Source organism: Anolis sagrei, chromosome 3 (genome assembly GCF_037176765.1).
Source record: "Anolis sagrei isolate rAnoSag1 chromosome 3, rAnoSag1.mat, whole genome shotgun sequence".
NCBI lineage: Eukaryota > Metazoa > Chordata > Lepidosauria > Squamata > Dactyloidae > Anolis > Anolis sagrei.
Window position 1 is genome coordinate 74,338,788 of NC_090023.1, and position 72,089 is coordinate 74,410,876.

General features: G+C 40.3%; 1 protein-coding gene and 1 long non-coding RNA gene across 2 annotated transcripts; one reads left to right on the top strand and one right to left on the bottom strand.

The window, feature by feature from the left end:
* Nucleotides 1-9,049: 9,049 nt before the first annotated feature.
* On the top strand, nucleotides 9,050-10,882 carry LOC137096623 (uncharacterized). The gene is made up of 2 exons (XR_010909553.1): nucleotides 9,050-9,311; nucleotides 10,695-10,882. It is a non-coding gene; the product is annotated as an uncharacterized lncRNA (long non-coding RNA).
* Nucleotides 10,883-26,156: 15,274 nt separating this feature from the next.
* RIPK4 (receptor interacting serine/threonine kinase 4) lies at nucleotides 26,157-56,573 on the bottom strand. Its single transcript, XM_060770296.2, has 8 exons — nucleotides 56,166-56,573; nucleotides 38,803-39,094; nucleotides 34,395-34,543; nucleotides 32,708-32,757; nucleotides 31,668-31,826; nucleotides 30,338-30,438; nucleotides 29,992-30,244; nucleotides 26,157-28,493 (listed from the first exon to the last, which is right to left on the bottom strand). Exons 1-8 carry the CDS (start codon nucleotides 56,345-56,347, stop codon nucleotides 27,313-27,315), a joined length of 2,367 nt encoding a protein of 788 aa, XP_060626279.2. The 5' UTR covers nucleotides 56,348-56,573; the 3' UTR covers nucleotides 26,157-27,312.
* Nucleotides 56,574-72,089: the final 15,516 nt, after the last annotated feature.

The following is a 72,089-nucleotide window of genomic DNA, read 5'->3' on the forward strand; positions in this document are numbered from 1 at the left end:
TGCTCTTTAGCCCAACTGAAGTTTCTGAGCACTTTTCAAAGACAGTTCAATGAAAATCACATTACAGTAGTCCAACCAGAATGTAACCAAGGCATGCACCACCATGGTCAGATCTGACGTCTTCAGGAACAGCTGCTGTTGTGCAAAAGCAGTGCTGGTCACTACTGATACCTGGTCCTCCAGGTTCAGAGACAAATCCAGGAGTACTCCCAAATTGCAAACCTGCATTTTCAGGATGAATGTGACCTCATCTAACACAGGCTGACTCCCTATTCCATTTTACAGCTTACCAGGAGCTTTAAGACACTCTCTGTCTTGTCTGGATTAAGCTTCAATTTGTTTGTCCTCATCAAGTCTGTTACGGCTGCCAGGCATTGGTTTAGCATAGGAACTTGCTTCCTTGGAATTATGTGAAAGGGGGTAACAAAATTGGGTGTCATCTGTCTATAGAAGGCACCACACTCCAAAACTCCAGATGACCCCTCCCAGTGGTGTCATGTATATATTAAACAGCATGAGGGACAAAATGGAACTGTAAGGGACTCCACAAGTCAGTGGTCAAGGAGTGAACAGGAGTCCCCCAGCAACACCGTCTGAGACCGTCCCTCTAGGAAGGAATGGATTCATTGAAGATAAGTGGCTCTGAGCCTCATTCCAGAGAGGTGACTTAGAAGGATACCATGGTTGATGGTATCGAGAGCCACTGAAAGGTCCAGAAGAACCAACAGGGACACACAGCACCTGTCCAGTTCTCTGCATAGGTCATTCACCAAGGTAACCAAAGCTGTCTCTGTCCCATAACCAGACCTGAAACCTGACTGAAATGGAGCTAGACAATCCGGTTGCAAAGCCACCACATGCTCCAGTACCTTGCTGAAAAATGGAAGATTGGAGACTGGTCTGTAGTTGTCCAGTATAGTGGTGTCTAGGAAACATGTTTTGTTTTGTTTTTTAGAACTGGTCTTATCACAACTTCTTTGAGGCCCACAGGAAACCTGCCTCAATACAAAGAGGCATTAATCACTTCCCTGGCCCACTCCAACAGTCCCTCTTTGGCATGTTTTAATGTGGTAGGAAGGTCAAGGGTATAGAGCACATGTGGTGGCTCTCACCTCTCCAAAAATGCTGTCCACATCCTCAGGCTGCACAAATTGAAAAGTATCCATCAACACTGGGTAAGCAGGAGCCAAGACTACATCCACCAGAGCTGTAGCAAATCCAAGCAATCTTATCTGCAAAATGTTGGGCAAGCTCCTCACAGCATGGGCAATATTATCTTTGGACAATATGGACAATATTATATTTTGGGCCAGGATGGGTTAGGCCTCTAACCACCCAAAACTGCTTCGCTGGATCGTTTTGCGCTGCAGCAATAGCATTGGTATAAAAAGCACTTTTGTTGCTTTAATTGGCTATAGGTCCAGCGTAAAACGTGATTGTGTGTGTCTGTCTTCAAATTGCCTGTTGAAATATTGCAACCTTATACATTTCACAGGGTTTTCTTAGACAAGGAATACTCAAAAGTGGTTTTGCCAGTTCCTTTTTCTACAATTTAGCTTATAGTGCCTGATATTCATTGGTGGTCTCCCATCAAGTAGTAACCAGAGCTGACCCTGCTTACCTTCCAAGATCATATGGGTATAGTGCCTTTAAAATATTTAGACATAGACTGATAACAGGATTATCAACCCATTGAAAGTAATTTAACATAATTAAACACAACCAGCATGCTATCTCTCTGATGACAGATTAGTTGCGTTTAATTATGTTCCATTACTTTCAATGGGATGGTCATCCTTAGAGTAGGCCAGTTGAAATTAATGGGACATTTAATTAGTTTCAAAGAGGATTCTCTGCTTGAATATGCATATCTTCCTCCTACATATATTTTCAAAATCCCATTAATCAAGTGTGACATATTTCTAAAGTAAACATTCATAGGAATGGGCTGTATGCCATATATCACATTATCTGGATTGAGTCCATCGTCCTTATTGGGCATATCAGATTTCTTGTTTTGCTGAATGTTCAGCTTTTCTTTGTTGTTAATCAGAATCAACTATTCCAGAATCCAACTGTCATGGAAATAAGAACAGGTGCAACATCTATGGCTTGGCACTTATCCTATTCACGTGCAGATCAGATAAACAGATTTCATATTGTTGAAATTGTCTCGGTGTTGAAGAAATGTTATCCCTTGTGAAACAATAGCATGGGGTCTTGCTTTTCCAAACTAACTTTCTCATGCCAATTGCTATTTAATTAGCATGTCTGATTTGGGGGGAATGTACTTTGAGACATCAGTTACTTATTTCAATCCAACTCTTTGTCAAAGTAATGCATATCCTGAAATCTTCTGTGGATGCTTGAATAGACAAAGGATACTTACACAATGTACTTGCTTCATATCACAATCAGTGGATCAATTGAAACATCAAGATATGGGATGATAAGATTGCCACATAGCCATCTATCACTGAGGGATATCCACTGGGAGATCACAGAAAAGCTATGTTTTGAAGATTACAGCCCCTAAAGGGCTATTCTAGCTATAGAATAGGTAGAATAGTCGATGTTGTAGTCAAAATAGAAACATTTACAAGCACTATGAATCAGTCCAATGAGTCCCCTTCGGGGTGAGAAGGGCGGAATATAAGTGTTTTAAATAAATAAATAAATAAATAATAGTCCGTGAAGTTGATGGTGGAGGATCATTGCTTCAGTGCTTGTGGTTTTTGCTTCTTCCAGAATACTGGTGTTTATCTGCCTGTCTTCCCAAGAGATATATGCAGGATTTTTCAGAGGCAACTCTGCTGGAATCTTTCCAGAGTCAAATGTAACATTTGTAGACAACCCACATTTCACAGACATACAATAGAGTTGGAAGAACAATAGATTTATAAAAAAGTATCTTGGTATCTCTATGAATGTCCCAATCCTCGAACACTCTCTGCTTCTTTTGAAAAATACTGCACTCACAAAACTCAGACAATGAAGCATGAGGATGTTAGCAGAAATGCTGTGTGGTAGGGCAGCACATCTCTACAAGTGAGACAGCACCAAGATTGACTAATATTCCAAAGAGATGATATAACTATCAATAGCATCCAACTGCTATGATATCGAAGTTGATCTATTATTATGTAAACTAGAAATATGGTATGACCAAAAAAATCCACACACACAATCATGTTCAAGGGCACAATTGCACAGAAAGCACTTCCGTAGAACTAAAACCTGCACATATGTTATCACGTGATGATTGCACAGATGAGGTTTCATTAAACATATGCTTAATATTTCTAAAACCATCATATCATACGAAATCTTGACTCATTGGAAAAGGCTAAATTGAAGAAAGAAGAGAAAGTGGAAAACTGCATTGCAAATGGACTGATTCATAAGCGACACCACACTACTAATAAAATGATCCCTTGGGAGATTGCTCATTGATATCGGGATTCTAAATCAAAGCCAGCTTTGATAACAACAAATGCCCAGTATACCTGCAGCCAGTCATAATCACTTAGCATGTATGCGTACAGCAAACTGTTTGCTTGACTGTTTGTCATCTATTTCAATCTACAGGGAGGTTTAAACATTTCACTTCATAAAGCAACTGCATTCATTTCATTTCAGGATTTTGTACTCTGGCAGGCAGTTCTTATTTCTGGTTTGCTGTGAGTTTTCCAGACTGTATGGCCATGTTCCAGAAGCATTCTCTCCTGATGTTTCACATACATCTATGGGAGGCATCCTCGGAGGTTGTCAGGTCTTGCTTCTGCCTTTTTATTGGCTTGTAGATAGAACAGTCCCAAGAACCTTTTTTGCAGGAATCGGCACAATGCACATTCTGTCCTACGTCTGCAATTCTCAGGTTTACCATTAAGTAGTAGACACTAATTATGAGGTCTTTGTTGTCACACCCTCCAACTTTAGTCATATAGTTTCTAGCTATACCTTAGGTTCAGTCCCACCTCTTACTTCATAATACATGCACAGGGACACATAAAGCCACACCTACCCCAAAGAAACCTTCTCCTTGGTCTCCATTGACCATTCAAGAACTATATAAAATATTATTCTGTCTACTTTCACTCCACCCATACAACAAAGCACGTGTAGTAGTACATGCATTTCTAGCTGTATTAGTTCACAAATTTGAAATATATCATTTAGAAATGATTCCAGATACAATAATAAAGTTGATAGTCTGTGAGAGTATGCCACAAAGTAGGCAGTGTAGGCCTACCGGACTACCTCCTACAGGACCCAAGGAAGGGGCTTCATAATCCAACTACTAGCACAGAGCCTCTTTTGTCCTAAATCCGACACTGCCCCCAATCCCCACTTACTGGGCAGCAGCCATTGTGAATAATGGGGGTTTCCCCTATCATTTGGGAACAGCTGGTCAATGATCCCATCTCCCTCTCCCTTGAGCAGTCATTGGCACAAGGGGGACCTCTGATGGAGTCCAGTCACACTACAAATACTCACAGAAGCTCAAAGGAACATCAGTCAGCTGCTTTCCAATTGTTTTAATAAGATGTAAACCACTTCATTCTTCATTAATGGAAAAGGTAGGAAAAAAACATTGATAGCTCAGTGGGGATCTTAACTCAGATCTCATTAGCCAAAGTAAAGCATTCTAATTATTATGCTACTCCAACCCTATCCACAAGTGCATATAATAGTAATGGACATTCAGGTGCCACACAGGCCTGCATGTACATAGCAATGTGAGTGCATAATAGATTTGGATCTGAATTTAAATCCAATCTGAGCATATTATATACAAATGTGCCTTGTACAGCTAGGGAGAGATTGTAGAATCTACTGCCAGTCATCCAAAAGTAGTATCTCTAGAAATCAAGGACACATTTTATTACACAGATATCCTGTGGCAATAGCACCTGCATTGTGGTTAGCTTCGCTTCACTAAAGAGAAGAAAAACAACTGTTCCTCCCTTAAGGATATATAATGGACAGGATATGGAGAAGTGGAAACAAAGGGCAAAAACTTTATGCAGAAGATCAGTGCTCATTGGATGAACAGCATGCCTATGCTTGCTCCATAAAGTAAGCTTAATCACCTGGCCATCATATGTTCAAGAATATCAAAGAGCACCAATGTGGCCCAAAAGAGTTAGAAAAGCTAAACACATTCCAAAAAAAAAATCCCTCTTCTCAGTCCTGTTTCCTACTGCTTTCGTGCCCGCTTGCTTATTCACTCCATAACATGTGCCATATTAAAGAGGGACTAGTCGGAAGATGATCTAGGTAGCCTTTGTTCCTTGGCACATGCACAAGGACAAGCAAAGACTTGCAGTGTACACTGGACTAGGAGTGGAGATGGCTTGTCAATGCCACTCCCAATGCCAAGGCTTGCCTCAAACACCCAACACGTGGCATAAACATGAAAAAAACTAGTGCTGATTGCAGCTGGCCTTGAGAGATTCGCAGGTGATCTGAGTGCCACTGGTGAAGCTAAGTGGAGAAAGGTTGATATGTTATACAGTTACTGGGTGTAAATTAATATTCAGAGACTAGGTCTTCCCAGTAATTATTGCAATGGCACATATATCTTCAACAATATAAAGTTAAAAGTACCTTACAAGCCTCTCTACCCACCCCAAAAAGTGTAGTATACAGATGCCACTGGTATTTAGCCTTTCCACAACAACCCATTCAGGAATGATGATAATTGTAGGAGTTGGTAGTGACCCTTTAGGAATTCTGTCTCAGGAAACTTCTAGGGAAAACTGTGTGCCATTTTGTCCCTCAACAGAAGTTCTCCAGATATCTGGTTTAGTGCTAATGTGTGACAAAAGCAGAGGGCAAGCTCATGTTTAATATTCTGGGTTCTGTGGTGCTCCATTGATACTGACAACATTGGAGGCCAAGCGAAGCTTCGAACAGTAGCCTCCTGTGTCAAACATTCAAATCACTATACCATTCACTCTCTCAGGACTCTCTAGTTAAGGATTATCATAGCTATGTACATGTAGCGTTTTGTTCTCCAGGATGGACCGGTGGATCATTTTATGGGTGGTTTCAGAAAAGTGGTTACCAATTAATCAGAAAACATTCCTGAGCAAATATTAATTATAAAACACAAAATTTCCATATAGGAACCTATAGTTAGTGCGCCACCCACAACACTGAGAGAGAACAAACAAGATACTCAAGAAAAAGGAAAACTGATCAATCCTCAGAACTAAGTTCCAGTCAAATGAGTGTAATTTATTTCCAAATGCCTGAACACAAATATGTAGCCTTGCTATTACAATGGACTCCTACACTGGCTTATATAATATTTGTGGAATGAGAATTCTATGTGGATCTCTATGTGTTATGTAATTCCATATTGCAAATTTGATTGCATTTTAAAGTAATAATAAGACAAGTTTGGGAATAATTGTTACCTTGAACCCCATTCTGTAAGAAAGATGGAATATAAATCTAATAAACAAACTGTAAGCCTGGGAACTATAGTAATGCTGGCTTATTGGGTATGAGCAGCATACATGCTCCACTCAATAGTTTGTTTATAACATTATTTGAACAAATTAACAATCCTGGCTTGTCATCTTCATGCCAAAGGAAGTAACTGTGGATTTTTTTTTCCAGATTTTTAAGCGGGAAATATGCTGTATTGTATTGCATTTGAATGACATGATGTCAAAACCATGGAGCAAATCTGCACAATTTCTTTAGCTGTTCCTTCTGCAAGTAGGAGCCAGTGGGCAGCATGCACCAATATATTGCTGCTATTTCATGAGCCCCAATTCCCATGTTCTCCTGGCTAATCATTGATTTGAATACAGCCTATCTTGCACACCCATTAATTACAAGTAGCTCGGAATAGCCACATGATATTTGCATAAAATCAAGATAAAAACCAAAGCCATGACTGGTTCTGGTAAGGAAGGGTGAGTTTTAGAATGTGAAGGGCATAATTCAAGTAATACTGTGGATTTGTTCCATGTCACCAACATTAAAGATGCATGGCTGCAGAAATGGTATTATTCTATTAAGGTACATACATTGGGCCCTTGGTATCCACTGAGTTTTAGTTCCACAATCCTCCATGGATGCCAAAATCAATAGTCAAGTCTAACTATATACAAATTGTGTACATTATGAAATGGAAAAATCAAGGTTTGTCTTTTGGATATAAAATCCATAGATACAAAAATCTATGACTACAGAGGCCCAACTGTATGTGTTCTACCAGAATTAGGAAGAGAGAACCAATGCTTAGCTAAAGGCAAGACTGAATTCTTCTAAAAGCATGCAGTAGAAGAATCTGAAGGTGGTTTGAATGGAAATATGTTCACGTGGTGCAAATGCCAAATTGAAAATCTGATAAAATTATGTTACCTGGGTGACATAATAATGCTTTGATAAAAAGGACAAGAAAAGGGTGCCAAGCTAGTACTGTCAGTCTGCCACTAAGGTGATGTTTATCTCCACTTCAACTGAAGATCAAGAAATAGTCACAATGTTGCTAATGTGGAACAACATTTCCTTGGCCTCTGTCTATATATATAAAAATTCTCTGTGCATAATGAGTACCTTAAAAACAAAACAACCAATGAACAAAATCACACCAAATTTGACAACAAAACTTCTCACAACACAAGGAGTGACCATCACTCAAAAAATGATGATTTTGTCATTTGGGAGTTGTAGTTGCTGGGATTCATAGTTCACCTACAATCAAAGAGCATTCTGAACTCCACCGATGATGGAATAGAACTAAACATGGCACACAGAACTCCCATGACCAACAGAAAATACTGGAAGGGTTTGGTGGGCATTGACCTTAAGTTTGAGAGTTGTAGTTCACCTATATCCAGAGAACACTGTGGACTCAAACAATGATGGATCTGGACCAAACTTGGCACAAGCACTCAATACACCCAAATATGAACACAGATGGAGTTTGGGGGAAATAGACCTTGACATTTGGGAGTTGTAGTAACTGGGATTCACAGTTCACCTACAATCAAAGAGCATTCTGAACCCCACAAACGACAGAACTGGGACAAACTTCCCACACAGAACCCCCATGACCAACAGAAAATACTTAAGGCCATCCAAGGCCATTGTCCAGATCAACAGACTGGGCCACAGCAACACGTGGCAGGGGACAGCTAGTTATTTATAAAACTTCTCCATACTGTTTAGGGTTTTAAAAACAAGAATGTGTCATTTAAACTATTATGTCTGACAGTGAAAATACGTTTGACAGCAAAATATGCTGCCTTGGTGGTGTCTTGGATGGATGGCCATTTGCTGGAAGCTTTGATTCTGTATGCTTGCATGACAGAAGGGGATTGGACTAGTTGGCCTTCATAGTCTCTTAATGGTGATTCCATGAACTGGTAACTCTGGTAATATCAGAACGATGCTGCATTCAACCAACTCTGATCAAGAATTCTGGCAACCATGTTTAGCATAAATTGATGTTTCTCAACACTTTTCAGAGGCAACCCCACACACTGCACAAATAACACCCTTGTGTAATTCTGTTGCAAGGTTCTGCTTAGCAAGTCTAATGCCCCACAAAATGAAATGTAGATCAAAGGCAATGCTTTGCTGATGCCAGAGACCTCAGTTAGCAACTTCCTAATTGATGGCAAGGGAGCATTTCGCCTCTAGCTAGAGCACCATAATATACTTTACATGGGGCTGTTCTTGGAATATGAACTAGTTCAGAATGGAGCCACCAGATTGTTGGCAAGTGTGAATTGATATAGTTACATTATTTTAAAACAATTTAATTGACTTCACGTTTAATTTCTTCTGCTTCACTTAGGTAACATTTTTAAATTTAAGGAAATTTAAGCTGTTTTTAAACAAAAATGATTCAGAATTGTGAATAACAGATTGTCTTCTATAGCTAGGAGATGCTGTGGGATGCACTTCTCCGGGTGGTCTCCCTCACCGATTGCAACAACTAATCACAATTGTTTTCTAACATCACCCTTTGTTTATTAAAGTCATTACTAAAACTCTTTCAGGTCACTGGACAGCTGTTAACATTTACCCATGGTGCTAACTCCTGGACTTATCTGCCTGGTCACAGATGCCCATCATGCTCCGAATCTGGATTCAGATTTGAGCACATGCAACTTGGCAGATGTTTGTGGCTTTCTTCACTCCCTTCCATCTCCTGAAAATGCTACAGAGATAATAAAATACCTTTCTGGATGGAATTAAGAATAAAAGGAGCACAGGAGAGGCTGGGTTGCAGAGGCACTTTTGATGTGTGGAATCTTTCTGCATTCCCCATCTGTTAAAAGGTGAGTCACATGGAAAAGAAGGTAGATCTCAAACCTATAGAGTCTTTGACTAAAAGTAGTCTTTAAGACAAAATCTAAGACTTTATCCACACTGAATACTGTGGAATTCTGGAATTAGTAGCTTTGTGAGACGCTTATTTATTTAATTACAATGACACTGTTAACAACACTGTACACAGTTTTCAATTGTATCTTCACTTCTCCCTACTTCTTCATAGTAAACAATCTTGCTTGAGCATTAACAGGCAACTGAACATCACAGAGAATCAGAGCTTTTTGAAAACTGACTTTGTATGTATATAATTCCTTAAATATGCTGGTTTCTCTTCAGATTATATAAATCTTTCACCTTTTACTTAAATCCCTAGCCAATGAGTTGCAGTTTAAAAAAAAGCCATACTGTGCATTTTCCTGGTCTAATATTTCAAATGTTCTCTATTAAGAACATGTCAAGAGACAGAAGATGTATAAAAAAGAAAAACCTTGCAAAGTCAAGTTGTAATGCCAGAGAAATGGAAGAAACCCAAAATGCTGACTGCTCTTTTGAAAAGGGAGGATTGTTGTCTCTTACTCACGAGTCATGTCAGTACAGGCTGGCCGAATTACCAGCATTAGCGTGCCCCCTAAGTAAAGTGTTTAAGTGGTGAAGTGAGTCAGTGGATTTCATTCATAGGGGAAGAAGAGCTTTGTGGCGAACGCTCAGGATATAATATGGCTGCATTCCCACCCTGGCTACTGCTTCTTGCCTGGGCGATCTCTTGGGCACGTTGCATCCAGTACAACTGCAACTGTAGGCTGGATGCACAAGATTGGCTTGAGATTTATGAGATCTGTTTGGTTGGTCATGACTGACTTGTTCTATTGATTTCACTGCAGGCTGAAGCCACACTGCACACACAGAGCAGTTTGGCACTAGTTTAACTGCCATAACTCCATCTTACAAAATTTTAGGGTCCTTTCATTCTGTGCAGTTATAGTACGATCATTGTACAGGGTGAGGCAGCATAACTGCCTTTTTTTAAATGCGCACCATTCAGTCGGTTGAAGACGTAGCGGAGCGCTAGTGGTCTCATTCGAGAGGCGGGAGTATAAAGTTTTGTCCTGACACAGTTCAGTCGCCATCATGCGTTGGACCAGTGAGGGCCGTGCTTTTGCCATTGAGGTCTACTTTTCGAGCGGATTTGGAGTGGCCGGGCTGCTCTCCAGATTTGGCCCCTTGTGATTTTTTTCTATGGGGTTTTTTGAAATCCCGTGTTTTTGCAAACTTTCATTTTATGGAAATACATTTTTTTCTTAATTGTGTTATCAATTCTAGTTTTCCATGATAGAAAAAAGCATGTTAAATATCAAACCCAAAGTCAAGAGTTCTTGTTTCTGTTGAAGGACTCTACAAGATTTGAAGATCAACATCCAGGAAGAAATTGCCAACATAATGCCTGCTATGCTGGCAAGAGTCTAGACAAATGCCAGAAATCGGTTTACTCAGTGTATGGAGAATAGGGGACGTCACCTACCTAATTTGATCTTCAAAACTATGTAAAACAAAACTTTAGGTATGCGCCTACATTATATATTTTTTTCTGATTCATACAATGGGTTTTATTAAGTTTTGAAAAAAGGAAGTTATGCTGCCTCACATTGTACTTTAGTTGTCATAACTATATTTTATACAATCTTGTGGTTTTTAGTTTGTTTGGGCAGTAAAGCTGTCTTACAGAGAATTCTTAATGTCTCTCCCTAAATTGCAAATCTGAAGACTCTACTGGCTCTTGCCATGGGGGTAAAAGTGGAATCATAGCATTATAATGGTGTGAAAGAGACCCAACAGAGGTACTTAAAATTTTGTAGCACTAGAGTTCTCTGGCAGAGAATTCTGCACATATCACAAATGGCAGGATTCCATAACATGGAACCATGGCAGTAGAAGTGGTGTTACAATGGAATAATCACATAAAGTACATACATTCAAGGATTAGCTCTAAGCATTTCTGAGTCTAAATCCAACACCAAGGCCAATGTATAACTTTTTAAAAAGTCACTCTAAACTGGAAAATATTGACATAAATGAATAGGTCTTTCTTACTAGATCACTCCAAAAGCCTGTTTAGTCCAAAAGGATAAAAACCTCCCCCACAAAATTTCTGAGCTGCAGTTTTAAGGACTTCATTACATGGACATTTCCCCATCCAAGGACACTTCAGGCTCATTTCAATGATGGAGAGGCACGGAGCCCATCACATAACGTTGAAATGAGCCTGAAGGAGGGAGCTCCCACCACGAATGACTAATCGTCTTGTGAGCTGCAATTTGATCCACTCTTTAAGGCTAAAAACACGTGGGATGGGAAGTATCCTTCCCTGTCCCATTTCGTTGCTGCAAAGTGAGAAGGAGCTGCTGTAGACAAAGAGCAATGGAGAGGAGTGTTTGGCTGGGGAGGTGGTGGCAGAGACAGCAGAAAAAAGAGAAAAAGATAGGTTTTTCAGCTGATAGAGAATGGAGGAAAACAGAGAGGATTTGGCAAGCCTTCCCCTGTGTGATGAATGTGAAGGCAGGCAACAAGGGATCAAGAACGCTTCAAGAAAACAGTGGGATGGGAAGGAGTAAAAGTTTCATAGAGCAATTTAAAATGGAAAAGCATTATTGCCATTGCTATAGGGACAGACCCTCATGCTTCTCCACAAATCTGTTAAGTCCATGTGATAAAGTCCTAAGTATCCTTGTCTTTGCTAAGTAAGGATATTAGGACTTGCAGAGCTGCGTGGTTTATACTCCAATATCTGGGATCATGAACTATATGTGCCCTTAACCTGACACTTCTGCTTCCAATATGGCTAATATTTATTTCCTTCTTTCTTTTACAGAGGAGTTTTATATTGCAGTTTAAGATGTGGACAACCAAGCCACCACTAGACCAGAAGTCCTCAACCTTTTTAAGCAGAGGGCTGGTTCATGGTTCCTCAAACTGTTGGGAAGTTGGACTATAGTTTGAAAAAAATGAATGAATTCCTATGCACACTGTACATATCTTATTTGTATTTGTGAAACCTGAAATAACAATACAGTATTGATGTTGTTGTGTGTCTTCAAGTCATTTCAGACTGAGGGCGACCCTAAGTCTAAAATTTAGGACAGGAGTAGGTAAATGGCCTTGGAAGGCCGCATCCGGCACAAGATGATTTGAACAGTCCCAGCCAGAATGTCCAATAATGAAGGATTATGGGAGTTGTCATGCACAGCACAGGGTGGCCCACCTGTGCTGTGCAATGGCTAGGATGATTTCAGTGGAGCTAATCGTAACACCTAAAGAATATATATTTCCACCAACTTTTCTTCACTGCAAATATAATTTGTTTTCTCTTGTTTTTAAGTATGGTGGATCAGGCTAAGTTTTAAAGTAATATTCTACTATTGGTTTGCGGTGGTTTTTTTATGTGGAATGTGGCATTTATCTTTCACCTCAGGAAGTTATATATCAATAGTAAAGTGTAATCAAGAATTAAAAATGTAGGATGAACTGACTGTCTTCCAGGGCCATTATGAGAAGAAGAAACCCTAGTAGTTGTTGCTGTGTTGAAATTGGCTGTGTATTCCAAGAAACTCCCAGCCTCCACTTGTTTCATTACTTAAATGAAGTCTAATTAACTTTTAAGGTGTGGAGTCCCTTAACCTTTGCCATCTTAGCCCAGTTCATCTTGTAACTCAGTGGTCCTGACAACTTTGAAAATATTCAAGGATGGGGTAAAATAACTATGTCATGCTGCTCACTTGTGGATTTCCTCAAAAGTGAAATTTGCAAATGTGTTGTCCCTATGCATTAGTGGTTTCACTTTTGAGGATTGATTCTTGTCTAGATCCTCCAGCACTACTCTATAGTCAACTTGCAGCAGAAGTTAAGTACAGCCATGCTTGAAGAGCTAGATATTCCTAGGAAGAACACTTCCATGGGCATTTATAGATTCTCCAGAACAATTATGTTGGAAGTTCACCATAGAGTTGTGGTGGAGAACCTAGAAAAGTGCTGTTGGGTATTTTAAAAGTGTTTTATTTGTGTGTTTTTTCTACTTCCAATGGAGAGGGGTGTCATATTACAGGGATATGTCAGAGCATGTCAAGGCAGGCCCATTGTTCTAATTGAGACAAGTGTCACCCCTCCACAAGTGCAGCAATGAATTAAAGGAACGTGCTTTAGCTTATCCATAATGTTTGTACATTTATATTGCAAGGTGCGGCCATCTAGGTAGGATACCAAATTAACTGCCTGCTCTTAAAGAAGCTTCTTGGGTTGATTCACGTTTGGGTGCTCCTGGACTGTGCCTGTTGCACACTATAATTTAGGGTATGACTACAATGCAGAAAGTTCAAATGAAAATATTCACAAAGTCATTTCATAGGCTTTGCATTGCTTATTTGCCTATTTTTGAAATAGCTATTAAACAGTAAGTAGAACCTTTGTTCAGCTAGCAACACATTACTAAAATTCAAAAGAAGGACAAGAGAAAGATAAAAAGTGACTTTTTAATAGGCAGTGTACTGGTTAAGCTTGTTAAACGTTGCTCTTGGCCCAGTGATTATGCAAAAAAAAAAATTGTACACAAGACAAAGAAATGACAACCTTGATTAGATGGACAAAAGTAGGGAATAGGTCAGAGACTGGTCATGAGGAATTTGTGTGGAACTGTCAAATGGGAAGATGGTAAACCCAAGTTAGGGTGGTTAAAAAGGGATGCTTATTACAGTCATGGATCTTGGGAAGAGGTTTGGAGGCCTGATGAAGGGAGTAGAAGAGCAGTTCTAAGGTAGTTATGGAATGAGCTAGATTAGGAACTTCATCAGGCAGGCAGGAAGGAATTAGCGGAAAGTGTCAGGAAGAGTGGGGAAAACATCTTACACTGTTCTCTCTCGGAAGGGTCTGCCTTCGGGGATGGACAGCCTTTCCACAACCTTTCCACATCTGCTTTTCTCTCCCCCCACCCCCTACTTTCTGGAAACAGGAGTTGGGTGACAACAACCCCTGAAATGAGAGTCTTATTTCCCTTGTAGCATGCTGGCAAGACGGAGTATCACAGGCAGCCACCGGATGGCCAATGAAAGTGCCTGTACATCATGGGATGGCCTCTGTGCAAAAACAAAGAGAAGCATGCAAAAACAAAGAGAACATGGGGAAACATCCATGTGATGAAGTTCTATGAGGACTTTGTGGGTGTAGAAACAGCCTTTCAGAATTAATACACAACTAATTCAAGGTAACTGTCTTCCAGGTGTTGTTGGTTTGCAGTTCCCAACAGCTTTTGGCAGTATAACCACTAGTGAGGGACTAGGGAGTTGTAGTCCTATAACAGTTGGAGGGTCATAGCTGCCCATGTTGGAATGGATTGAATGTTCTGCATGAATGAAGAAACATCTCAAGCCTATGCTTGGCTACAGAGTTGTTAAAGTGATTAATTTGCTCTGGTACATTAGAAAGAACAGAAATAGGTACATGAAAGTTTGTAGAGCACGAGGACAAACTCTTTAGTTGCTGATACTGACACACAAAGCTTCAGTTGAAGACAAACAGTCACAGAGGCTCGAGGAAAAATCACTGTTTTTGTTATATGTGTATCTTACCTTTCTCCCAAAATTGGGCCTCAAGGCAGCTTACAGTTTAAAAGAACCAAGTGAGTCTCCTTTTATTGCAATTGAAATTGTAGTTTGGGTTGTCATCTTTATAGCAATAGTACCATGCCCAAAAACTCCAGACAACCTCTCTCAGCCGTTTCATGTATATATACTAAATAGCATGGTAACATAACAGAGTGCTGAGGAACTTCAGAGGGTAGTTCCCCAGGGGTTGAATAGAAGTGCTGCACCACCACATCTGGGTCCATTTCTCCAGGAAGCAATTGAGCCACTATAAGGAAGAGGAGGATACACTGGTTGGATGAGCACCTTCTAGGAGTTTTTGGTATTGTACTCCTGCATGGTATGGTGTTGGACTCAATGGCCCTTGTGAACCTTTCCAATTATAAGATTTTATGATTCTAAGTGTCTTAGAAATTGGAAAAAAGTGATATGTCTGACACACTATCTTCAGAAGTAAAAGGGAACTACTGAAGAAGTGAATTTTGGCCCATTTAATAGCAAGGAAAGAGTTGTGACTTGCCCAGCAGCTCATTGTCAACACAAATAAAACTAAATCCAAAAAGCTGTATCAATACAGTCCAAGCTAAGGAATGGCAAAATCCTGGAATGGGCAAGGGGAGAGTTACTTATTAAAGATTGGAGAGATAAAGTATTGGAATACAATAGAGTCTCACTTATCCAATATAAACAGGCCGGCAGAACATTGGATAAGTGATAAATGTTGGATAATAAGGAGAGGTTAAGGAAAAGCCTATTTAACATCCAATTACATGATGATTTTACAAATTAAGTACTGAAACATGTTTTACAACAAATCAACAGGAAAAAAAACCAATTCAATACATGGTAATGTTATGTAGTAATTACTGTATTTACAAATTTAGCACCAAAACATTGCAATGTATTGAAAACACTGACTACAGGGATGCGCTGTTTGTTTGTCTAGGCAGCAATTCACTTTTTGTTTCTCTAGGTAGCAATGCACAAAGGGCCTCTCAGCGCACTGGGCATCTGCCAGGAAGGGCAAGATGCAGCCGGTGCAGGCTGGACGCTGTGCCTAATAGAAAAAGTCTGTGCCAGTTGTGCCTCACTCTTCCCTTCAGGTTTCCAGCATGTGGAGAGGCCCACTACACATTGTTGCCTAGAGAAACAGCTGTGGATCCGGGTGGGAGGGTTTAAAAGAGGCGGTGGTCTCTCCCCTGCTGAAGAAACCAGATTTAGATCCTTCAGTTCCCTCCAGTTACCGCCCAGTTTTAAATCTCTCGTTCCTGGGCAAGGTGATTGAGAGGGCAGCAGCGGAGCAGTTGCAGCAATTCCTAGACAACACAGCCGGACTAGATCCCTTCCAGTCCGGCTTCCGTGCGAGGCATGGGACAGAGACTGTGCTGGTCTCCATCACGGATCACCTTCGATGCCAGCTTGCCCGGGCAGGTCAGCGCTGCTTGTGTTATTGGATCTCACAGCAGCATTTGACACAGTCGACCACAATCTTTTGACCCACCGCCTTGCTGTTGCTGGAGTCAGGGGGACAGCTTTAAACTGGCTGTCCTCCTTTCTTCACAACCGTGGGCAGCGAGTGGAGAGGGGAGGCCTGGTCTCTGAGAGGTCCCCTCTATCTTGTGGGGTTCCTCAGGGGGCCATTCTCTCCTCTCTGTTGTTTAACATCTATATGCGACCACTTGCTCAGCTGGTTCGAGGCTTTGGGCTTGAGTGTTACCAGTACGCTGATGACACTCAGCTTGTGCTGAAGATGTCTACCCTGGATGGCGAGGCGCTACACGAGGCGCTACACCCGTCACCATTGGAAAAGAGTCTGGGATCCTTTTGGACCCTCTGCTGACGATGGAGGCCCAAGTCTCCGCCGTTAGCAGAACCGCCTTTTTTCATCTGCGGCAGGCTAGACGGCTGGCCCCCTACCTGTCCAGGGACGACCTAGCTACGGTGATCCAGGCTACAGTCATCTCAAGACTGGACTACTGTAACACCCTCTACATTGGCCTTCCTCTGTCGGTGGAAGCTCAAGCTGGTACAAAACGCAGCTGCTCGGCTTCTTGCGGGAACTCCTATGAGATGCCACATAACACCAATTTTACTGCAGCTGCATTGGTTACCAATTGAGCACCTGATCACTTTCAAAGTGATGGTACTCACCTTTAAGGCCTTGCATGGTCTGGGGCCTGTGTACCTGAGGGACCGCCTCACCCGCTACCAACCCCAGAGATCCCTCCGTTCTGAGGACCAAGATCTATTGGAAATTCCCAGTGTCAAGACCTTGCGTCTAACAGCAACCAGACGCAGAGCCTTCACAGCAGTGGCACCATCACTCTCAAATACTCTGCCACCTGAAGTCTGTGCCTTGCGGGATTTATCAGCTTTCCTCAGGGCATGTAAGACATATCTATTTTGACGGGCCTTTGATCTCTGATAGTTTTTAAATTGTCTTAAATTGTTTTAAATTGTGTTCGATTTTAGCCGTTCTTGTAAGCCGCTCCGAGCCTCAGTGGAGTGGTGGCATATACGTTCAAATAATAAATAAATAAATAAATAAATAAATAATATAGAAAGCTGGATGAGCAATAAGCAAGACTCTACTGTATATCCAAATGGATAAGCTAATAATGAAGAATTTGCGGATAAATGGAGGATGGCATTTGAATATCTGGAAAGGAACACAAAGGTCGATTTGAAAGTGCCCACAAAAATAATTGATTAAAACAAGATACAAGAGTAGATTCTTAATAGGTACATGGTCGACATTTAGTTGTATCAGAAGTCTTGGGTGGTGGGTTTACAGGTGGGGGGGGGGGGTAAGAGGGGCACGAGTTTGTTAAAAAGTGATAATTGTACAGTTAATAATAGTTATTATATAATCTGCATTTGCTTATTGTATAATGTTGTGTTTTTTTTAAAAAAACGTGTTTTTTTTCCTTTTTACATATACAGAATCAAATAATACTTAAAAAAAAAGAATGGCAATGTTGAATAATTAAATAAGTCCAAATGAGCTTTTATTCATTTTATACTGCTTTCATAATTTCACTCTTTTTTTGGGACCATGACTCAACTTAAAATGTATCCTCAATTATTTGCTCCATAGTCTGTCAACCTGTTTCATTGCCAAACTTTTCAGGTGCAATGGAATCTGCCACTGCTTTGTGAAGCAAAGGAAGTATGGATGCAATAAATGTCAACCTGTCATTTCTGTCACATACTTAGTAAACCAATAACTGGGAGTGCCAAACAAGGGAATAAGGCATTATATAAAAATCAGAACCAAATGGAAAGATACTTTTCCATAACAAAAGATTTCTTCCTTAATTGCTCAACAAAGGTGATGGCCAGGTTATGTCAACTGCTTCTTTTCCTTTCGTTCCCTGTGCCTGTGTAAAGTTACTTTGTAGATAAGATGAAAGCAGCTTTTAAAAGTGCAGTTCAATAGAAGAGATTTAAATCTCCTTTGAACGTGTGCCTCCATCATTTGGAAAGGGCCAAATTAGATTACTTGTCATATTTGTACACCTCTTACTATCTAATGACAAGGCTAAATGTTTACACATTCGTTTATTCGATTCATTTATATTTTCCCTTTCTCTCAAAAAGTGGGACTCAAGATAGCACATAATATTGAAAAGAAAGAAAAACAGATACAGATGTGAATACAGAAATTTTGCGCATTAAAACATAAACAGGTTACCATCTTAAAGCAACTGCTGAGTCAAAAGGAATTTTAAAAGGACATTAGTAAACAGTGCAGCACTTACCATTAAAAAACCTTTGCTCACATCCCAATCTGAAGTAAAACTCTCTTTGCCTTCTGTTATAGTAAACGTTATTACTAAATTTGGCCTATGCCCATTAGCCTTACCATTTGGGCATGTGCCAGAAAATAACACCAAATCACTGGTTTTAAAAGTGCCTGGGTCGAAAAAATGTTTTTTAAAAAACCCAAACAGACATTTTTTATTACAGGATGTGAGGATGTGGCATTTGTCCAAAGTTCTCACAGTTGCCTCTGCAAAAAAGGAACTCCTAGGATGGAAAATGGAGTTGTTATTGCGTGCTGTCTAGTCATTTCCAACTTATGAAGGCTCTGTGGCAGGCATGGGCAAACTTCAGCCCTCCAGGTGTTTTGGACTTCAACTCCAACTCCTACAGGCTGTTAAGAATTGTGGGCGTTGAAGTCCAAAACACCTAGAAGGCGGAAGTTTGCCCATGCCTGCTCTATGGTAATCCCATCACTTAGTGTTCCTGGCAAGGTTTGTTTAGAGTACTTTGCCTCTAAGCGAGCATGATTCCATACCCTATTGTTCAGAATCATAGCCCAACACTCAAATCACTATACCACACTTGCTCTTGAAAATTAGGTTATAGATTTTATACTGTCTTTTTGACTATATGCCAGAGTTTCTCTAACTGTATTCCTCCAGATGTTTTGGACTCCAGGGTTAATATGCCCCCTCCCAGTCTTCCACAGTTGCCCACCCAAGTCAGAAGGAATCTATTATTCCCGTGGTTCTCAATCTGTGGGTCCCCAGGTGTTTTGGCCTACAACTTCCAGAAATCCAGACAGTTTACCAGCTGTTAGGATTTCTGGGAGTTTAAGGCCAAAACATCTGGGACCCATGGATTGAGAACCACTGTCTTATTTGTTTAAAGCAAAATTCTGTACCCCTTGCAGATTATATGAATTTGCATGTCTTTAGAATTTGCATGTCTTTATCTATATAAATAAAAATGTAATGTTCGTTTGTGATACCATCAGTACTCAAAAACCACTGGGGGAATTGACACCAAATTTGGACACAAGATACCTAACAATCCAATGTATGTCCTCCACTCAAAAAAATTGATTTTGTCATTTGGGAATTGTTGTTGCTGGGATTTATAGTTTACCTACAATCAAAGAGCATTCTGAACTCCACCAATGATGGAATTGGGCCAAACTTAGCACACAAAGCTCCCATGACCAACAGAAAAAAACTGGAAGGGTTTGGTGGACATTGACCTTGAGTTTGGGAATTATAGTTCACCCACATCCAGAGAGCACTGTGGACTCAAACAATGATGGATCTGGACCAAACTTGGCACGAATATTCCATATGCCCAAATATGAACACAGATGGAGTTTAAGGGAAATGGACCTTGACATTTGGGAGTTGTAGTTGCTGGGATTTATAGTTCATCTACAATCAAAGAGCATTCCGAACTCCACCAATGATGGAATTGAACCAAACATGGCATACAGGATTTCCATGAGCAACAGAACACAGTGAAAGGGTTTGGTGGGCATTGACCTTGAGTTTGGGAGTTGTAGTTCACCTACATCCAGAGACCACTGTGGACTCAAACAATGATGTAGCTGGACCAAACTTGACACAAAAAATCCATATGCCTAAATATGAACACAGATGGAGTTTGGAGGAAATAGACCTTGACATTTGGGATTTGTAGTTACTGGGATTTATAGTTCACTACAATTAAAGAGCATTCTGAAACCCACAAACGACAGAAATGGGGCAAACTTCCCACACAGAACCCCCATGACCAACAGAAAATACTTCAGGCCATCCAGTCCAACTCTCTTCACCAGGGCAAGAAAATGTAATCAGAGCCCTCCTGACAAAGAGCCATCCAGTCATAAATATAGATAGATAGATATGATTCTCTCTCACACACATAGATATAGTATCATAGATTTGAAAGAGACCCTTAAAGAAGGACTATGATATGTTGCATATTCCAGAGTAGGCAAACCAGACACGCTCCACATCAACACTGACAAAGAAACAACAAGAAATACTGTTTACTCACAAGCATAAAGGAATTACATATATTAGAAACCAACACTTTCTCATTACTTTATTTTCCAGATCACCAGACTGGGCCACAGCAACGCGTTGCAGGGGACAGCTAGTATATATATATATATATATATATATATATATATATATATATAAATTTAGTGATAGGAAGAACAAGAACCACATAGACAGAGTGGTAATTCCTTATCCCCCAAACTTGACTTTAAATGTTGACTTTTGGGGACCCTATACTTTAAAGCAGTGGTTCTCAACCTGTGGGTCCCCAGGTGATTTGGCCTTCAACTCCCAGAAATCCCAGCCAATTTGCCAGCTGTTAGGATTGCTGGGAGTTGAAGGCCAAAACATCTGGGGACCCACAGGTTGTGCACTACTGCTTTAGAAGAAGAATAATGGGAAACTAACACAAACTGTGTTCCACGGAACTCTAGAGTTCCACAAAAGCATCATAAGGTTCCACCACAAAAAAATATTTAGTCTTTTAAAAATTCTTTAAGAAGTCCATGCCAGAGTATGAAGATCTTATTGAAATTCAATGCATCTCTGTTTTAAGAACAAAAATTGAATCTCTTTATTTCCAAACCTACTTTATATGAAACACCCAGCAAAAGGGGTAGATGAAAGAAGGAACCTTGGGGGTTCGCAGTGCTTAGGAACAGAGTTAGGGTTCTGCAGGGAGGAAAAGTCTTCTGGGGGGTTCTATGACCAAAACAAGTTTGGAAACCACTGGTTTAGATCATTCTAAACTACAAAACCCTTCTAACGAATTTTTGAAAGATTATGGGAACTACAGTCCAAAAAAGTGGAATGCCATAGGTGATCACCTATGCTTTAGAGGTCCCCCCCCCCCCCCATTAACTGAAGTGCTAGAAACACATGCATACACACCTTCAAGTTCATGTAATGGAAACATAGCTAACCAGTGGCAGATTCTACACTCAGTGCCAAATATTTTTTGCTTCTGTAGCAGGATCCCAGAATGCCAACTTGCTGCCTCCCTCCTTCTCCAGTTCTGCCCAGCAACATACCTGTTATTCCAAGCCTCCGCTTCACTTAGTCAGAGGGAACAGATTATACTGCATAGTTGAATTGCTGCCATGGAACAACAAGTTAGGATTTGTTCCATGTTTCATTATCTGCTCAAGCAGCTTTCTATGTTATTATTGCATTTGTGGTGGGTTCTTTCCTTCTTTTATTAGTTCTGCAAAGTTTTATGAAAGCCTAAATCCATCAAATCTAAATTTGTTGATGGTTGAATAAGAGGGCTTTGTATGCAGAAAGCATCGCAGTCACACTGGTACAGCCAGTCTGAAAAAAAAAGAACACTATCTTCATTTATGCTAATGATACAATTCTCATATCAAATAATGATATAGGATAATGATGTGTGTCTGTTCAGATGTTTTCTTCCTCTTGCATTCTTGAGCTGCTTAAAATTAAGATTTGCCAGTCTGGCTTTGACATTGATGTCGGGTGGTCTTCTTCCAAAATGCCCTAATTTCTTGAGAAGTTGTCTTTGCAAAAAAAAAAAAAGGACATGTAGAAATGCCTTCTTTAAGTCATTGTTTGTGACAAGCAATCCTTCACTTGAAGAATATAGATTGGTTCTACTATAAGATATATCGCTGTTGACAGCTGGAAGACATATCTCACCCCAAGTCCTCAGTGAGCCCTCCATTTCCTGGATAATTTGTCTGAATGCAGTGAGAGTAGTAAACAACACCAGTCAGTTGGACAAATTATCCTGACCTTCATCCCTGCCACCCGATTATCCCAACCTTCATCCCTGTCACCAGAAAACTCACAAATTTGTTCTGTTGATTTTCAGGTTTTTGGATGGTGGAGAGAGGAGAGAACAATGTGTTCCCAAACCTGGCACAATTCTCCCAAAAGGTATTGTTTGAGGCATCATTTTCTTCTCATACCATTAGAGATAGCTGTGTCTATGATATTTCTTCATGTTTCAGAAAGAAACTGAGGAAAACTCCTATATTGTATAAGAAAAATGCCCATTTTATTTTAATAAGTAATAACCTTCTGCTGTATTCTGAGCCTTATTGGGGCCAAATTACAATAAATCAATCAAGTTAATTGATGAGTCAACATTTATGTCCTATAGACCCATTTATTCAATCTGCCCTCATGCAACTACCGTCACTCAAGAATGGAAGAAATATTGAGGTTGCTGGCCCCACACATCTTGCCTCCTGCCATCCTCCATATGTTGGGAGGAAAATATGAAGTTGGGAGCGGATTCTTTCTGCATGAACCCTCCACAAGATATATAAACCTCTACGTAGAGTCCAAAAATACATAGAAATCATGGTCCTTGTTTTAGACTACTACTCCACCAAGGATACAGAGTGTGGACAGGAGATGGGATGAATGGCAGAGTACAATCGTACCCTTCTCCCCATATCCAGGTAGAACAAATATATAGGAGCTGAGGACCATGTCTTCTACAATTGAGACCCCCATCTTTAGTAAGTGGGTCCCTCTTATACTATCTGCCTTTGCAACACTCTTCTGAACTGACAGCTTTGATTTTTTAAAAAGTCTGTATTAATGGACAGCTATTATGCTTTGTTCCTACAGGCCTCAGAACATATAAACAGCCCTGCTGTTTGAACATGCTCAGGGTTCTCTGTGGCAACGCAGAAGAATGTGGATTTATTGCTAACAGCCCTGCAGGCAAATCCCAACCCTTTCATTCATGGCACTGCTGTTGCACAATCTTTACCAGAAAAACAAGATACACATAAACCTGGAGGGAGGGCGAGGGCAGATACCCTTAGAGAGTACAAGATGCCAGGGCCAAGCCTTTCTCAGGCCCCTTCTACATTGCCAGAGAAATCCAGGTTATCAAAGCGGAAAATCCACATTACCTGATTTAAACTGGATTATCTTAGTCTACACTGCCATATAATCCAGTTCAAAGTAGATAATGTGTATTTTACACAGCTGTGTAGTAGAGGCCTCTGATTCCATGTATGTCAAAGCTAAAGAATGAAAGGAAAATTTGCTGGAAAGCTGTGCTTCCCTCAAGCCTATTTTCTCCTTTCCAGCCAAGGGATGATGGAATTGTTTTCTTTTCCAGCTGTCCCGTCAGTTCTGTGAATAGACACCTCTCCCAAAGAAATTCATCTTTCAAAATTTGTACTCACTAAAATGAGAAATATATCCTTCCACTGGACCTTATAAAATAAGAAACATGCCCATTCATATTCCTCTACTGATAACATTGCCAAATATGGTGTGTTCTCAGTGTTTCAGAATGCAACTTCCATTGGTCACAGGCTAATATGGCAAATGGTAAAGAATCATGGAAGTTCAAGTAGAAGCCACCTGACATGTGAGATGCTTCATATCCTTATGCCTTTTTGTGTTGGTCTTCATTGAATTCAGCTGTGTGGATTTCCCCGCAAGCTACCCTCTGATCTTATGTGCTTGTACTTTCTTCTCTCTTTCCTAAACCATGAGTACAACATCTCAAGTTAATTCACCACTTCTTTCAACAAAGCAGCAGGGAAAACGTAGAACTGCTTTGAGTCTGGTCCAAGAAGTTCTACCTGAGATATTCTAGTTAGTCACTGCTGTATTATAACATCAGTGTTAGGAAATAATTTTCTGTAACCAGCACTGTTGGGACAAAATGAGTGAGCAAGACTTTCATATACTCTATTTTTGGGAGTTAGTGACAGCACCAACTACATGGAAGGGACATGTCTTGGAGATTGAGATGAAACTAGCCCTGGGAGCTTGCTGACAACAACAGATCTGCTACAGGCCTTTTCACGTATGTGTATTTTCTGCAGTAGACACCTGCGTTGAGTGGAAAATTGGGTAATCTTAAAATACTTGCTGATATTACATCATTAATACATGGAAATGCTTAGCTCTGTGGAATACATGCATAATGTTGTGAAAGATCCCCAGGAAAACACACACACAGGAAATTGAATCCTGCAAGATTGGCAGGGTGGCACCACTCCTTTAACTTAATTTAAATGTTAACACAAACAAAAAAGGTTATAGAAAAAAATAAATGCAAGCTATAATTTGATTTTTGGAATTAACTATCAATTTTCATTTGCAAGATGTGTTGAAAGTCACCAGTTTATGAGTGTCTCAGCATCCTGTCTTGCTTTCTTCAGCCAATATTCTTCATTAGTCAGTAAGAAATGCATACTCTTGCCCCATCTGTTTCCTTGCTGACTTACTTACTTTTTTCGTGTCAGGAGTGACTTGAGAAACTGCAAGTCGCTTCTGGTGTGAGAGAATTGGCTATCTTCAAGGACATTGCCCAGGGGACCCCGGATGTTTTGAAGTTTTACCATCCTTGAGGGAGGCTTTTCTCTTGTCCCCGCATGGGGAGCCAGAGCTGACAGAGGGAACTCACCTGCATTCTCCCCTGATTCAAACCTGTGACCTGTTGGTCTTCAGTCCTGCTGGCACAAGGGTTTAACCCAGTGTTTCCCAACCTGGGGGTTGGGATCCCTGGGGGAGGGGCATCAGAGGGGTCACCAAAGACCATCAGAAAACACAGTATTTCCTGTTGCTCATGGGGATTATGTATAGGAAGTTTGGCCCTATTCTGTCATTGGTGGGGTTCAGTATGCTTTTTGATTGTAAGTGAACTATAATTCCCAGCAACTACAACTCCCAAATGGCAAGGTTTGTTTTCCCCAAATTCTACCAGTGTTCACATTTGGGCAGTATTCATGCCAAGTTTGGTCCTAGTTTGATCCAAATCCATCATTATTTGAGTCCACAGTGCTCTCTCGGTGTAGGTGAACTGCAGCTCCCAAACTCCAGTGTTTTCTGTTGGTCATGGGAATTCTGTGTGCCAAGTTTGGTTCAATTCCATCATTGATGGAGTTCAGAATGCTCTTTGATTGTAGGTGAATTATAAATCCCAGCAACTACAACTCCCAAATGACAAACTCATACCCCCCTCCCCCAACTCCGCCAGTATTCAAATTTGGGCTTATTGGGTATTTGTTCCAAATTGGGTCCAGTGAATGAAAACACATCTTCATATCAGATACTTAAATTACGATTCGTAACAGTAGCAAAATTACAGTTACGAAAATAGCAACGAAAATAATTTTATAGTTGGGGGTCACCACAACATGAGGAACTCTATTAAGGTGTCACGGCATTAGGAAGGTTGAGAACTACTGGCTCAACCCATTGTGCTACCGGGGGCTCCAACTAACTTACTGATGTGAAGTATAGTGAGAGGAGACAGAGAGCTGTGTGTCTCTGCGTGTAATATTAAGTAAACAACATCAAGACAGTGAAATGGATTTTGTCTCCATTATACAACACTTGCAGAACACAGTTACCTGAAGTATACAACACTTGCAGAACACAGTTACCTGAAGTCCTTTGATAAGTGAAACAGAATTATTTTATTGAGAAAAACAATCACATTTAAAAACAATGCAAATTATAAAAGGTGTATTAAAACATACCCAGATCTATAGTCTCAGTTTTCTGTTGTAGAAAAAGAAGATTATAACAGACTGAAATACTATATACACAGTATATCTTCATATTAGTCTAACAAACAGCAAATTCTTTCAGAAGGCACTGCAGCACTGTACATGTGGTTCACGTAATTTACACATTAAAAAAACTTGTAAGAAATTGACAGACTAGTATTTTATCTATCCTTGCATTTTATGAAATATTTTTCCAGACTTTGTGTGTGTGTGTACACATTATTGCCTAGCCCAACCCCTTTGTGTTTCATTCCTTCACACTCACACACAGATTGCTTTATATACATATACACTGTATATATACACAAGCTGATATTGTGGATCAGAAATTAATTTCTATGCAATACTACTCCCTTCAATTAACATTTGGATGCTTGCAATTCTTATTGCAATCCTGGGATAAGCAATCATCTGACTGAAGACTGAAATGTGTGGCTTTGAAATTGGTAGTTTGTACATTCTTTTTCCAATAACCTCTTTACATCATGAAAGAGAGATTTCTATCACAATCCACATGGTTTTAGTACAGCCATCTCTATAATACATTTCCTCTCTGTGATCATGTTGACTTGTGCAGCATGGACGAGGGAAAAATAAGTTCCAGTAATAGTCTAGAAATATTCAGAGGACATTTCTCCTATCCTTAATCTGATTTTTTTTAAAATGTTTGAAATATTAGAAATTGACTACATTGAAAGAAGCAAGCGCCTACTTAACCTTTTGTGTGTGAGTATGTAAAAAATGGTCCTCCTCATGTAATCTTAGTAACTATTGGGTAAGGCATTCTTCCCAGGAAAGGTCACTGCTGTCTCAACATATGGCTTGCTCAACACTACTTTGCAAGTAAGCCATTAGACTGAACTCAACGCAATGCAAACACTTGCTCCCATCCTTCCTCAATGTGTCAGGAATACACTGCTTCATTAACCAGAAGCTTCTGCTTGAGGATAGCCTGGACTTAGTTGCAAAGTGGAGCAGACAGGTGTGCCACAGTAACTGCCAAGGGAACCCTCATCCCCTTTGCATGCAACACTAAGGACACAAAGAAACACCTTATGTTTCGCTAAGAAGCATCACAGCAACAGCAGTGTTCCCATCATGTTCAACCATTTGCGATGGGGTCTGAAATGAAAGGCTTGGCATGCCAGCAAGGGCCCCATGCTTTAACAGAATCTGCACTGTGCATGTGTGTCCACCCCTTGCTGCCAGATGAAGAGCTGTCAACCCTTCCTCATCAGGATCATTGATGTTTTCCAAGTTGACAAGTTCCTTTGCCACTTCATCATGTCCATTTTCAGCAGCAAGGTGCAGTGCTGTCCTGTTTAAAGGGCCCTTGGTCATGACACTTGCTCCTTCCTCAATCAACAACTTGGTGGTAGACAAGTGACCATTGCGTGCTGCCAAATGGAGTGCAGTACACCCTTCCACCGTCACTGCTTCTATGTCTGCACCACGGTTGAGAAGCAGCCTTGAAGTACTGGTGTGCCCAGTTTCAGCAGCTACGTGGAGAGCTGTCTGGCAAAACACATTTCTTATGTTGACATCTGATTGCAGTTCTATGAGTATACGAGCCACTCGGTAATGACCTCTCTGGGCTGCCAAATGCAGGGGGGTCCTTCCATCCACTGTCTGTGCATTCACATTGACCCCCGCCTGCTTGGCCAGGAGCTTCACAATGGACAGGTGACCTTGCCAAGCAGCATAATGTAAAGGCACCCAGTCATCCTTTCCCTTGATATCCACATCAACCCCTCTTCTCAGGAAGATGCGTACTATGTTCTCTTGGCCATGTTGGCAGGCAATATGAATGGGAGCCCTTCCTTCAAAGTCTACCTCATTGAGCAAGGCATTCTTCTCCAGCAGCATTCGTGTGCTCAGTTCATCCCCATTCTGGGCAGCAAAATGGAGAGCCGTCCACTGGTCTTCATCCTTAGCATTCACGTTAATTTTCCTGGCCAGAAGCAGTTCAACAATGCTTTTGTTCTTTTTTTCTATAGCTATATGGAGGGGTGTAGAACCTCTCTTATTGGTCAAATTGGGGTTGGCATTATACAGAAGGAGCCACTTGGCACATTCTTCCTGACCAGACTCAACAGCCAAATGCAGAAGGCTGTAATTCCCATCCAAAACAAGGTCAACATCCTGAGGCTGAAGGATCTTCATCAGTTTGCCTGTGTCTCCAGAAGTGATTGCCTCAGCCAACTTTCTTTTCTGAATATCTGTTGAATCCATATCTGGAGAAGAAGAAAAGTGAAAAATCAATCTTCTAGTACAATTAAATTTCTACATGTGATTACTGTCACCACAAAGAGACATGGGGAATTTGCTAAAGAAAAAAGGGGCTGCTACACTTTTTTTTTCCAACTGAGGAATTCAGAACTGTTTTCAAATGCCAGCCCCTTTTCCCATATTGAGCAATATGAGTCCACATACTTTTACACCAGCAGGGTGGCACCAACTGTATCATGGGTGACCAGGTTATCAGATTTGTGGTGTACTGATCATGTGGCTTTCTGGAATGACAGGTATTAATTAGTGCATGAGGCATATGCCTGTCTGTGCATACACAGACTATTAGGTTTTTCAGTTACAGTGTCCTGAGTACTGAAATACCTACTGAATTTCAAAGGGGGAAAACCCCACAAATGCACACCTCATTTCAAAAACATATTTTATCAAAAACATTATATTAAGTGCAAATAGGGGTTTTAAGTGTTTTACAAGCACAATCTTTATGTAGAAGCACTCTTTGTTTGTTCAGTGACTGGTCATTTAGAAAACTTCTGATAAACGTATCTGAGGACACTCAACTTTGTAGTCCAATATTGTCAAATCATTTCAGGGAATGCTCAACCTCTGTGCTTAACCTTGGGATGACTTGATTCTCCTTGGCTCCCTTTTATTATGATCAAAGTAGGTGTTTAAAGCCAACTGATAATCAAGTGATTATTTAAATTAAGGAGAGAGAATGATGTAGTTCTCTAAATGTAGCTGGACTGCAAGTCTCAACAGCCCTGACCAGCATAACTCATGGTGAAGAATGTTGCAAACTGTAATCCAACATTTTGAGGACTGCTAGATTTTCATCTGTGACATATATGTACCTTAACTAATTGAATATGACATGAATGTAACACTTGAATATAATTTTGGTTCTCAAGCTTTGGTCCTCCAGGTGTTTTTGGACTAGTTGGACAAGTAGCCTGACTTAATATAAGGTACATTCTTTTTGTTACTTATGCACATGTATTTGTGGATATGGTCCAAGTCAGAAAATGCATTCTCCACACTAATGTTTTAAGGTTTTTTAAAATACTCATCCTTTGGAAGAACCTTATAACTTTTGAGCATTAAAATCCTGGTGGAATCTCATTTGGTTTGCTGCCAACTGGACAAAGTAAAAGAACAAGTGAACAAAAAGGAAAAGGTGGCCAAAGGAACTGTGTTAAGATACCGGGCTGTGGGTTTTTGAAAAACCTCTGAGTACAAACTGAGATGCAAGCCCAGAGCTCAAAAAGGTTACTTTATTCCCCGAACCCAACACGGTTGCTGGAGAATTGAGGAAGTTGTAGTTCAAAGCATAATTTTTCCCAGCCCTGGGCTTGTGTATCAGTTGCAACATTCCAACGCAGTCACACAAGATAATCTACATAGGCTCAGAATACACACAGATCAAGGAGGTTCATCATTGGAATGGCCTAAACTTGCATGGCAAATCTAGAAAGTCCTTACCACTTCCAGAATTCTCTCTCTCAAAAGAAAGTGACAGGGAACCTCGTGAAGAAAAAGCAGAGTCTACAGACGACACTCCTGAAAGCCTTTTGTCGCTTGAAGCAAGTCTTGATTCAGAAGCACTACGGCTAAGCTCTTCAGGCTGTTCTGTCTCTGAAATTCCAGAGTCCAACTGGGATAACAACTCAGAGAGACTATAATCCTTAGCAGATGCAGGACCTTCTTGCTTTAGCTGGGACAGCCCTGGCATCTCCTGGAAGGGAAGAATTAGAAGTATTAGTCAAATGTTGAACAGGAGAAAGATAACCAAAATATTAGCTCATTTTACTTTAAATATACTGCTCACCTTGGGATAAGTTTGAGTAGTCTTAGAATCTTCTTGATCAATAACTTCCTTGTTATCATTTTCTGGTTTTTCACAAAGGTCTTCTGTTTCAGATGTAATTTCTTCAAAATAAAAATAAATAAAACAAAACTGAAACTCATACTATAAGATGAGCAGAAAACATTTCCCCTACACAGCACAGTATCCATTAGAATAAATATGATACATTTTTATATATGTATAAAGAATTAAGAGTTTGTTTGGGTGTAAGAAGAGTGGTACATCTGAAACTTTGGTCAACCACAGTTTTTGCGCAAAGCTATACAATATTGGGTATGTTTACACCATGGCTTTTGGAGCAAACAATCAAGATGCAAAAAAGAGAGGTTGGACACCCACTGTTCCAGGAATATTCAAAATATTTTTACTTCCTCTGTAGGGAAGGAAAACCCCAGACTTTCTGCACTACTAATGTTACATTATGTAATCATGATTTTTTAGCTGAAATTTTAATATGCCAATTGTATGACCAAACAGGATGTAGAGCCATGTTCAGATTTGTCCTCAGAAACAAAAAGAGATGAACAGAAGTACAGAATAAATAATAAGCTTTATTTATATCCTGACCCCTCTTCTCAAAGGGACTTGGGGTGGCTTAGGGACACGGGGATTTGTACTTTCCAAGTAATTCTCTCTTTTTCATCCAAAGACACACACATATGCAAAATGCACTGGAATCCCTTCACCCCCCCCCCCCCCAAGAGTTCTGTATTTTTGGCAAAAACACCATCCACAAAAACAAAACCTCTATCAAAGTATAATTACTTCTAGGGGTTATAGAATCCTATGGATTAGATTCTAGGAGATGTTCAAGGTACTCTCACATGGCACAAATGCCACATTAATCCTCCACTTAAATTTTAAGACAGTGCAACACTTTAACCCATGCTAAGCTCAGTGAAATGTTACCTGTGTACACTCAAAGACAACATTTTGTATTATGATATGAAATAAAAAATCTAATCATTTTGAACTGGATTAAAACATCTATTGCACGCAGATGTTATAGAATAGAACATTCACATTAGGAAGCAATTTGGGGGATTAAATAGACCAAGATATATTTCATGTCTAAATCAACAGATTCATGATCAGACACGTTCATGAATAACATTTCTCAGAAAGGAGGAAGTTCCTCATGGTTTGACCAGTACAGAACAGTGAGGTATGTATACTTTGCATTCATCATTTTTACAAGATTTTGGTGGAGCTGCGCCGGGGATTAATATAGTCCTGAATACTGAAATGAGTCACTCATTTGCCAAGAGTCACACAAGAAGCAAAAATGTACCTTGAAATGTTGGCCTTTTGCTAGGGTCATCTTGCCAGCACTTTTGCATCAGTTTGATCAAGTTATTACATGCATGAGGTCTGGATTTGGAAACAGCAGGTAGTTCAGGACGATGCCCATTAACGACCTTCACCATGATGTGTAGAATGTTATTCTCTTCTGCAATTAAAAAGCATCAATGAAGACCACTCTGGATATGAAAAACACATTTGCCCTTATTCATCTAGGCTCTTCTCTATTAAGATTCTCTCCCTATATAGGAAATATACATTATATGCCTCTTGAGTCCATTCCTTAGCACAAAACATGAAACTAAAGTAAGAAACTAGCGTTCCCAGATGTTGTTGGGTTGCAACTTCCATGATCCCTCACCAATGGCTATACTGGACAGTAGGCTTGTGCATTTTGGCATCATCTGAACATGTTGATAAGATGCTCTTTTTCAACAGGTAAGGCATTCTCGTTTTGTCAGCCTATTTTATGAGAGCAACAACAATAGCAACCACCAAAACAATCCTGGAGCATTGGAGAATCAGCCAATATACCATCTATCTTCTCTTAAAATTATTGTGATCATGATATTATAGACTAAGTAGTTAACACTGAAGCTGAATATGATGGTACATGATATTGTGGATAACTCTTTATACAGGTCATTTCATGCAAGGGAACTTTCTGCAGCCCACCTACTATTTCCACTGTACTCTGAATTACTCTTGGGAGACTGCTGAATGCATTCATGGCCCTGTCTGACAGCTGAGGGTTAAGTTCTATAGCTTTTTTAGAATTTCCCAAGCTTCGCGTTCTTTTAAATTTGGCTTTCAGTGCAGGAAGAGTAGGTGAAGCTTCTTCAACATTATCCTTCAATGACATAGACAATAGTTTAAGCACCTGGAATAGATTTTATCTGTCACCAATGAGGGAGGGTGGGTATACTGAAAGCTAACCACATCACAACAGGAACACTCATTTGGGGATGACTTGTGTTTGATGTTTTCCTCTAATACATGATTCATGTAAACATGCATTTATTGGCTTACCAGAAAAGGGCTTCTTCTGTGTGAGAACTCCCCAGATAACAATGGAAAAGCTGCAAAAGAATTATTCACTGATGTTAACTTTATGAAAACTGTGTTGTTGTTTTAATTTAGGCAGTCTAGTGCCCAAAGTAATCATATAAGAACATCAGATACATGATTAGAAACAATGCCAAAACAAAGGTAGATTGTAAAAACATGAAAAGTGGACCTGTCTTGCTAGAAGAAACTAAATCAAGAGCTATCTAATCTACCGTTGTGCTTCCAATAAAACAGATGCCACTGCATACTCACAAGCAAGCCAGTATCTAAAGAGATCTTGTAGTACCTTCATAGCATAAGCTTTCACAGACTTAAGTCAAGATCCTTCAGATAAAGCCAGAGAGGGATATTTGCCCTAATTGTTCCAAATGTTATACCATCAGAATCAGCTTTTTGTAATCCTTTCACACGTTATCTGAACTAAGGTTCATCGTCATATCTTGTGAAGCAAATGAACCATCTATTGTGTAACAGTTCCTTCCTGTCCTGAATCTATAGCCAATTAAATTCACTGAGAGGCAATAAAAGGTTGGAGTCACAGAAAGAGATATCTACTAACCTGTCTCCTACATTTTACTACTCAAAACCTCCCACTGATGGTTGCCAGACACTGTTTGGGAATGACAGTCTTAACTGCACACTAAGATGTTTATCAAGAAAACTGAAAGCAACTTCAAACTAGTGAACAGCCCCAAGTATCAAGAGCTGCCTGTATACTCTGTCCGCACAAGTTTGTAGCCGGTTATCTCTTGGCTGGCCCTGAGTGAATCACAACCATTGAAGCAGTACTCTGACATAAAGTGCTACCTTTGCTCTGAATGCCTTTCAGGTGAATAGCAGCACATCAAGAGTAATTGCTGGTGAACTTAAAAACAAGCTAAGCAGCCCACGGGCAGCAGATTATGTGAGGCTCCTAACAGCAAGAAGTTTAGGGGATTCAAGAGTGGCAAGATTGTCAGAGTAGAGACATATATGGGACCTCCAAAACCTAACACAGTTTAGGGCTTTAGCATCTTATATTCCAGTCCAAGGTTGACTCAGGAGCACTGAAGGAATCTAGAATGCCAAAAGATCAACTGAATTCTAACAACCCTCCCCAAACAATCAAAAATTATTTGCAGATATGACATTGGTATGACAAGAATTTAAACACATATCTCAGCAAAATCAGAACAAATCACCATGAGACTATTATGCATTAAAGCTACCCTAGATTCCTTAACTTTCTTTTCTAGGATTGTATTGATCTGGCCCAGGAGCCAGCTTAAACCCTTGTGCTGGCTGAACTGCTGACCTGAAGGTTGGCCGTTCAAATCCATGAGATGGGGTGAGCTCCCATCTGTCAGCTCCAGCTTCCCATGTGGGGACATGAGAGAAGCCTCCCACAGGATAGTAACACATTTGGACATCCCCTGGGCAACGTCTCTGCAGATGGCCAATTCCCTCACACCAGAAGTGACTTGCAGTTTCTCAAGCAGCTTCTGACACAATAAAAAAATTGACCTGGCCCAGTACCCCAACTGTTGTAATGAAAAAGTATAAGCAACAAATGCCTTAAACTGATGTTTCAGAATTTAGCAAGGATTTTCCCACCAGATTTGACTACCTTCAACAATGAAGAAAGGAAGAAAAAGACTGGAAAACCAACCTGTAGACATCATGCTTGGTATCGAAGTATCTGTTCTTCTCTTTGATTCGTTCTGGAGGGAGATATGCAATGGTGCCACATAGTCCATCCATGCTAAGGTCATGAGAATGTGAAAGGCCATTGCATTTGGCTAATCCAAAGTCTGAAATCTGATAAAATAACAAAAGGTTAAAACTAAAATTCTCCAAAATAATTGCTATGTGTGCAAGGTTTTTTTTCTGAGGAGCTCAATTTTACTACCTTTTTCTGCTAGATTCCTAAATTACAGTTTATAACTGGCATTTGAAAAGATATAGCAAATAAAACAAAACTGGGAGACTCTAGAATAGGGCAAATTATTTTAGTCTGTTAAAAGCAACACACCAAAAGGGCCAAGTGGATTTTACAATTGCATCAGCCTATAAAACTGACTGATTAAGCCAATGTTGCCCAAAGAGTCATTTATACAAAGCTTCTTCTTCTTTCTTTTTTTTTTTACTAGCTAATAAAAATTGTGTGAATGTATTTTGCTTTTGCTCAGTCAATGATGCATACTCTTCTACCAAATAAGGATACTCTAGAATAAATGATTTCAAAACACACCCTCCTCAATTTCTTATCAGGCTCAAATAGCAGATAAATTTATCTTTGCATTTCAAGATTGCAACTTTAGGACACACTCTTAACAACCTGACTAGATTGCATAGGGAAAGCATTGTAATATAGCGGTTTGATTACTGGAATAGAACTCTAGAAGAGCAGTGAATCTAGGCATCCATACTTGGCATGGAATAATCTGGTCTCAGGGTTCAGAGGAAAGGAAAGGCAACCCCTCTCTGAACAAATCTGTAGCAACAACATGAGTCAGAACTAACTTGAAGGCACACAGCAGCAGCAACCAATGTTTCTTGTCTCTTAAAACAAGCATGTATTTCAGAAACACCTAATTTTTTTAAGAAGAACTAAATGGTTGGATGAGAGATGTCAATGGAGTGTGATTATTTTTGCCTACAGCATGGGGATGGGCAGAAGCAACAAATGCAAGGCAGATGCTTTTTGGGACACTCTAGTGGAGTAGTTCTCAACTTGTTGATCCCCAGGTGTTTTGGCCTACAACTCCCAGAAATCCCAGCCAGTTTACCAGCTGTTAGGATTTCTGGGAGTTGAAGGCCAAAACACATGGGGACCCACAGGTTGAGAACCTATTTGAGTAAAGTTTTGGAACGTGTGGTAGTCTCGCAACTCCAGGTGTTCTTGGCTGCATGGGACTGTGAAAAACACCCTGTGCCTTAACAAGAGAGGGATGCTCTGGGAAGAAATTTTGTGGCTTTAAAATATAATGCACATAAGGTTTAGTTGTATAGCCCCTTTTTAAAATGACTGGTGACCATGCAGTATGTTATGTTAAATTCCAAGAGTCTCCTTCTAAACACACTTATGTAATGTAATGACAGAAAAGTGTCAAACATGGTGACTCAACATTTGGACACTGACGTAGGCCATTAGATGAACCTTTTAAAACACTGTCAGCTTTATGACTCTTTTATCCATCTCACAGCTGCTTTGAATAAAATTCAAAAGCTTTATTGAAGTGCTACTATCACCTATCACTATGCCCATGTCCACCCACTTAAATACCTGGGACATTAGACAACCTGATGGCCTCCAGGTGTGTTCCATTACCCCCAACCATCAGGAAAGCACTAGTTTGGGGAAGTCTGACTTTCCTATTGGACTTAGTATGAAAGAGATATATTGCATTCCAGATTATAAAATATGCAGTCATAAGTCAGTGATATGAATGACTGAAGTGAAATTTAAGACTAGCAATTCAGATGCTGGTAATACAGATGTTCCCAGTGATAACTCTAGAAAGGCTTCCAAAAGAGAACAGACTTGCATTTTATATATATACTCCCTGCGCATTCTACAGCTCAGTCATCTTTGTAAGGTCTGTACATTCACACTATTTTTGAAAATGTCTTATTTATGAGCACAGGTTCAGCATTCTTATCCTGAATTCCAAAATATTCAAAAACCAAGTTGTCCACATGGTGGCTGAGAGAGTGACACCTTTGCTTTCTGATACACAACCTATGTTTCATACTCAAAAGTATTAAACATTTTGCCTACTGACTACATGTATACACTATATATGAAACATAAAAGCATTTTTTTGTTTAAACTTGGATCCCATTTCCAAAATATCTCATGTATGGCTATGCAAATAAGTTTACAAAATATTTTTTTAAAAAGCCGAATACAAAACACTTTTAATCTCAACACATTGTTCTAGTCAATCACCCTTGACTTCTACAGTCCTTAAGGTTCAATCACACACAGTAATATTCCCACGTGGACACAAAATCTATGGGTATCCCTGAGCAAGTCGCCATATCGCAAACCCTCTTGCAATTTGGGCTTCTGCTGAATGACTGGCTGTTTTAGCGGGTTTTTTAAGTGCTTCCACTGGTGTGTTTTTTTTACTAAAATAAAAATGGATTATAATGTAATTTGGGTTGTTGTAAGTTTTTTGGGCTGTATGGCCATGTTTCAGAAGCATTCTCTCCTGATGTTTCACCCATTTCTATGTCAGGCATCCTCAGAGGTTGTGAGGTATACCTGCCATAGATGTGGATGAAACATCAGGAGAGAAAGTTTTTGGAACACGGCCATACAGCCCAGAAAACTCACAGCAACCCAGTGATTCCAGCCATGAAAGCCTTCAACAACATATAATTTAATCATTTTGTGATATCATAATTTTTAAACCACATTTTAACATTATACCCTTATTGTGTTTTGTTCTGTACCTGCCTTACATTTTGTTGTAGGTTTTGCGCCTTGGAAGAAAGATGCGATACAAATCAAATAAAAATAAATACTTAAATGACGTAATAGGTGAAACATTAGTAAGAGCCAAGTGATCCATGTAGGAAATAAGTTCAGGTTGAACTAAATGCTCTCAGCTTTTGTTTATGAAAAGAGTGGTGACTTTATAACTCATAAAACTATAAACAACTTTGAGTGCCATCAAGTGGATTTCTGAGGGAGGGGGGATCAAAGAAGTCATTGGTAATGAGTTTTATTGCTCCACAGTAATCCAACATACCCTATCGAGTTATAAAGATGGATTAAAAATTAAGCTGTGTTGCTATGACTCATATGTACTTAGTTGTTTCTTATAACTCTGCAAATACAAAGACTTTAGTCTAAAATCCTACACTGTGTGTATGGAAAGTACTTCTGTTAGGTAGCACAGTGGATGTAGGTAGATCTCTTTCCCCTTTCCCACCAAAAGTCTATTCTGGAATGGTTCCTCTCAACCCTTTGGGGTCAGTTTTTGGTATGACAATTTGGCAACAAGAATTCCACAATCAAAAATGCTTTGGGGACCAAGGCATGAAATGATACTACTTTTCAGGAAAATGTATTGGGAATCTACACTAACTGCCATGACAAAATCACATGGGACTTTAGGATTTGGCACAGCACTAGATCGCTCTAAGAATTACAAATTTATCTGAAATTGCACTGGATGTTGCCTTGGCAGGTAAAGTTGAATCATCATTCTGTGATTATTTTGTTTTATCAGCATCAGGATAGGGAGAGTGGTGAAGGAGAGACACAGAAATACAGAATTTGAGTGTTAGTTTCCAGCAGAATGAAAAGTTCAAAATGCAATAAAGCTTGCGCTGTGAAATAGTGGGATTGTACTCTAGCTGGTCCAATAGGTAAAGTAAGCAGGAGCTGCTTCCAGAATCCCTTACTAAATACAACCAAACAAAAAGGGGACAGCAAATACATCTGGCTCACCAGAATAAAGAAGATATTTATAAGTTTGTCAGCCAATCTGGAAAGTGGAGGTTGGTGAAAGCAAAATTATTATCCCTTGAGACATTTTTGAAGAAGCCTATAAATGATATTTTCCTTGTTTGTCAATGTTTTATTTGACAAGTGGTGTCAGGTCATTTTCAATTTATGGCAACTCTAAGGCAGAATATACTGTGAGTCGCTTCTGGTGTGAGAGAATTTGCTGTCTGCAGAGACGCTGCCCAGGGGACACCCGGATGTGTTACTATCCTGTGTGAGATTTCTCTCATGTCCCTGTATGAGAAGCTGGGGCTGACAGATGGAAGCTCACACCAGCTCACCCTGTCTCACGGATTCAAACTGCCGATCTTCAGGTCAGCAGTTCAGCCGGCATAAGGATTTAACCCATTGTGCCACCAAGGATCCTGGCACCTATTACAGTGTTTCCTTGCAAGATTTGTTCAGAAGTGGCTTGTTCTTGTCTTTTTCTCATGCTGAGAGAGTGCAACTTGTCTATGGTCACATAGTGGGTTTCCTGAGCTAAGCAGTTTTGAGCCCTGTTCTCCCACATTTTTAGGGTGCATACTCTGTCAAAAAGGGAAAAACTATGGTGTACCTTGACATGATAATGGGCATCAAGCAGAATGTTTGCTGGCTTAAGGTCCAAGTGGAGCAGAGGTGGAGACATGCAATGCAGAAAGTTCATGCCCACAGCAGTCTCATGGATAATTCGGAAGCGCAGCTCCCAAGGCAGTGGTTCTGAGGCCAGCAGTTTTTCTAGCGATCCTGTCTCCATGTATTCCATGACCAAGCCCACAGGTGCCTTGCAAATGCCATAAACGGGAAGAATGTAGCGAAATTTTGCCATTTCCATTTTCTTGGCTTCTTCTAACAGTTCCATGCGCTCCCTAGAAAGAAAGAATGGAGACTTTTAGCCATTTGATAAAACTGACAGTTTGCATGGGATTTTTCTCACATTTAACCGAAGTACAATACATAATAATAATAATAATAATAATAATAAATCTTTATTTATATCCTACCACCATCTCCCCAAAGGGGACTTGGAGCGGCTTACATGAGGCCAAGCCCAGCGATATATTACAGCAACATAAAATATAAACAACATAACTTCATGTATATTCACTCTTGATATTACATCATGGGTCAACTAAAGACTTGATTCAAAATGTACACAAACAGGACTCCACAAACTCTATCATCCAAGATGAAAATTTCTAAACTACCTTCATATTGACATGAATGGTCTTACCAGAGGTACTTACACACAACAAGCCCTATAATTCAGCAATGGAAGACCCTGGTTATTCCAATAGTCTAGGTCCAAGCATTAATTTCGTTTTCTGATGTAGGAATTGTTAAACCCACCAAAATAAAAAAAAATACTTGTAAGCTAATTGGCATTAGTGAATCATTTTAATTTAACATGAAAGCCAGCTAACTCTGACTTCACCTTCTCAGAGTAGAAATTAAAAGGAGTATAAAGGATTGGAAACTGTATATATTTATGAAGTCAAAGTCATCCATTAAATGGGCTTTATAAAATCCATTGAGGAGAAACAGCATGACTATATACAATTACTAATTTTGAATATTTTATAGGTAGACTAAGAATATAACCTGCAATTTTAGATCATAACTAATCACTCTATTGTCCAGAGAACACAAAGAGGCACAAAGGTTAGGAGGCTAGAGTATCATAAAACTATCCAATTACAGACCTTGCAGACAGCATGAAATATGTAACATGGTATTGAATTTTATCAGCAGTAACATGAAAAATTTAGAACACAGAACTCAAGTGAACTTCTTAGGCTTTCATTCCTGGGTTCATTCCTGGGTTCAAGAATGTCTAACAGAGCCTCCGGAGCCATGCAGGCAGCAGTAGGCAGGTCTTCCCTGCTGCGCCTCAGGCTGCTACACTTCCAGGGTCTGTGGAGGCCAGGGAGGCAGGCCTTCCCCGCCGTGCCTCAGGACCCCAGAAGTGCAGCAGCCTGAGGCGCGGTGGGGAAGGCCTGCCTCCCTGGCCTCCACAGACCCTGGCAGAGCAGCGGCCCGAGACGCAGTGGGGAAGGCCTGCCTCCTGCTGCCTGCATGTCTCTGGAGGCTCTGCCGGCTTTGCCAGGGTCTGCAGAGGCCAGGGAAGCAGGCAGGCACCCCCAGGATGGGCCGGGAGAAGGAGAACAAGTACTTCAATCGTGGGAGGACAAGCGGAGCCAGTGGAGAGAGTTCCAGCCCGCGCACCAGCCTCCCTTTCTGAGGCCCATTTTAATGTACGTAAATATTTTATATTTTATATTACTATTTACAAACACCCGCGAAACAGCGAGTCCGTATAAAGCAAACCACGAAGAAGCGAGGGAATACTGTATCTCACTTTTTCTCTCTTAAAGTGACTATGTGTTACAATTTGACCATTCTAAATTGGTTTCAAGATTTCACAATTGTAAAGGGGCAACAATTAATGTAAGTCAAAGGAGTTTACAAATATCAGCTTTCATCAGATGAGCAAAATATGTCCCTTTTAACTAATACTTAATCCCATCTTGAAGCCTAACATAAGAAAAACCCACATTAAGTTTATAAACACAGCAAGAAAAGCAATCCAAATGGGTTCCTCATCTGAAACTGAGCAGAGCTGCTGTAATTTGAACATGGCTGCACGTAAGAAGACAAGTGGTCAATTGTTCAAGTCACCAAGGTCACCTTTTCTTGACAGTGTAGTCACCAGGCAACTTCCATATATGACCAAACTCCAAAAACCACACAGGATCCAGAAGAGTCTGAGGATTTCCAAGCTTCAGTCCCATTTACTAATGGATAAGATGTACTGGTAAATATTCAGTAGAGGAAAGTACCTTTACTTTAAGTATTTGTGGACTCATGACAACACTGCTAAAAAAAAGACAACTTAACACAGAGTCTGATTGTGAGGGCCTCTAAATATTTTTTTTAATGTTCAAACACAGCATGCTAGTGAAACCACATGATTCTGTCCAGCCAGTAGATCAGATAGCATTGTGCCAGCCAAAATAGGTGCACTGGACGGGAACAATCCAGTATTGTTTCTGTGTGGTGAAATTGTGTACAAGAGAACAGGCACTACACCTATTTAAAACAGGAACAGTTGGAGGGGGTGTTTTCACTCATGACTCAGGAAAAAGGGTTCCTTTGTTTTTATGAAAATAACTGAAATCAGTGGGTCGATTTTTCCATTCCAGATAGAGACACAGTAACTAACTACCAAGTGACTATCTATAGCAAGAAGTTGGCTTTCTGGACTGATCAATCATATCAAGAAGGATGGAACTAGGGGGACACGTTTTCCTAAGACTTTAATACAGTGGTTCTCAAACTGTGGGTCCCCAGATGCTTTGACCTACAACTCCCAGAAATCCCAGCTAGTTTACCAGCTGTTACGATTTCTGGGAGTTGAAGGCCAAAACATCTGGGGACCCACAGGTTGAGAACCACTGCTTTAATACTTCTGTATTCTGATTTCCTCAGCTCAGATTGTGGCTACTAATGATGGGACCTTTTCCTAGAAACCACAGCAGCTGCTATGACTACCCCAAAACAAATATCCTTCAAGAAGTGACCTGTCAGGAAAACCAGGGAATGTTGACGTGACATGGAGGAAAGAACTGCCAACGAATGAAAAAAAAAAAAACAACTAGGTTTCTACTCCTTCTCCACCTTTTCATTTCAATCTTAATCAGAAGGGGGAAATGATGCAGATATGCTTACCCTTCTGAATAACACCAGCTAAGAGGAGGTGGTTTCTTAGATAATTTAATTTGATCCCAACTGAAAAGGAGGGCATACCTCCAAGTTCCATGTATCTGTTGCCCTACCAGGTTTTGAAATTCATTGAAATCTGATTGATTCAACATGGTTTTTGATCACATGGTAGCTTTCAATTAGAGGAGGGAGCCCACCATGACCATTTTTGTGCCCCTTTCCTGGGAACAATTTCTTTTTTTAATATCTCAAATGCACTCTAGGAATGTATGCAGATAGTTTCATCACATTACACATGAACACATCCCATTTTTCCAGTATGTGGTAGCCTAGAAGCTGTCTTTTTGGCTTACTTCTATATAGGAAAAATGGCTCTTCTTGGTTCTAAAATAATCTAGAGATAATCAAAACATGGTGACAAAATCTTTCTACATCCTAAGGAAGAATTCAGGATAGGAGAAAAGGAAAAATCAAATTAGGGTATGACCCTCCCGTCTCCTGGGAGGCCAATGCAATCTCTAACATCTTTAAAAAGACAGTTGCAATCCAAATACTAGCCTCAACACACTTCTTTCACAAGACAGCAAAGGCATACCTTTTACCCACAGCATTAGAGAATATGTTCATACATATATGCAAATGAATGTATAGACCAAGAAAATCTGACAGGTTGCACTTATATTCATTACGAGCCTTTCTGATCTATAAATATAATCATTTGTATTGTATTGTTTAAGGGACCTTTGTCTCTGTACATTTTTGCACATGTATATTTATTACAGTACCCAAAGGCTGTATGCTGTGGATTGCAATTAGAACTGGCTAGACGAGCGGCTCTGCTTTAAAAGTAGTATCTGCTTTCTGAGAGAAGTCAGTTAAAAACTTAATTTATTACTCTGAAGAGGAAAGAGAGATAATGATCCAGCATTAGTCAGTAAAAAATATAATGTATGTGTTTGATCTATGAAAAAGCTATTAACTGTATCTTGGTGGCGGAGATCAAGAGAGCTTTGACAAGAATCTCAGCTATGTAAATTTTCTGGTTGAAAAAGATTACATTTTATCTGCAAAACCTTTACTACCATAATCATGGAATATATTTTAAATTAAGGAAGGTATTAAAACCAATAAAAAGTGATATGCATCATTTCAGGTTAAAATCAGCTCCTCTTTGAGAAGAAGCACTTCACATCTACTGATTGGGCAGAGCATTTCTTATGGTTACTACTGTTGCTCTTTGCATGACAGGTATGCCCTTCAGAGCTGCATGGTACACACAAGCTGAAAATGCTTTGGTTGGAATGTTTTATCCCTGATTTTCTGCTTGCCATAGGTTTGTTGAAGACGAAGATGCAATGCCAAATAATATTGAGCCTACTATCAACAGTACTTATGCTTTTAATCTTGGTCCAAAACAGAAGCTGTTTATAGGCAATTGTTATATTATAGGCTGGAGGAAGTAATTTAAGAACCATGAAGGACTTGTACAGACAGGTCTGGGTGTGTACAATGCAGCACCTGTACAACCCTTGCCATACATCTAAAAACCTGTTCTTCGGAACTACACGGTTCCTATCTAAACCCAAAAACTCAAGAACTGTTGGCCATATCTGAAGGAGCCTGTGCCGTTTACTATGTGCCCTTCGGCTACTTGAATATATGCCTGTTGCCTAGTTAAGGCTGTAACACACATCAATTGTGTCAAATATATCAATTGTCTTGCTATGCTGCAAGTTCACAAAAAGTGTCTGTGCACTAACATCACCCCGTTTTAAAGGGTTACATGATCATGAGGCTTCTACAGCAGTTTTTATAACGTTGAAGGTATCTGATGTAGAAAGCTTGCAAATGCCCTTGTTTCAATTCAAGTTCATGATCCATGGAGAGTTGAAATTTTACCTTGAAAGAGCATTCACCAGACTGCATCATTATAACTTGATTCATAAAATTATCCCCCTCTGAATAAAAATGCAATTTGAGCTTTTTAACAATTATCTTATCCCATGACCACTACTTTTCTCATCTCTAACTTAGCCCTGCGGCAAACTTAGACTTCTCCCTTGGTATTACAGAGAAAAGAAATTAAGATGTCACCTCCATTGTCGATTAACTGGAGTTCATTGTGATATTTGAAAAGTGTGTAGAGTATGAATCCACTTTAAATCCTGTTTCTGCTCCTGCAGAATTCTGGGGTTTGTAGTTTAGTGAGGCTGTTAGTGAACAACCAGATTTAAAGTGGATTAATTCTCTAGTGTGATGAAGTAATAAATGAACTTCATTTTCACTATCATTGATCGAAAGCAGCCAACTTTCAATTCTAGCTTATGAAACAAACAAACTAAAATTTAAACTACCCATAATATAGACTCTAGTGTAGAGCCTGATATAGGGCCCATGTGCTGCACTTTGTCCACAAGGACAAGCACCAATCAGTCCACATTATTCACAAATGCTTTTGCATTGCAAACTGACAGAACCGGTTTCTTTGCAGTATAACATTGGAGAGAGATAACACTTGGATTAATGTACTGAAGTGGCTTGGAGCAGGTCCCATGGCTCAAGACATGCTACATCTGGCTGTATCTTGTGAATTTAGGTACCCTTTTTACTCTGATGCCATGCTTGTGACACTTCTGCCAACTGGAGAGATCTATTTCAGAAACTGCAGATGCCACCACAACTGTGATCCACCAAACACTTGGCTCACATATTATTTGTGCAGAGTTGGTTCACTATGATGAAGCGCTTGAATTTTAGATTTGAGTGAAGCTGTCTGAAAGATCAAACTTCAAAATAATTATTTGAATTCCTCATCCATGCGACCTTGAAGAAGAAAAGGTATTCTTGATATATACCCTGCTTTTTAATTCAGATGTTCAATTTCACATATTTACTGAAATGTCAAGGAAGAAAGAAATCGGGATAAGATTTGTACTGCCTTCACACCATTTGTTGTGTGCCTTCAAGTCATTTTCAATTCATGGTGACCCTATCACTGGTTTTCTGTGGCTGAGAGTGTGTGATTTGCCCCAGATCACTCAATGAGTTCTTCCACTATAGCCAATTTCACTGTTATTTCTGAGATTTTCCCCAGTAAGATCTGCTATTTAAAAACAACAAAAATCATTTCTTAAGTAAGCCAGTGCTGGAACAGTTGCCAATTCACAGGTTACTTTTATTAATACCAAAGAAGCATAAACTGATTTGTGAACAGAAGAGCTTAGATTACAAAGGCCCCCAAACAAAAACAAAAAACTATCTCACATAGAAATCTTAACATGTCAGTAAAACAAAATCTGCATATTTATATACAGCAAAAGTGCTAGTCATAGTTAACAGTCACATCACTTTATTTGAGCTGGATGTATTTTGAAGAAACATCTAAACCCATTTGACTAAGTTTCTGTAAGTAAAGGAGAATGGCTGCCAAGAGACAGTGTTAAACCTATTAAAGTAAAATAACAAGCACTTCATTCACATGAAACATAATCCATCATACTGGGAAAGGGTGAAAAGCTGTTTACACTTTACAAACCAATCTCAGGGTTGCACAAGTCTCTTCACTATGGCTCAAAGATGAACATGAGTTCAAAAAGACATTGTATATAGTATAATTTGGAGAGCCAACATGGTGAAGTGGTTGAGAATTGGACTATGACTTTGAATTTAAATTCCCACTTCACCATGGAAAGCTACTGGGTGATCTTGTGATCACCCAGTGAACAAACCTTGTCAAAATATTTGTTTTAATTGATAGGATTACACTAGGACTGAATTAAGTTGGAAATGACTTGAAGGCATAAAACAATGACAACAACAACATAATTTGAGGTTCTTAGCTGAGGAGTTCTGGAGAAGCAACCTCACTAAAGAGAAACAGACAGATCCACCAATAGCTACTCTGTACTGTTCTAAACAAACAAAACAAAAGGCCACCATAAAAAGGCTTCCAGCTGCTACTTAAGTTTTTAACCAGTTATGTTCCCAATTGTGAACAATGTTCACAAAAACTGCACCTTTTTTACAAACACTTTGAGAGGTATATGTTTTGCCACATGTGATGCTGTTATTGCCAAAGAAGGCAACTCCGTAGATCTGACCGGCAACTGTGTACTTAGGTTGGGTGGAGGGAACAGGCAAGAACATTTGCTATGCCTTCCTCTATTTCAAAATGTCCCAGACAAAATAGTAACTGCCGAGATATTATCTTGCTTTAAAAAGAAATGACATTGTGCCTGAGTTGCTCATGGCAACACCACTCATGTGAGAGAAAAGTACACAGGTGCTTATGCTATAGCCATATTGATGCCAGATGGGAATCTTCCAGTTGTTCAGAATTCAGAGAAACCTGTTTTACAGAAGATACTTCCTTATTCCAGAATAATTCCAACAGTTAGAATTAAAATTGGGAACGATGACTCTTGTCTTCTGAATTTTCCCAACCTTATATGTAGTAGAAACACAACAGATGCAACCTTTTAGAGAACAGAGGGTCCACACTAAAAGTTAAGTCAGTGTTTAATGCAATTCTGTGCCAAGTGTCACATCAGAGCCTGTGCCACAGTCAATAACAGATAAAGTTAGTTTTTCTACATGCCCATGATCATTATAATTATTCAGCACAACCATAGCCTCTCTCATTTGATAGCAAGTAATGGTAATAGCAAAGATCAAAGTTTTAGATTTGAACAGATCCAAATTAACTGTTATTTTAGCCAGATTCAAGTTTTACTGTAAAATTATAACACCCCTGTTATGAACAGCTTTAAGGCACATTAATACAATATTAATATCTCAATGAATACAACATCATTATCATATAAACAAGAGAAGACCCTACTGCACTGAATTTATAAACAAGTGTCTGAGAATGGAGGAAAGCAGAGAATAGCTGAAAAGGTGGGGGGGGGGGCAATAAGTACATTTATCTACCTGTATTTTTGATCCATTTTGTTGGAACAATAAGAACAAGGCTTTGGAGAAAATAAGTATTGATTTATGAGGATGTGAATAAAGAGAAAAATTGAAGAGTGCAGATGTTCTGAGAGGTGACACAAAGTAATTTCTTAAAACAGTAGATATCTGGTAATTTAGAGTGAGAAAAGTAGAAGAAAGATCAGAGGGCCTCTTTCTTTCATTTTGATGAGGTAAGATGCATATTCTACTTAAACCTCCATCCTAAAGGACTGTCACTATTACTTCCAGTAGTATTTCTTCAATTAGCAGGCTTGCCACAAAAATGATATATCAAACATGACGAAGCAATATGGAGACTGAGACCATAGGGAGCTGCCATTCACAAACATGCCACTGGAGAACTGGAAATATGGTGAATCTCAGTACTCTGAGCTCAATGAAGGTAAAATAGTAAACACAGTAATGTTTCTTAAAGAATGATTAACTAGTGTGATCTCAGCTGCTTCTAAAAATCATCTATTATTCTATTTGCATCTTGCCTAGGAAAACAGCCAGTTTCCAAAGACCATTCATTGTCAGTCACACTTAAGAGTGTATATAGGGAAATACGTCTACTATTTTGGAAACATTTTACATAACCTTCACTTCATAACTAGCCAGAATATCAACACAGAAGAACCCACGGAAGGCAATTACTGCATACGAATCCTGTCTCTTTCTCTTTTCCTTTGAATAAATGGATAAGACACAAAGACAAAAAATAGATCTTCAAGACTCTTGGATGCAAACACCTGAACTCAGATCACATTGGCTGAAACTGACAAGTGGAAACTCCCAGTTAGGAATTACAAGAAATGACTTCAAAATTTACATGGGCTAGATTATCAGATGCATCCATTAATCCAGTTCCAACATGGCTATCCTCCCTCAATAGGAACAATCTGATAACATGACAGAGATAACCTGTATGGCAAATATCCCTCCGCTGTACCATGTTGAAGTTTTACCATCCTCCCTTCACCAGCCTAGGTGTTGTTTTCCAATATTACAATAGGCCTAAGGAATTAAGCCTGGTGATATGTCATTTCATTTGTTTGCACATAAAAAAGAAAGCACCCAAAGCACTTCCTGCTTCATTGCTACCTATTTTGACCTCTGGAGCTGCACTGGGCAGAGTTCTGTAGCACAAGCCAACACATGCCTATTAAGGCAGGGTCTAATATGCTGGGAACTGCTCCCAGCCAAGAGCACTTGGCATCTGACAAAGGGAGCATGACGTTCTTACAAGCAGCCTGCCTGAAGTAGTTGAACCTCCCCACTACCTTCAGCACCAACACACACCTACCCAGTATTTTTCCGGCCAATTATAACTAACTTCATGCACTCCAGATGTTCTGGGTAATATTTCCCATTTACCCCAGGTAGCACGACCTTTACTCATGTTGACTGTAAAGTATGAAAGTCACATAGGAAACTATGAAGAAGACTGTTGTAGGCAACAAGTCACTACAGTTGCCCCTTATCTCTTTTGGCAGTAAGTATGGCAAAGGGTATTTAGTCTGAAGCAACAGGTTTAACAAGTACATTTAGTCACCTTTTTGAATGTGCCAGATGCCAATTCTGTTTCTTGTACTTTAGGTCCTTACACATTATGGTCTACCTTCAAAATGAATTCATGTGTGGCCTTTCACCCACATCTGGAGTGGCATTAAGGGCCATGTCACCCTACGCAATTAAAGCACTGTGACTGCACTGTAATTTCCATGGGTTCATTCTGTGGAATTTGGGAATCTGAGAATTTTAAATACCCCTCCCTAAACTACAATTGCCTAGATTCCACAAGATGTGGCCATGGCAGTTAAAGTGGAATCTTACCGCTTCATGCCACTAGAGAAAAAATCCGGTTTCTGTTTCCTGCAGAATCCTGGGGTTTGTAGTTTAGTGAGGCTGTTAAAGACTCCTCCCTAAACTACAAATCCCAGAATTCTGCAGGAGGCAGAAACTGGGTTTTAAATAGATTTTTTTCTCTAGTATGATAAGGCCCATAGTATTGTGTGATCTGAAATGGCCTCTAAACAAGTCTCTTTCACTCTGTTCTTGGCTGAATGTCACTCAGATTGGCCCACAGAAGGGAGGATCTTTAAATTCTTCACACTTGGTTATTTTTTTTAACACACAGTTAATTCAGTAATGAATTAAACACCCTCCTCCACAATTGGAGATAAATTATTTCCTGTAGCAAACAAAAATATTCATTCCCACTAAACTGTACAAGAAAATATGCACAACAATACAATCACAGTCTTTATTCAAAGGGACAAATTAAGCTCAGATTTCTTTGTTGCTGAGTGTTCTAACTTGGAAGACTATTAAACAGAGCACAAGTTATTTTCAAAAGCAATTAGTAAAAAATACTGCTCCAAGCAGCTGCCGCGACCTACATTCACAAAAGTTTGATTTTCAAAAATAATTTATTTTTTATGATTCAAAACTAATTTTTTGGAAGCATGAGTTTCCAGAAGCTGCCAGAACTTGTGGTAAACATGAGACTACATGTGTCCACTAGGGCTGGGCGGTTTCGTTTCGTTAATTCGTAATTCGTTAAAAATTCGTTATTTTTTTTTTATAACGAAGCGATAACGAACCATTCTGGAGCAACTTAAAAACGAAACGAATTTTTAAATTCGTTTCGTAAATGCTTTGGATTTGTTATGTATTCGTTTCGTTATCGGTTTGAGGTCGTTTCGTTATTATTTCCGCATGTCTGGGGCAAGTTTTATAGTTGTTTTTTGTTTAATTAGTGAAAAAAAATTATAATATCACACCAACAGTCAACAACAGAGGGAGAGGGAAGCTTCAGAAGTTCCCCCTGTCCCATTTGGAGGTTTTTTAGCGTATTGTGCGGTCGCGTCCGCCATTAACAAATCGATTCGTTATTGTTTCGTATTTGTTTCATTAATGTTTTGTAATTTTTTTACATTTATGAAATTTCGTAAATATCGAACTTTTTAAAAGAAAAATTTCTGAATTCTTTTAAATATCGAAACACAAAAACCCCCAAAAAACGAATCGATTTTAGAAACAAATTTTTCCGTTGTTACCCAGGCCTAGTGTCCACACTATAAAAATAACTGAATAGCTACATTGTATGCTATATTGCAGGATAAAAACAATGTATCTGTCATTGCATTTCACTGAATAGAGAGAAAGGTTATTCCTCATTACATTACAACTGTAGTATTGGTAAATGAAGGGAAGGGGATTAATTACAAGTAGCTAGATATTCCTCAGCTGTGCTGTTTCAAAAAGTAAGAACTGTATCTAGAAGCAATTAAACCTGAGTGTGTGTATGTATACACACACACACACACACACACACACACACGGAGTATATCTCCAATTGATTACTAACTTGATCATTGAATTTAACTGCTGAAATGCCCATCAATATTTCAGAGGAAGAAAATGGCAAAACTGGCTCTGAGTATTCTTTGCATTAAAAAAACTTATGAAATTAATGGGGCTGCTATAAGTTGACATCAACTTGGAGGCACACAAGCCTACCATATTTCCTCAAATAATAGTCACCACTCCATATTAGCCCTCCCCATTTTGGTGGTGGAAAAAATGTATTTTACTGTCACAAATAGTCACACACATTTTATTCAGCTGGAGCTATGGGGCTTCATTTAGCTGGCAGCAGATGGAAGCCCCATGGCTGGATTTTTTTCACCACATAATAGTTGCACCATCTTTTTTGGCCAAAAAAGCAAGGGAGTGTGACTACTGCACTATCAACTTACAAAAATTACCTTTACCCTCAGAAACAGAATTCTAGTCTAAAAACCCCATCTTCCTTCGAGAATAACACACAACACCAAGAATTTCCAATTGTAATGGTGAACCCTGATCATACTGACTGAAGGTATCTGAAAGTTGTAATCCAATAGTTATTTTTCCTAGCTCTATCTCCGTGTGAATACACAGACATTTGTTGTTACCTGCTGTCAAAGCCTGTGAGTGATAAACCTCAAAGTCCCTCTGCTAGCTCTTATCAACAGCCCTGCTCAGATCTTGCAAGCTCTGGGCTATGGCTTCACTGATTAAGCTTATTCACCTGTAATGCTGCCTGCCCCCTTTCCTACCACCTTCCATCTTACCAAGAATTATTATATTTTGTAATGACTCATTGCTTCTCACAACATGCCCAAAGTAAACACTAAAGGGAATTTCAAGAAGGATACAGAAATGCTGGCAGAGAATTCTGTGTAGCTTTATACACCCCATGCAACAAAAATGCTATCACTATACAGCTTTATGTCCAGTCTTGCTAATTTGTGAAGCAAAGTCAAACACTTTCTGACTTTCTCCAAAACAGTCACAAGCAGATCCTACACAACTATTCTTTTTAATATTATTGTGCTCATTCCCACCAAACCCAGACATTATAATAACTACGAAAGAGGTCCTTATTATCTCTTTGTGATGCATAACAGAGCTTGTTTCTGTGTTTGCAATCACAATGCATTTTAACTGATATTTTGGTATTTAGAATGACAATATTTTACTATAATCTCTCTCAGCAAGATGCCCACCATGTGAATAAGCTTGTGATTTCTATCCTCATATTCCACCTATAATTTAGTAAAGTCAGAAAAAATAATGTACCTTATTTTAACACTTTAGTACTCAATTAAGTACAGGTTGAGCATCTCTATCTGCAAATCCAAAACTATCCATATGAGTGGCTGAGATAGTAAGACCTTTGCTTTCTGATGGTTCAATTAACACAAACCTTGTTTCGTGCACATAATTATTTAAAATATTATGTATAAAAGGGAAGTTTCATGTTTAACTTGGATCCCATCTTCAAGATATCTTGTATACCTTATATATAATTATATGCAAACATTTATCCCACCCCCACCCCCCGGGGCCAAAAAAAATCAAAACCCACCACATTCCTTGTACCTGGCATTTCAGATAAAGGACTCAGCATGAGTTTATATTTATAATATTATATATTATATTGAATATATGTAAACATCTACACAAACACACTTCACTATTTACAAATAACTTTTGCCCTAATTTCTCTTTTTGTGCTGATTAAGAAGATAAATAATGGGTATTCAGTAATTGTACCAATATAAGTTTACTTAGTCTAAGGAGGTGAGCCTATTTCACCACAATTTGCATGACCACTCACCATTGGCTATGCTGGTTAAGGATAGCAAGAGCTGCAGTCCAATAGCATCCCGAATTTAGGAAGAGCATTTACCCTTTTCCTACAGCCTCCAATATTACTGGGTTAGATATGTTATTCCAAAGATTAAAAAGTGAGCACATACCCTAAAGACACCTGATGCTAAGCAGGGTCAGTCCTGTTAGTGCTATATCTCAGAAGGAGGAACTGGCCAAACCATCTCTGAGTATTCCTTGCCTTAGAGAACCCGATAAAATTTATGGGGTTTCCACATGTCAACAGGCAACTTGAAGGTGCATGCATATACAAATCATGAGTACCTAATGCTGAATCGTATAGCATTAATGATATAATGAATAATATAGTCAGATTAACCAAAATGCCATCACAGCACTTTGCAGTAAAGTTTCAATTAGTAAGATTTATCCAACATATTTACTAATTAATGATTTCCCATTGGTATAGCTTTCTTACATCTTCAGGCCACCGCTGGCAGACAAACTGATTACACAGTATAATGTATGAATTATTTTGTACCTATGAGATTTTCTAGCATTTCTCTTGGGAGAAAACTGAAAAGGCTTGAACTGCATGTAGACCCAGAAATTAAGTTATTTATGAACTATATCAGATCTGTGTGAATATTTATAATATCCAATGCTATTTATGATACTAGGTATGGCCATGTTAGCTGGGGCATTCCCCCAAAAGTAACTGTTGCAGAACTTTTATGAATTGGAGAGGATCTGCAGTGCAAATTGGTGGTAACATGCTTACATATACTAAGCTTAATAGCTTTGCTTGAGCTTTGTTTAACAGATTTTGGTTCAGCAAATAAATCTGGACGGATCTATTTAACCTCTTTGATGGTTACAAACTCCCCAAAGTTTTGTTTAAGGTTAGCAGGACCTTACATTAAAACAGAGTTAATAGGTTCTTAGATTAAAGCTGAGAGGCAGTATGAAGTAGAAAAAGACACTGGGAGGTAAAGGCCTGAATCTTTGCTCAGCCATGGAAACCCATTGGATGACCTTGGGCAAGCCACACACACTCAGCCCCAGGGGGAGGCAAAGACAAACTCCCTTAGAACTAGTTTGTGTTTCTTTTTTCTGCCAATGGAAACAGCTCATAACAACAAATATGTATGGAGGATTCTGTTCATCTGAACAATTGAATGATAGCTCAGACTCTCCTGCAAGTTCTACTGATGTTATTGGGGAAATGAGTGCAAAACAATCCTATAACCCAACTAGCCAGCCTAGGTCAAACACTGCAAAGAAATAAACACAAACCCAAATCAGCATGACTTGCTTCCAGGTTTATACGTGTAATTACACCAGGCTTTAAAACTACTTTCAACAATCACAGCTCCATTGCACAGAATCCTGGGATCTGCAGTTTGATGACATACCATGTTCAACACTTCTTAATAGAATCATAGAGTTGGAAGAGACCTCATGGGCCATCCAGTCCAACCCCCTGCCAAGAAGCAGGAAAATCGCATTCAAAGCACTCCCGACAGATGGCCATCCAGCCTCTGTTTAAAAGCCTCCAAAGAAGGAGCCTCCACCACACTCTGGGGCAGAGAGTTCCACTGCTGAACAGCTCTCACAGTCAGGAAGTTCTTCCTCATGTTCAGGTGGAATCTCCTTTCCTGTAGTTGGCAGCCATTGTTCCACGTCCTAGTCTCCAGGGCAGCAGAAAACAAGCTTGCTCCCTCCTCCCTATGACTTCCCCTTACATATTTATACATGGCCCTCATCATGTCTCCTCTCAGCCTTCTCTTCTGCAGGCTAAACATGCCCAGCTCTTTAAGCCACTCCTCGTAGGGCTTGTTCTGCAGACCCTTGATCATTTTAGTCACCCTCCTCTGGACACATTCCAGGACACCCTATTAGAGAATTCTAAATACTTCAACAATACAAGTACTTTGACTTCATTTCAGCTATCACAGGTCTAGTCTATGGGACCGTGGTTTTGTAGTTTGGTCCTTAGATGAGTCCCCTCCAGAAAGACTTAGTCTACTCTCTCCTGAACCACAAAACTATCACACTCTCTTAGCAGGGAATTCTTAAGTATCTCACCAGACTGCAAAGCCCAAGGTTTTATAGGATAGAACCAGGGAAGTGAAAACGATACTGTATAAAACCATGGGGCTTTTAAAACTATAGTTGCCTGGATTTTGGAGTTTGATTTGCGCCACAGCAAGCTGTTAACTGTTGTCTGACTGCAGGACCGAATTCACCCAAGAAGAGTGGATTCTTTTCTAACAATGCATTGTGTCTTTTATGCTTCAGAGCTGACATCAAAAAGCATGTGGATTTTGCTTCACAGCCCTGAATATTATTCCCTAAAGCGATCGCATGCCTTTCTTCCCCACCCCACCATCCCGCCCAACCTGTGCCATGCATGCCCACTCCCTCCTCTTTGGGAAAAAGAACAGCCGGGCCTCTCCCTTTTTCCCTTCATGCTCCCTTTGCGTGCCACCACTTATCCCTTTGCAGAACAACCGGTCCTCCTTTCCAGAGAGCTCTGGAGGTGCTCACCCCCAAGGAAAAGGGCAAGGAGAAAGGAAAGTGAACAACACAGGCAAGGATAAGCCAAGGGATCTCAGCAGCCAGCCAAACTCCCTTGAAGGCAAATGGACCCTGCTGTCCAACAAGGCACCCTTGGGAAGCCCATAAAGGCCCCATAGAATGAAAGCCAGGGCTCTTCTGGAAGAATATCCAGAAGCACGAAGGCTGTGCCTAGGAAAACAGAAAGTGCATCTGCACTGTGGAATTCATGCAGTTTGGCACCACCTTCACTGCCAGGGCTCAATGCTGTGAAATCACAGGAGTCGTCCTTTCACAGCCCTCTTTGCCAAAATGAATACTGATACTAAGCTACAAATCCCAGGATTTCATAGCATTGAGCCATAGCAGCTAAAGGTAAAGGTTTCCCTTTGATATTAAGTCCAGTCAGGTCCCACTCTGGGGGGGTTAGTGCTCATCTCCATTTCTAAGCTGAAGAACTGGTGTTGTCCGTAGACACCTCCAAGGTCATATGGCCAGCATGACTGCATAGAGTGCTGTTACCTTCCTGCAGAAGTGGCACCTATTCACATTTACTACTACTCACATTTGCATGTGAGGTTGGCAGAAGCTAGGGCTTGATGAGGACTTGAACCTTCTCTGCCTAAGAGGACTGGTGCCTCAAAAACTGCAAGTCCAGCATTGCAACAGCACTGAGCCAGGGAAATGAAAGGGGAGCCCCCGGTGGAGCAGTGGATTAAACCATTGAGCCCTTGAACTTGCGAACTGAAAGGTCGGAATCCAGGGAGTGGGGTGAGCACCAGCTTCTGCCAATCTAGCAGTTCAAAAATGCAAATGTGAGTAGATCAATAGGTACTACTCTGGTGGGAAGGTAGGGGCGCTCCATGCAGTCATGCTGGCCACATGACCTTGGAGGTGTCTACGGACAACGCTGGCTCTTCGCTTAGAAATGGAGACGATCACCAACTCCCAGAGTTGGACACGACTAGACTTAATTAAGGGGAAAACTTTTACCTTTACTATCAAACTGCATTTCTTATACAGCGTAGATTCCCAAGTCCTGGGAAAAGAGAAAGACCTCACTACCTCTGAGGATGCTTGCCATAGATGCAGGCGAAACGTCAGGAGAGAATGCTTCTATAACATGGCCATATAGTCTGAAAAACCTACAATCCAGCCATGGAAGCCTTCGACAATACAAAGCGCAAGTAGGTGGAAATCAAGACAAGAACTGAAGCAGAACTAGAGCTCGGAAAGCAAACAAGCCCCAGGAAGTGCACTGCCGCCCCCTCGCTGCGCCCAAGGAGGACCTTCAGACCCTGGCAGGCTTTGAACTTGGCAGCCGCTCGCTGATGCATAGAAGAGAATAGCATCAGCGAATCCACCAAAGAGGCCCCCTCGCCAGGAGACTCCAGGGCTCCAGTTGGACTAGACTTGAACTGCTCGGGCTCAATGCAATGGGAGCCGCAGTTTTCCAAGGCTCTGCCCAAGAGCGCTGGGGCCAAACCCCCTCCCAACCTCGCCTCCCTTCCTCCCCACACCAATGCCGCCGCCTCTTACTTCTCGTCCACATGCGGGCTGGGCGAGCACTTGATGGCCAGCCAGGTCTTCCAATGGACGTGGCGGACTTTGTAGACCTGCCCGAAGCCTCCCGAGCCGATCTTCTCCCAGCTGACGAACTCGCCGGAGTCGAAAGTCTTGAGCAGCCCCATGGCCAGCGGGGAGCCAGCCTCCTTCTCCATGGGGCCTCGCGGGTCCGCCCCAGACCCACAGCCTGCTTGCTTGCTCGCAGCCTTCCGCTCGCTCCCTGACTCCCTCCCTCCCTCTCTCTCTGCCTCTGCCTCCTTCGCCTGCCTCCCTGCCTCGCTGGCTCTGCCTACTGCTTCTTCCCCAGGTGACTCAAGGTGTACTCACTCCCTGGGCGGTGGCGTCACTTCCGGGCCCCGCTCTTCCCCGCTCCGACCCAGGCAGCCCCAATCAGAAAGGGAACCGGTTGCCAAAGAGCAACGGGGGAGGAGCTGTTCCCCGTGGAAAGGAGGAGGCTCTTCGGGAGAAGGCTGGCCATCTGCCATGTACCTGGACGCAGTGACTTCGCTCCTCTAGGCGACCTTTGGCACTTCGCCTCCTAGGGTGCATCTGCACTGCAGAAACAAAGGCAGTTCGGCCACTCTTTTACTGCCTCGGTCCCTGGAATCAAGGGGCTGGTATGGGCGGGATAAAAGTAAAGAAAATACATAAATAAGGTTTTGTCGCCTTCTCGACCCCAAAGTACATTGTGCTGCACCAAGGAAAAAAGGGAATTTACAGTTTTGTAAAGTCTGTCGCCTTCTCGGCCTCAAAGTACATTGTGCCTCACCAAACTACAATTCCCAGGTTTTCATAGCATAGAGCCAAAGCAATTCCACACAATGTATTGTCGAAGGCTTTCATGGCCGGAATCTCCGGGTTGTTGTAGGTTTTTCGGGCTGTGTGGCCATGTTCTAGAAGCATTCTCTCCTGACATTTCGCCTGCATCTATGGCAGGCATTCTCAGAGGTTGTGAGGTGGGAAAGGGTTCAGCTGGATGGCCCCTGGAGTTTCAATGTAAGACAAACTTTGATAAAATGACCCCAGAGCACTTTATTTTATGGTTTGTGCAATTGAATCTTTCCTCATCCGCGAATCCCCCTTCCTGACAATTTTTGCACTGAGGATGCTTGCCATAGATGCAGGCAAAACGTCAGGAGGGAATGCCTCTAGAACATGGCCATATAGCCCAAAAAAACCTACAATAACCCAATTTTTGCACTGCCTATCTCCCAGTGTTTTAAAATTTAAAATTTAATCCTTGATTTGACCCCACCCAGTGTAATTCCCTTGTGTTTTTAATTGTTTGATTTATATTGCTGTGTTGTCTATTATATTGGTTTTGCATTTTATGTATTTTATTTTCTGGTTTTGTTGTTTTTTGTGTAATATTGTGTTTGTTATACTGATGGGCGTGGCCTCATGTAAGCTGCCCCGAGTCTCCCTGGGGGAATTGGAGCGGGGTATAAATAAAGTATTATTATTATTATTATTATTATTATTATTATTATTTTCTGCTCTTCTACATCTTCTTCTTCTCCCCCCCCCTCCTCCTCCCCTCTCCCCTCCTCCTCCTCCTCAGACTGGGTGGCCACCTGTTGGGGGTGTTTTGATTGTGCTTTTCCTGCATGGCAGAAGGGGGTTGGACTGGATGGTGCCTGGGGTTTTCCACTGAAATACTGTTAAGCTTATGTTGGTTAAAATTGTTCTTCATTTTATTTTTAATATTGTATTGTTCTTTCCTTTTTGGCACTGGAAACAAGATCTATGCAGTGTGCATAGGAATTTGTTCATTTTTAAAAATCAGTTCACACAAACATTCTCCATCAATCGGCCACTGGCCCAGCCGTCTGTCAAATTTTAAAACACAATGTGTCAACAAGTTTGCCCATGACCGATATAGTTATACCTTGATGTAATAGATAAAAATTTCTTGGAGCTCCACAAGAAACTTTTGCTTCAAAAAGGGCCCCACAGCTGAAAAACTTTGAGAACCCCTGAACTTGAGACTCAGGGGGCATCTACATAGTAAAATTAATGCAGTTTGATACCACTTTAACAGTGCTATGGAACTGTGATAGTCATAGTTGTGTAAGGTCTTTAGCCTTCTCCACCAAAGAGTGCTGGTGCCTCACCAAACTATAACTCCCATGATTCCATAGCATTGAATCATGGCATTCCACAATGTGGATGCAGCCTTAGATCAAATAGCTAATACCATCTAATATATTTTAAGAAAGAAGGAAATAATAAAATGCCAGTATAAAACAGCACCATCACTGGTATTGTAGCCATCCAACACAGTTACTCATGACATCAACCCCATGGATCCCCTCCTGTATCAGAGGACAGCAAACTATTACAGATAAAATACCAAAAAATAACAGAATCAGTAACTATAAAGAGCCATCAGCAATGAAGACAACAGTGCATTCTTGTGGCACATGCAAACAAAACCATATGATTTGAAGCATTATTGTAAATTGGGTAAATAATGACAGCAATGATGGGAGTGCATGCACACTAGAAGATCCAAAAAGTACATTAGAAAATAGTTTGAGCCTTGTGGGTATATTGAAATACTGCACCAAAATCTTATAGGCTCAAAGTTTGGGACTGCCTGGTGCAGTTCACATACACACCCCTCCCCCCAAATGACACCAACACCACTATTGCCGTGTGCTTTCAAAGTAATTTGTGACTCATGGAAATCTTATCATGGGACATTTTTGGCATGATTTGTTCAGAGGAAGTTTGCTTTTGCCTTCTCTGAGGCTGAGAGGGTGTTACCGGCAAGTGGTTTTCCATGGCTAAGCAGAGACCTGAACCCTGGTTTCCGAAGTCCTAAGCCAGCACTTAAAGCACTGTGTCATCCTGCATCTGAAAGAATGGCACACTTATAGCTTATCAGTGCCAAAGCAAGCCCCTGTGCAACAGCTTTCTGACATTCAAAGCACAACTTACTTCCAAATATAACTGGTTAGAAATAAGCCCCAGGGAAATCACTTCCAGGGATGCAAAACAAAGCCTTAACATATTTTCCTTTTCAGAAAACTGAAATATCTTAAATTCCTTTTATCAGACATCACTGATTGGAGACAAAACACTTTCTTGTATCTCTGAATGACTCTCCCATCTCATTTCCTTTCCCATGGCCCAGCTAATTACCTGGAGTTGGTGGGGAGGTAAAAGTGGGTTGGGAGCTATTGCCAGCATGTGGCTATAGATCAGGTATTGGCAAACCCAGGCCTGAAGGCCGGATGTGGCCTCTTGGGCTCTTTTCTCAGGCCCTCTTCTCTCTCACCATCCTATCCCTCCTTCCTTCCCCCTTCCCTCCCTCCCTTCCTTACCTCCGTCTTTCCTTTGTCCCCTTCCTTCCATTCCACCCTTTCGTCCTTCCTTCCTTCCATCTCTCTTTCCTCCTTCCTTCCCTCTCTTGCTTTTTACTTCCCTACTTGATTTGCAGGGAATCATTTTGATCTCTGCACATATTCATTGGAAGCTGTACCTAAAATGAAAAGACTTTGTAGGAGACTTGAGAGGTGAAGATACCCTACTAGAAAATATTTATAGTTGATTTGATAGTATTAGACTGCGACTTAGTAGGCAGAGGCTACCATAATACATATCTTTTAGAGTATGTGTTCCTCATGCTGCCTGCAAATTGTAGTAGTTGTATCTTTATTCCTTGATACAGCTGTTCCAAGTATACTATGAAGAGAAGGGTTTAGGAGAGTTAATAGATTATGTTTCCTGTATACCATCTGTTTATTTGTCCCTCTGTCTCTAGGCTCTGGGTGAGATGTAGGGGTTGTAAGGCAATTCCACCACACTAGTTGGGAGGTCACTATCACCATGGCTGTCAGTAATTCGAGCAGGAGCTGAGATGCAGGAAGCAGAATCCTTTCCTTGGCCAGGGCAACAAATGAGACAATGGTCTTCTGGTTTTCACACAATAGCCACCTGGAGTGATAATTTATTCCTACGTTAATAAAAACAGTTAAAAGCAGTTGACCAGCTTCAAAGTCTACTTCGAGGCCTGCGCACTAGCCTGGATAAAGGATTGGATTATCCTGAGAAAAGAAAACACCCTAACACTGGAAGGCTTTAATCTCAGAGCGGGATGGCATGCGTACTTGTGGTACGACAGAGCCAAAATAGAAGCGAATTTCGGAAACCACTTCGTCCGCTCTGCTCTTCTCAAAGTCTGAAATAAATACAAAAAATTCTTCCACGACAAAACCCCACTTTGGCTGTCACCGCTTGAGGCCAAGCAAAGGCGGCTGTTAGGCTGGCAGCAGTGGCCAACATACAAAGATCTCCTGGTAAAAAATAGAAACGACAATTCCTGGAACCTGAAACCACAGGAAGAACTGACCCGATCTTTCAAAAACCTGACATGGCTACAGTACTTTCAACTCAGAGAAACATATAAACAAGACTTGAAGTCCGGATTTGAAGAAAAAATGTCCCCTGGGGAAGCCATTTGGAAAACCGAGAAAAAAATCATCTCAAAACTTTACAACCTGCTATTAAATTGGGAAACGGAAACTGAGGAAATTAAAAACTGTATGATCCTCTGGGCTAAAAACATCGGCCGCCCAATAAGACTTTCGGAATGGCAGTCAATATGGCGAAAGAAGCTGAAGTACACGTACTCCTCCGCGTTGAAAGAAAACTGGTTAAAAACCTTCCATCGATGGTATCTAACACCACACAAGTTAAGTAAAATGTATCCAAACTATCAGAGTACGTGTTGGAAATGTAAAGCCCACCCCGGCACTTACTTCCACATGTGGTGGTCCTGTCCAAGGGTACAGAAATTCTGGTTAGAGCTCCAGACTGAATCACAAAAAATTCTGAAGAAGTTCCCTAGAAAACCTGAGTATTTCATTCTAGGGCTGACGGACAACGATTTCGAACTTAACAACAATGAAGACGTAATTTGGACGTACATCTCCACAGCAGCGAGAATAGTCTTGGCAAGGCATTGGAAGGAAGAATATATACCTAACATCGAAGAATGGCTAGATAAGATCTCCGAAATAAGAGACATGGATAAATTGACGTTCCTGTTGAGATCATGCTCCGGCAGGCCAGTTAGACAAACAGACTGGTCCCACCTCGATGAATACGAAAAGGAGAGATACGATGTACACGAAACGGAGCAAAAATAGAAGAGACACAGTTATTCTGACCCACAGACCGCAAGGTGCAAACTAGACCAAGGGATCCAAACGGGATCCCGGCAGAGAAGCCGAGAGCATCCTGCGTGGAATCCAAGCGGAAGTCTCTTTTAACTCCCCATACCCACCCTCATCAACCCGAGGAAGGACCTGGGAACTATCCTCCATCGAACGCCCGACCTTTATACGGGCCGTAATAAAAAAAAAGGATCAGGTATATGACACTAATTCTTTAGGTTGTAAGGAGGCTACCAATGTTCAAGGTTTTTTCTTTGCTAGAGGTAAAGTCTGTAAGGTAGACACACTACAACCCCTCTGCGATCGTGTGAATGTTTATAAAGACATACAAATACCCATAGTAACTTCCTCCCTTCCCCCTCCCTTCACCCACCCGCCCCTATTGTCCCCCCCTTCCCCTCACTGTCTATTCCCCCCCCCCCCCCCCGTGTTGCGATTTTATATTTTGTATTATAAAATTTAATAAAGATTACTAAAAAAAAAAAAGCAGTTGACCAGCAACCTACGTAAGGAGGTGCATTCAACCCTCCATGTACATCTGTGGATTCAACACATGGCTTGAAAATATTTTAAAATAAATTCCAAAAGGTTATTTAGTAATTTTATATAAGGGAGCTATTTTACCATGCCAATATATGTAATGGGACTTGAGCTTCCAGTGATTTCTGTATCCACAATGAGTTCTGGAACCAATTTCCAGTTGATACCAAGGACCCACTATATAGGATAGATTCTATAATATCTACAATTTCAACACCCTACATCTGTCTATTATTATTATTATTATTATTATTATTATTATTATTATTATTACAGGCCCCATTATCACTACTGTTGAGTCTGGTCATGCACTTTACCCATTCCCCTGGCCTCTTATGGCTTAATTTGCACTAGCCTGGCCCAGCCATCCCAAATTGTCCAGGTCCTTTTTGAAATCCCGGTCTTAACCATTAATCTTGACACAAATAATTAGGTGGGATTGGTTTTACTGTATATGTGTTGTGTTGATAATTTTGTGCTTATGTTTTTGCTTACTTTCTATGTTTTTACAGTTTGGAAACTGCCCTGACTCCCATTGGAGAGAGAGAGTCGTATATAAATAATTTTTATTATTATATTATATTATTCCACGTTTTTCTCTTGATCCAGACCAGGCCTGCACAACCTGCACCCCTCCAGGTGTTTGGGCTGTCAACTCTCACAAGCTTTAGACAGCAGTTCCAATGGCCAGGAATTCTGGGAGCTGAAGTCCTGATCTAGTCCAGACCCAGAGCAGCTCTTCTCTCTTGATCAAGATTCACAGAAGCAACAGATCCCTGTTTTTAAATAATGCTGTATGTGCAAACAGAACCCTTATGCTCTATTAATATAGGATAGGATTAATGCCCAATCCCACTGTTGTCAGGTCTCTTGTTGCCTTGTAAGGTCCAACAAATAAAAACACAGCCATCTGCCTCACAACAGGAAAAAGGCCAAACTATTTCATGTTTCAACATGTCTACAGAGCTCCCAAGTACTTTGAAAGCTGAAGAACATGAAAGATGAGACAAATGGCTTTTGTTGGTAAAACAAAAGCAAACAAAGACGGATTGTCCCTTCAAGGCTTGTTTGCTCTTGAAGGACTTTAATAATTACAAGATGTTGAATAGACAGCTATAGAAAATGGTGGCATAAGGTGTAGTGGGATGGGCGAGGGAGTGCCACAAGTCTTGAGCCCTGGGCATATCCTCCAGGAAGAGGTTATTGGGGCCAAGGATCCTACATTTCTACAAAAGTTATCCAAAACAGTGATTTCAACTCAGACATATCTTATTATCTGAGGGCCCAACATAGATATGTTGTTAAATGCATCATTAGAAACAAAGTTTAAGGGGTCTTGTTGGCATCAATGGGAAGTCCCTTGCCCTGCCTCTCATTTAGAACATCTATTAGAAAACCAAAGGCCTTGCCACATTTCCAAATAAAGATGCATAACACCCAAAAGTAGTTAAGATGTCTTGACACATGAAGAAGGAAATCCCCCCCAAGTGCCTCAACTAATACCAAAAGATTAAATTATTTTCAATTTGCTTCTCTTTTCTGAGATCCAACATCTGCCGGCTGAGATAGCTTCTTCACCCTACTCAAAATGGCAAACTGAATGGAAGTGGGCTACTCCTTTTTCCAGGGTCATGATTGGGAGAGCAATGATAAGCAAACCATTCACACTGCATAATTATAGGAGCTAATGTCAAACCTCTGTCCTTCTGCAGTATGGATATAGCCCCAATCTCACCTGTTTATATATTGCAGTTCCAATGGAAACTTGAGCACTCCTTTTGTTGTGTTTTTTTAATGACACAATCTCTAGTGACACATTTAGTACTACATCCTGCTATCTGGATCAGGGTTGCTATAATGACACTAGGAATTTCCAAATTTCTAGGAGCTAATGTAAAATAGTCTGCATAAAGTGATTTTTATTTGCTTGTAATGGCTTTGATGCTGTCGGTTTGCTTCTGCTAGCTAACACATCTACAGCATGAGAGAAAGTATCTTTTAATTTAGGAAGGCTGACTCACCGTGAATGTGCATACAGCTCTAAAACAGACACTTGCGGGGAAGTGTTTGTCATAGTTCTGACAAACAAATAATTGTTTGAAATGTGACACAACAGGCTACGTTCATTGTTAACCCAGCTTTAAAACAAACTGTATTGTTTTGAATGCTTGCATAACTTAAGGATGTTTCCACACCTTACTATTATAAAAAGAAATTTGATACTACTAACAGTCACGGCTCCATCCAATGTAAACCTGGGATTTATAGTGGAGTTCATGGGGTTGCCATAAGTCAACAGATGACTTGAAGACACATAACACATACACAAACACACATAGAATTCTCTGTCAGGTGTACTAGAATGCTAAAGCAGAGAATTTTAACTACCCTACTAAACTACAGATCCTAGATTTCCTTTGGATGGGGTCATGGCAGCTATCAAACTGCTATATTTCTGCACTGTTGATGCATTCATTTAGTATAGTAGATCGCACTGGCCAACATACATTTTGGTGTCTCATAAGTTAGACCTGCTTTATGTATACCTGACCTACAGATTCCAAAAATATCACAATTTCCCCCCCATCATTTCTAGTTTTTGAGATATATGCCATATACCACTCTTCACTCTGTTCACCCATAAAAAAAAAATCAGAATAACCATAACTAAGAAACTAGTACTGATGCAATCTATACAATTCAATTTTCTGAATCAACACCCCAAATAACCCCAAGAATAGGCCTAAAAACCAAGATATATGTTTTTTGTTGGGATGTATTATTTTCGGAATAGATTGCCTCACACAATTTACAGTATTTTAATTAGCAAGAAATCCATTTGACTGCCAAAAATAGCTCATTTAGAAATGATCTGGGTTGCATCCTTAACATGAGCATCAACTGAACTTCTGTTGGTAGGTCATAAATAAATATTCAACATTTACCAAGGATTTAAACAGGGAATAGAAAACAGAAAGTAGTTGTGCTGGCTGGAAAGAAATGTCCAAAATCCATGTTAGGGTAACAATTCTGTTACGACAATGTAAAGCTCCATTGCCATTATCGCTGTGGGGAAAAAACACTTCATTGCAAAATAAGTCACTATGTTACTGATTAATATTTATTACTTTTCAAAGGGAGTGACATAAAACTAACTATACAACTTTGTGTCCATCTATACAGTTTGACAGTACTTGAACTGCCATGGCTCAATGGCATGCTATAAAATCCTGGAGTTTGTAGTTCAGTGACACTTTTGCACAGAAGGCTGATGTCCTTGTAAAACTCCAACTCACATGATTTCATATAATTCAGCCATGACAGTTAAAATGGTATCCAACTACATTAAATCTACAGTGTAGATGCATCCTTTGTTGCCTCTATGTTATTTTTTTAAATTTACGAAGCCTTGGTACTGATAGGACTGCAAATCTCTCAGTGGTTGCTGAGAGGAGAAACAAAAAAGTCCATGGCCTCATTTTTGAACATCAAGGGCAGAAAATTGCTTACTTGCTTTGAATGCTGATATATCTAAAGGTGTTTCCACACTTCAATATTACAGCCATTTGATACCACTAACAACCATAGCTGCATCTAATGACATCCTGGCATTTATAGTGGGGTTCCTAGAGCTGCAAAAGTTGATGTGCAACTTGAAGGAAGATAAGCAGATTTATTGATAGATGAATAGATTGGTAGATAGATACACAAGTGTGTACATGTCGTACTTAGAATTCTCTATTGTAATTCAGGCTGGAGTGCACTACAGCTTTCTAGCAAATGGCACAAAAATGGCAAGTCATTTTCAAAACAATTTTAGCAGTTTGGATCTAGAAGATCAACAGAAGAAAATGACTTTCCTGATACCTTCAAACCCACTTCATGAAGTAGAGTTCTCTCAACCCTCAAAAGAACCTTGTTAGCGGTTAACAAGTGGAATGGGGAAGAGCTAGCCTAATAATCCTATGCTGTATGACTGATGGGACTTACAGTCCTGTACTGCCTGGTGGGCCAAACTTTAGATTGTGAGGAAACATTTTAGAAAATATATTTCTTTGTAGGACCACAAGTAGTTTAAAGAAGTATAATCTTAATCAATCTGGAACTCCTTCAAGTACTTTAGACTTAGTAGAATACATATTATTATATCAAAGATGTATTTTTACAAGAAAGGTGTATCAAGGTAGCAAATTAGATGTTTAGGTGTGAGAGAAACACAATTTATGTAAACATCAAAAGGTAACAAAACACCATAAATGCATGGCATTCGTTTCATTGAACCGAAAGAGGCTATCCTCACCTTTTGATCAAAGTTATACCTTCTATGTTGTGCAACATATTATGGTGTTCAATAGAAAGTTATTAAGTTTTGTTTGCTGTGGAGTAGCTAAAAGACATACTGGTTAGACGTGATATTCAATTTTACTGAAGTTTCTTAATATTCCTGCAGCCAGCCGAGTGCTTCCCAACTTTTTTTGACCAGGGACCATTTCAGCAGTGACCACTTTCACCAGGGACCACTCTCCAACATTGGAACCAAAAGGGTTACAAATCAGTTTTTGGTCGACTTTAGATTTGGTTTGGTTACTAGGGGTGCTTTTTTCGTGTCAGGAGCAACTTGAGAAACTGCTTCTGGTGTGAGAGAATTGGTCATCTCCAATGATGTTGTCCAGGGGATGCCCAGATGTTTTGATGTTTTACCATCCTTGTGGGAGGCTTCTTTCATGTCCTTGCATGGGGAGCTGACAGAGGGAGCTCATCCATACTCTACCCGGATTCGAACCTACGACCTGTCGTTCTTCAGTCCTGCCGACACAAGGGCTTAACCCATTGCACCACCAATGGGGGCGGGGGGAGGGGGGTCAATGCGATTTTCCTGCTTCTTGGCAGGGGGTTGGACTGGATGGCCCACAAGGTCTCTTCCAACTCTATTATTCTATGTCCTCTCTCTGCATTTTCTAGGTCCTTCAGTACAACTCTATGATATTCTAGTTTCAGAGGTCCATCATTTTAAAAGGGTTTGCTATTATCCATGGTTTTGCATATTCACATGAAGTCTGGGAACATGCCCCATGCAGATTTGGGGGTCATAGCATACAACTTCATGGCTTTTCACTCTCCCCATCACAAAGATCCGAACTAGTCTAGCCTGCCACCCACGTTGGGAATAGACTGTTTGCCTAATAAAATTCAGAACAGAAGTCAGACTTGAAAAAACTTGCACAGGAAGGCTGAGCAAAGGGCTGCATAGAGCGAAGGGAGGGCAAGGGAGTGGAACCCAAAACATTTGCTAGTTTAACAACTGAAACAAATTCAAACTGTCCCAAAAACCTGATTATCCATAAAAGTTAATTATAAGTTAACATGAAAATGAAATTACCACCCTTATCAAAACCACTCCCGTAAATGTTATTCTAGCATTCTCTACAAAAGGGTTACTTCAACATCCACAGCCAAGGCGACTCCTGAACCTCTATTTAAAAATGTTATGCTCTCTCATTATGATATTAATGGCTAAAATTAAGGAAATCTTGCCAAATGCACCTTCTGTCGCAAGGCCTGTCAAATTGGAAAGAAACAGTTTCTCACCATTTTCTCCTTAGTATGAAGAGAAGCCCGGGGAGACAGGAAATAATATGTTGTCAGGTGTTCTATTTTGGGGGCAGGGAGAGACACTTGGAATGACATCTAAGGAGTATGACAAATACTGGGAATTACTACAGAGGAAGAAACTGAACAGCCTCTTGTCCTCTTAAAAACTTCCCTAGCTCAAATACAGTTGTGGAAAATGGGAAAAATCATTGGTTGCCGAAAAGCTGAATGAGTTTTATTTCTTACACATGGCATTTTGGGAGGACCGACATGCTTGTGTGCCTTAATAAACACATATTTGTCCAATTATTTCAAAAAGAAAACAGACTGGCACAGAACAGCTTTGTTTCACCAAGCAATCATCTAGACCAAGAGTTTGTAAGCAACTGCTTCAAGCTAAAAAAACAAAACAATACTACCCATAGTTTACCACAATTAGGACCTCATCACATCATTCTAGGACAGTAGTTCTCAACCTGGGGTCCCCAGATGTTTTTGGCCTTCAACTCCAAGAAATCCTAACAGCTGGTAAACTGGCTAGGATTTCTGGGAGTTGTAGGCCAAAAACATCTGGGGACTCCAGGTTGAGAACCACTGTTCTAGGATGCTTGCTGGAGGCACAGGAGGCACAGAACCTGTTGGAGCTCATCAAACAACGTGGGGCTCTGCCCAGTGGGGCTCCATGCTTCCAGCATCCTGCAAGTGTCCTAGGATGCTGAAAAGAGAACACAGGAGGTTTCCCATGTTTTCATTGAGAAGAATTGGATGAGTGCAGAGGGAAGCCAGGCGATGATGTTTCACCCTGTTGGATGGTGAAGGAGGCAATGTGGGGCACAGGGTGATGGGTTCCCAAGCTGCCCGCCAGATTCGCCACACTGCATGATGAATCCCACCGCTATAACCCGCCATTTGGATCTCAGTGTGATGAAGTTCTTAGGCTTTTCAACTAAAAACTGTATCACAATGCTATGGCAAAGTTGTGAATATTTAACATGGGGTGGAGAAGACTGTATTATTGATTCACTGAGTATTACCTTTTCCCAAATTACTAATGACTGGTTTGGGAGAGGAATGTTCTTGTTGTAATGAAGTAATATATGTTGATATGGATGTCTTCTATGATGATTGTCCAGAACCTGTTGGTGTCATACACGCACAGAAGTTCCTTTATGCATGTCGTTGTACTTTATGGACATTGTGAAACAATCACACTCAGTTTGTTGTTGTGCAAGTGGAGTTTTGTAAGTGTAACTGTTGCATATGCAATAGTACTTTTTTGGCCGTTGTGTAACTATTTGGCAATGTTTCAAAGATACCATTTGTTTTATGTACATTGTGGAGATAATGTGAAGCATAGCTTTATTACCACTGAATTGCCATTTCCCATTGACCAATATGAAATGGAACAATAGAATCGAGTTGGAAGAGACCACATGGGTCATTCAATCCAACCCCTGCCATGCAGGAAAAGCACAATCAAAGCACCCCTAACAGATAGCCATCCAGCCTCTGTTGAAAAGCCTCCAAAGAAGGAGCTTCTACCACACCCTGAGGTAGTAAGTTCCACTGCTGAACAGCTCTTACAGTCAGGAAGTTCTTCCTAATGTTCCGGTGGAATCTCCTTTCCTATGATTTGAACTCATTGCTCCGAGTCCTACTTTTCCTCTTTACTTTTGTGACGGAGCCCACTGGCTCCCATCCCACAGTGTATAGCTACTTCCAGGGAGCTCCACTGTAAAAGGAAAGATAGAACTAGTGCAGACCACCATCCCGGCAACATGGAACGCTTCCCGTGTTACATTAGTAACAATGGGAGGAAGCTGGGCAGCAGACGCTTCCTCCATGGGATGGGATTTCTTGTAAGTCAGGCAATGCAGGGCATGGAGTAATGGGTTCCCACACCCTGCCCAATGGGCACGGCCAAATTCATTCCGGTCCATGCTGATTCTGGTGGCCAGTATAATGTCGTCGCTAGCTAGTCTCTAAGGCAGCAGAAAACAAGCCTGCCCCTTCTTCCTTATGACAGCCTTTCAAATATTTAAACATGGTTATCAGGTCTCCTTTCAACTTTCTCTTCTGCAGGCAATACACAAGTACAGTATGCTGGCAGACACACACCTAGTTGTGCAGTGTTGACTGCCATTGTGGTGCAGTCATGCTAAGCAACTGTGATATTGGGTCTGGGACTGCATCTGGGAAAGTGCCATACAAATTAAAAACGGGACAAAGATGGCAATGACTATGATGATGGCAAGAAATTAGTATAGAATGTGTATTTAAGGCCTTTTCAGGGATAGCCAATGTTGCCACTATGTTCAAAGCCAAGACATAAAATACCTATCAGCACATGAAATTCTTAGATCACATCAATCCAATAGTAGACAAATATTATTTTCAATCTTGGTGATTAATTCTGGCCACTACAATTGTTTTTGAATGTTTCATTAATTTATTATTTTATTTTATTTTATTTTATTTTATTTTATTTTATTTAAAACATTTATATTCCACCCTTCTCACCCCGAAGGGGACTCAGGGCAAACGTGCTGGGACACAAATTCTTATATACATACATAAACATTAATCAAAATATTAAAATACAGCATTTAAAACCATCCTAGTCATCCATGTCAAATCTAATTGGCCTAAGTCTTCATATTCTTAACTCAGTGCCTATGGAATTAAGTTTGGCATAATAGCTGTTTTTTTCCCATTTGTGTGTGTGTGTGTGTGTGTCAGAAGCAACTTAAGAAACTGCATGTCGCTTCTGGTGTGAGAGAATTGGCCATCTGCAAAGATGTTGCACAGGGGACACCCGGATGTTTTACCATCCTGTGAGGGGCTTCTCTCATATCCCCACATGCTGGAAGTTGACAGACGGGAGTTCATCCATAATAGCTGTGAAAACGTACAAGGACTTCCAGTTCCTCACTATTTGTAATATGAAAAGCACAACTGGTGCACCATTGCTCCGAACAAAAAAGAACATGAATGACATGTGTAGTTCTATAGAGATCCTTGATGAAGAATGTGAGATTGAAAGAGGGGGACATAAAGAGAGAGATCTTAAGTTACCAATATCAAACCATTACAGAAAATCCATTCATTAACATTAAGCAGTAAGAAAATATAACTAATGTTGGATAGTTATATTATAACATGATGGGAAATGTTTAAACATGGTCACTTTTTAAATAAAAGAATACTCATTAAATCTTAAATTACTCAGAAATAACTTTTAAATATTTCACTATTAAAGTAATAGTAAACAATAATGAATTTCAGAAGTAATGTTGACATTTTAATGGATGCAGGGTAGCAAGTTAGTTATTAATGAATTATTTTCAAGCTCTGCTGTCTATATGAACATAGCTCTTATGCAACCTGTTGAAAAATTTCACTTTCCTTTAGCATTCATTAAATGCATTTACTGAGAGATGGCACCACTTCATTTCTCAGCTACTTTAAGAAAAATAAATTCTGATTAAGAATAAGCTTCCATAGCCAATCCAAGATATTTCGACATCTGAGGCAGAAAAATCTAAGCCATGTTCTCTTTGTATCCATTTCTCTGTCAAATGGTGATGAACTATAACAAACCATTAGTCATTTGCTATCTGTAGATGGTGCCAGTCTTTCTGATTACATTGCATTGCATCAAAGAAAGGGCAGTAAAGGCAGTTCTTCAAATGCAAAAACTCCATTTTAGGACCATATGTCTGATTCATTTTTGTATAACCTTTTGGGATGACAGTGGGCAGAATCCTCCACCCAACCTAGCCTTGGACCATGTTGGATAACTGTTTTGGGAAGCTGTTGTCCATTGGTAGGACTAAAATGGAAACTCTGTCCTATTCCACAAATCCACACTTTCCTGATAACACAGCCCATGAAAAAAAAACCCAGCCTTGGTTTTTAGGCCTGTACCTGGGGTTATTTGGATGCTGATTCAGAAAATACATTTGAGAGACTGCATCAGCTTTTCTTTCTTAGCTATGGTTATCATGATTTTTTTTATGGATGAGCATATGTTCTGATCTCAAAAACTAGAGCTGATAGGGAAAAACTTGTGCAATTTCTGGAATCAGCAGGTCAAATATACCCAGAAACAGGTCTAACATTTTGGGCACTGAGATGGATGTTGCCCAGGGCCAGGCATGTAGCCCGGGGGGGGGGGGGCTACAATTCTCATGGTGTTTCGCGAAAAGGCCTTACTGGTGCATTATTTAAACTGTTATGTTTATTCATATCATGATCTGATCACCATACTCAATATATCCTATATGCATGGGGGTATTGGGGTAATGATACAAAAGGTTTGCTAGGCTAGACCCTCTTTCACTCAGACTCAGCCCCCCCCCAACCCCCTCTGAAAAAAAATCAGCCCCCCCCCCCCCCCCCAAAACGAAATCCTGGCTACGGGCCTGCCCAGGGCATTCTGCAATGCCCTTCTACTGATTTTTTCACCAGACCTGTATTATAGCAATTCCTTTTTTCCTCTGCTTGTAATGTGTAGATTCTGTTTGTCAAGCTTGAACATGATGTTCCGAACACCAATATAAATGTCAATTGTTGATCTGAA

Coding starts and splice junctions, on each gene's coding strand:
- RIPK4 (XM_060770296.2), bottom strand. CDS start 56,347: ATGGAGAAGGAGGCTGGCTCCCCGCTGGCCATGGGGCTGCTCAAGACT. Junction 31,827..32,707: donor ACAGAAGAAGCCCTTTTCTG/GTAAGCCAATAA, acceptor TTTTAATTGCAG/AAGAGAATAACATTCTACAC. Junction 28,494..29,991: donor GAGAGAGAATTCTGGAAGTG/GTAAGGACTTTC, acceptor CTTCTTCTCCAG/ATATGGATTCAACAGATATT.